The following is a 60,948-nucleotide window of genomic DNA, read 5'->3' on the forward strand; positions in this document are numbered from 1 at the left end:
CTCCCCCCATTGTTCATACTCAAGGTATATACGTTCCAAGAGTTTTGAAGCTTGTTCTGGTTGCACTTTACGTTTATTAATATTTTATTAAAGGTGAACTCAAGACTCGACAAACCTACATACATACAGTTAATAAACGACAACCAAAACAATCTCATTTTAATCCTTTAGGACTTGTGATCAACCAAGCAAGACACTTGTGATATTACTACCATGTTCCTCTTCACCAAAGTGAGACTTCCACATCATGCATATTAACATGAGGGTTGTGCCCTTGCACGAAAAATCCTAATTCATTTCATACATAACATTACCAACTGAACCCTACATGCGCGGTGGCTTACGTGAGCTAACCCTTCACATGTGGTAAAATAAATAGTACAACGAGGTACGAATAATTAATTGGCTCAAAGTATGCTAGACATCCCGTACAATAGCATACAAATAAATAATCCATCCCTTGCATGTGAAATAAACCATACATGCATAAATATTGAACAACATGATTGACAATGAAATCCATACTCATAATAATTCCAACATGCTTGTTCAACAATTAATCCAATAAATCCAACTTCACAAATCACATGCTCGTTCACCAAAATAACATGATTCCACATAATGTAATTCACGTCATCAACAATCATGTAATGTCATTGACAAAAAGGCGTGGTCGCCCTAGACTTGTACGTACCTTGAATACCTAAGCGTAGGGGCCACTTTGCAATAACGAGCACTCAACTAGAAATCACCTCCTATCATCAAAATAATGAAACTTAAATTATTTCCATGTTTATTAAATTTCCAGCAACTTTATAAATTTAAAACCTCCTTTAAACTTTAGAATTCAATCGTTTTTCAATAATCAAAACGTCTCAATTTGCAAAATCAATCCCTAGTACGAAAACATACTTTTTCCGCCTTTAAAATCAATAAAAATCAACACTTTAAACCTTTATTCAAATCTGAAAATATAATTGATTATCATAATTAAAATCATCACCTAATTATGCTAATCAATTGACTCATTAGGTCTAGGTTAAAACCCTAACTTGAAAATCCCAATAACACTAGTTTATTATCTTAAAAATCAATGCTTTATTCAATAAACAAATCTGAAAATTCATCCTTTAATAATTAAAACAAACCTAATGAATCACAACACGCAAATCCTCAAACCACGGTATTCATAACCGGTTCCCAGCATTTTAATTACTCAAAACAATATTAATATAATAATTTAAAATACGGAATTGAAATAGAATAGGTAAGGAAGAAGAGAATTATACCAATCCGGCCTATAGCACGGAACAACCACGAATTAGAGTGATTGGGCGAAAAGGAATTGAATTACGAGCACGAACAACACACACACACACACGCATGCGTGTGTGCGCGCAGGGGCGAAGGGCGCAGCAGCGCTTGCGCGCGGGACAGGGCACACGACACGCTGGGGCGCGCGGGCGAGAGGAGGGGCGAGAGAGCAGGGCACAACGCGCGCTGGCGCGAGAGAGCGAGCGAGGGAGTGCGGGAGCTGGCGCGCGAGGGGCGAGAGAGGGAGTGTGGGTGTGGCTGGCGCAAGCAACGCACACAGCAACACCAACAACGGCACAGCAGCAGCGCAAGGGGCGCGCTGGCTGGGCTCGAGCAAGAGAGTGGGCGAGAACGTGGGGCGAGCAACAAGGGCACGAGCAGCACACGAGGCACGACAGTGCTCGTGCTGTGCGTGCGGGTGAACCGGACCAAAGAGGAGAGAGAAAGAGGAGTGTTGGGAAAGACAGAGAGAAAAGGGTTTATGACAAAATAGGGGGTCAATTAATGATGAGGAGTCCTATTTATAGGCTCCTTATTGTTAATGGGCTAGGCTTAGGAAATTAGAATTGGGCTTAGGGAATTAGAATTGGGCTTAGGGAATTAAATGATTGGGCTAGCTTAGGACTTGAATTAAATACTTTTGATTGGGCTCGTTTAGTAAAACGAATTGGACTTTTCATTTAAAACCCGAAGCCTTTAAAATCATTTGCAACTCATTTAATTTCCCGACTCAAGAATTAAATTCGTTTCGTAATTAATTAAAATAATAAATATTCTAATTAATTAAAATACATTAAATGTAATGCATTTAAATATTATTTGAATGATAATAAATCGTAAAATGCTTTATAAATATAATAAAATATACTTATAAATATTATAAAAATACGAGGTATTACAGCAACGCTCAGGTAATCACCTATCAAACGAAGTCTAATCTCAAGATCACAAGATTGGGATTGTCCTCCCATAAATCGGGATGAGATGCTTAAAAGTTGTAAAAGGCCACTCGGAGAGCTAGAAACTGTAAAATGCATGGCCGTGCTCAGATGAATCATAGGTTATGATTATCTGTTTATTTGATCAGTTGAACTCTGAAACCGAGAAACACCTCTGGACATAATAAGGATGACAACTCTTACCTTATGTTCAAGAGCAAGCATCGAGCGACAAAGGAATTAGGAAATGCACACTTGTCCCTAAGGACAAGTGGGACACTGAAGGAAATAATGCCCTTGGTCCAAGTATGCATTTAAGGTTAAGTATTAATTAACAAGTTAATAATTCAGTGAGATCAAGTGAGCTGAATGCCTTGCTAGAGGCCGCTTCAGTTCAAGTGGAATTAATGATATTAATCCACAACTTACTCTTGACTGAACCCGTAGGGTCACACAAATAGTACGTAAACGGATCAAGTATTTAATGGAATTAAATACTCCATCTATGGATATTCGGAATCGACGGATCTTGGTTTCAGTGGGAGCTGAGATCGTCAAAGGCAAGAAATGAATACTCTGGAAACGATGATATTTCCGGAAACGGAAATACAGATCGTATCGGAAATATAAATATTATCCAAGTCGTAGATGTTACCGGAAACGGAAACATGGTACGTATCGGAAAATATTATTGGAAATGGAAATATTGCCGAAATCGGAAATATTGCCGGAAACGGAAATATTGTCAGAATCGGAAATATTATCGAAATCGGAAAATAATTCCGGAAACGGAAATATTAAATATTTGTTCGAAACGGAAATTAATTCTGGAATCGGAAATATTAAATATTGTTCGTATCGGAAATGAATTCCGGAATCGGGAATTTAATCGGAAGCGCGTCGTACGAATTAGCATCGGACGAGACTTGCTAGACGAAGGCCCAGCACGAAGCCAGGCCTAGGCCCAGCAAGCCGAGCGCCCAAACACACGCTGCGAAGCCACGCCAGGCCCAGCGCAAGGCCAGGCCCAACAATGGCCTTGGCGCGCGCGCGGGGGCTGATGCTCGTGGGCTGCGAGCAGCGCCAGCTCGTGTGGGCCGCAAGGCCTGCGCGGGTTTGTGCGATGCTCGTGCTCGTGCAACGTTTGTGTTTCAATACAAATCCTAAAGCTAATGGAATTTGTTCTATGATTAAATCCTAATCCTAATAAAGATAGAATTTGTTTAATAGAGTTTTAATAAGATTCTAATTAAATAAATTAGTATCCTAATAGGATTCCAAGTTCTTTTCCATAACTCTATAAATAGGTGCCTAGGGTCACATATTTATATAGAGAATTGAAGTATTCAAAGGTACGATTTTCAAGCAAAAATCAGCCATAAACACTTGCCCTATTTAGCCGAAATTTATAGTACCTTAAGGGCGATTCTAGTTGGTCAATCTTAAGGCGGATCCGGACGTGCTGTGGACTATCTACGGAGGGACGACACAAGTCCTAAAGACTTGTTCTTGTTCGGTTCGGGCGCAGCTAGGGAGGGCACGCTACAAAGTGTATGCATCTGAATTATGCTAAATGATTATGTGTAAATAATATGTTTCCTGACTTTATGGTTTTTCCGCATGATTTATGTTTATTCATATGTATGATAACCTAACAGAACAAGCTTACTAAAAACCAGCCCTCATCTGGGATCAGCATATAATGAAGCTTATAGTCAATGATAGCAGAAACCAAAGACAGTCATGTGTCAAATTTCTATTTAAGGAAAAACGACAGTCAATATTTCAAGAGGTTCAAAGCCTACAAGGTTTTTAGACTTTCTACCAAGTGACCAACCAGAAACCATTTTTTTAACTCTTTAAGATTCCAAGAACATTGCAGACAGTTCAATCATTCGACATAAATAATAACACAAAAAGTAAAACCAAAGCCTATTCTCACCTACAATAGTTAATCCACCAACAAAGATATGCTAGTAATTCTTCTTTCTTAGTTTCTTACCACAACGGTATCCGCAAGTGAAGAATGCAAAGGTCACCGCTACAGGAAGATGATGAACTATCAATGGAAGCGGCTCACACACCTGCCAAATTATGGATAAGAATACAAAAACAAGAAATATGTTTTAGTGGACTTTTCATACTTAACCAGAATATACCGAATATAGTAAATTACTCTAGGAACTTTTTTAAGTGAATGAAGTTAATCCCCTACAAAGCTCTCTAGTTACAAGGAAATAATATACTCAATTGCCATGAAGACAATCGTCCCTGGACAACTCTTTCACACACAATAGCCCTCATGTATGCACCTTAGAATGTCCTCTTGGACGTGTAGTATAGATGTTGATGTATCAGTTAGTGAATTGATAGTTTTCTCATTCTACAGTTTCCAAGTCTGAAATCATCATTTTGATATGTCATTAGAAAGTTGAAACCTAGAAAGTTAAATTAGTTTAGACATTAATTTGAACAAGTATAATAACTTACATATCGTAGGAAACTTGAGAAATTGTCTTGCTGTTCTTTTTGCCACAGACTATCTCCAGAATACATCATATTTCTCAAACTCTCCACCGGCTGTTGTTACGGTTGCCGCTCATCACAAATTAAAGATATAGCCTTCAAGCAAAATCTGCATAAAATCCAAGACATGATTTAAAAAGAGATATCTTTATAACATTAAAGTCAAGTTATAATTTCTCTTCTCTTGTCCAACATAAGGAGTTGTACTATCCCTACTGTACCTTTATACCTCTTATAAGCCGAAACTGAGGCTTCAAGTACAAACTTTACTTGCTACTCTAATGTCTATACAAGAAAGAACAGAGTACTTGAAGGCTAAAGTGACCTGTAACACTAATTCTAGAGACCGGGGGTCTATTATGACCTAGTCAAACGATCCTGAACTCCTAATTGATAGTTCAAACTTTGTATCTCATCAATTTAACATCCTTTCGACAAATAAAACGGATTTAGGGAAATTAAAAACCCTAGATTCATATGAAAAAATTCAAATAAAACAATCGAAATTGATGATTGAAATCCTACCATCCACATTCCTTGAACAATCAATTCGCCCACATAGAAACATAAATCTCAAATACGCAAATTTAAACATGGAAGAACGAATATCAAACAAAATATGGGAGACCGTTACCTAGCAAAAGACCCTAAATTGCAAGGTAGCTCACAAGATCTGCAAGTTGAGAGGTAGCGAGATAGAGAAACGCAACATAGATAAATGAAGAATTGCTGAGAAAAATAGATGAACTAAGGAGATGAAAACGGTGAATGCGAGTTTGAGATCTGAAAAAGTGTTAGGGTTGAGAAATAATGGCGTGAGAGTTTACTGGGGGGGCGTTTTTTCTTTCTCCAAGATCACGTACTCTATAAGTGACATCTGACAAATATCTCGACGCTGTTCAAAGTCGAGAGATTTTGCAGACCGGCTATGGTATCGAGAAATAACGCGGACTCTATTTTCCCTTTGACGGGCTTTCACAGTGTCGAGCCCATACCGTCGAGATTCAGCGCATATTGTAGTAGTGAATGTTGGAAGAAACTATGTACATGGCATGTCATAGGATTTGTGGATCCAAATAAATACTTGAAAAGGAAAGCTAGCTTATGAAATCTAAGTACAGATTTAAGCAAGCAATTGGGAATTAGAAATGTATTTTAGTGAAGCTAATAAGTATTTTAGTTTCATAAAATGTACATGATTCTTATAGATGTATAAGAAGTTTAGTGGGAGTACGTAAAACTTAATTGGTCCTATGTGTATCACACACATATCTCTCTATTGTGAAACAACATTCAAATGCTAATGACTTAGATTTAAAATTATTCATCAATGATGGACCAAGGCGAAACTTAGTGCATACTAGGTACTAAGATCTATTGACAAAAGATCTTAGAATATTGCTTTAGATTAAGTAATGGCATTTACTAAATCAAACACGAAAGACTCCATTGGAGATATTCGACCCATATGAATAAATCTAAGTAAAGAATGTTTGAACTATGTATAAGCATTTACTAAGTTAAACATCAAAGAGTCCAAATGAGATTCTTAACCTATATTATATATCAAAGAATTTAGCTGGATTTAGTATCTACTGAAACTAGATGAGCTAAAGTTACATGAATAGAATTCAATTGGGAATTATTCTCCAAAAGAATTTATCATGTATGATATAATATGAGGATCGCCAAAAATATATCGTATGGCTTTAGGCATGACAAACATATACCAATCTCTATTGGTCTAAGTAAAGATCAACTAGATTGAGATCAAGAAAAACTTATGGTACTTGAAAAGGTACATAGGAATAGTTCTTGATTCAAGGAAATAAAGATATGCTAAATATTAATGCTACACGTATAAACATTGGCAAAGGATCAAACAAGATCCCTTTGGAGTTAACCATTGGCGGAGACGAGCTAAAGAGCATCGTGTTTTGAAATGGCAACATGGATTGAACACCATGAGTTCTTGCATGGGAAATTAAATATTAATTTCTATATTCTAAGATACAGCTGGAAAGTCTTCCACATATCCGTGAACTGCTTGGATAAGAAAATCCAAACAAAGCATCACTAGAAACCTATACAGTTGAAATAAAAATACTTATTGCCTAAGAAGCAATGAAACAGAGTTGTTTACGTAAAGAGTTCTTCACTTAACTTGGGTGGATCACATGTTTGCTGACTTGACTGTTCTTCATTGCAAAAATGCGTTGAACCACTATTGAAGCAAGAAAGACTAGATCACAAAATAAACATACTCAAATATTTTAACATCTTATCTCGAAAGGCATTCGATGAAGAGGATATTAAGATTGGAAAAGCATGATAACTAAACCTATGCAACAAGTGAGAAACAACACTCACATTGTAGCACTGGAAATCAAGAATAGCTTTGAATTTCATGAACTGTTTTAAAGATGGGTTACAGGCCCATAGTTTTAAAACATTGGGGTTGAACATTTATCATATATAAAATGTATTTTCATATTCCATTTAATCTTGGTTTAGTATTAAATGATGAGTCCTTTCAATTTGACAATATATTCAAGGTACACTGTCAGGACCAGTCCTGTGACTAAGAAATGTCTATCAAGTGAACTTGAATGTCAAAAGTTGAAAATGGTCCCTGGTCGAAAGTTTTCTATAAAGGTGGACGCATAGAAAACGTTAGACGACTAGAATGCAAGATGACTAGTATTTCTGTTTCTTGAACTATGTGGACATGGCAATATCGCAATCATTTGCACTTACTTTGATAAGACTAGTATCGGACAGACCTATGAAACTTTACTGTAAGAGATAAAAATCTGTCATAAGTAAATTTCATTAAAATTATTAGACACTAATCCTCAATACCTGAGTGATTTGAGATTACTTGTTTAAGAAATGGTTACTTTGACGTTGTCAACCGTCGCACCGTAAAAGGAGGCCATAACGGCAACGCTCGGGTAATCACCTATCAAACGAAGTCTAATCTCAAGATCGCAAGATTGGGATTGTCCTCCCATAAATCGGGATGAGATACTGAAAGTTGTACAAGGCCACTTGGAGAGCTAGAAACTGTAAAATGCATGGCCGTGCTCAGATGAATCATAGACTATGATTATCTGTTTATTTGATCAGTTGAACTCTGAAACCGAGAAAACACCTCTGGACATAATAAGAATGACAACTCTTACCTTATGTTCATGAGCAAGAATCAAGCTAAGCGACAAAGGAATTAGGAAATGCACACTTGTCCCTAAGGAAAAGTGGGAGGCTGAAGGAAATAATGCCCTTGGTCCAAGTATGCATTCAATTCTAAGTCTAATAAATGCGGTTCAGTATTAATTAATTATGGAAGTTAATAATTTAGTGAGATCAAGTGAACTGTATGCCTAGCTAGAGGCCGCTTCAGTTCAAGTGGAATTAATAATATTAATCCACAACTTACTCTTGACTGAACCCGTAGGGTCACACAAATAGTACGTGAACGGATCAAGTATTTAAGTGAATTCAATACTCCATTTATGGATATTCGGAATCGACGGATCTCGGTTCCAGTGAGAGCTGAATTTGTGAAAAGGCAAAGCATAAATATTATCCAAGTCGTAGATGTTGCCGGAAACGGAAACATGGTACGTATCGGAAAATATTATTGGAAATGGAAATATTGCCGGAATCGGAAATATTGTCGGAAACGGAAATATTGTCGGAATCGGAAATATTATAGGAATCGGAAAATAATTCCGGAATCGGAAATATTAAATATTTGTTCGAAACGGAAAATAATTCTGAAATCGGAAATATTAAATATTTGTTCGAAACGGAAAATAATTCCGGAATCGGAAATATTAAATATTGTTCGAATCCGAAATGAATTCCGGAATCGGAAAATTAATCGGAAGCGTGTCGTACGAAATAAACATCGGACGAGCTTGCTAGACGCAAGGCCCAGCACGAAGCCAGGCCTGCGCCTAGCGAAGCCTGCGCGCAGCAAGGCAAGCAGCAGCCCGCCAAGCATTGCAAGGCCCAGCCAAGCAACACGCAAGGCCAGGCCCAGCGAGGCCAGCAGGCTGGCACGCCCAAAGCGTGGGCTGCAGCGCTGCTGGGCCGAGCTCTCCGCGTGCGCGCGCCCTGTGCCCTTCGTGGGTTGTGCGTGTGTGTGCGTTGAGTTCGTGCATGCATCAAATCCTTAAGCGTTTAGGATTAGTTCGATTAATTATTATTTTCCTAAAACTACTAGAGTTAGTTGTTGAATTAAACACTAACTTAATAGATTTGATTGGAATCTAATTCTAATAAGATTAGGTTAATTAAATCCTAGTAGGTTTCTAGTTCCAATAATCTTACCCTATAAATAGGTGATGGCAATCACAATTTATAATACATCAATTCAAGTATTCATATAGTTTTAAGTTAAAAACTAAAGTTAATAATTTGCCACAAATTATAATCGAATAAACATAAAACCTTAGGCTAAATTCTAGTTAATTGAATCTAAGGCGGATCCGAACGTGCTGTGGACTATCTACGGAGGGACTACACTTGGAGTCCTAAACTTGTTCTTGTTAGGTTTGGGAGCAGCTAGGGATGGCACACTACAAATGTATGCATCCTAAATTATGCTAATTATTATGTGGCAATTAATTTGGATTCCTGCCTTTATGGTTTTTCCGCATGAAATATATGTTTTATATTTGTCATAACCTAACATGTGCAACTTGATTTTTTGTGGTGCGACGAAATTAATTAATTTTAATTTCGTGATTATAATTTTTTCTCGGAATTTAATTTTGTTAGTTTAATTATTAAAATTAATTTTATAATAATTATTTCATAAAATTAAAACATTGAATAAATTATAATTAGTTCGATTTAATCAACTAAAATTAATTTATGGGATTTAAAATAAATATTATATGAGCTTTAAAATTTTAATTAAATATGCATTTTTCGGTTGGACTTGGAAAATCATTTTATGTTTAAAAATTAGTAAAGCATATATTATTGGTTTAAGTGGGAGCTTTTATTCATAATGGTTAAACTCTTGATTAGGTCCTTATTCCTTTAAGGTTAACAACTTTATTATAACTAATCAGGTCAAATAATTTGTAGATTCTTGAGCCTTGATTAGTTGTTGCAAATGTTTATGTGATTCATATTTTCTGCTAACTTGCTAAGTGGACCATTCATTGCTAAATGAATGGGTGAATGGCATATTGTAAATATATTGTTTTGCAGGTTGTAGAAAGTTACTAGTATGGCCCAAATAGGATAGAAAATATGGTATGCGTACCATTAATTTTGAATGTAAAATATGGTCTAATGCACCATGGTTTCTATTTAAATATGGTCTGCGTACCATTAATTTGTTGTTATTAGTTTAATTATTGCAAGTCCTATATGATGAAAATTCAAAAACGGAGTTTCCAATCCATTTTCAAGACGGAGTTTGAAGTTAAAGCTTCAGATGAAGTCGGACCATACTATATCACATTTAAATCTTATGCATGTTCTAAGATATTTATTGCTTTAAATATGTCTTGACATTATGCATGAGATTGTGGCTTGATTATGTCGCATTATTAAGGATTTTAGTTCACTTAAAATCTAACCAACATAGTAAGAGCCTTAAGTTCCAAACTTTAAAATGGAGTTAAAAGGTGCCATTCCAAAATAACACTTACTTTATAGAACCTTTATGTCAAGTTAGTGGTAGTTTTCCGCCAAAGCGAGGAGTCACTTCTTTATCTCAAAGGGAGGTACACCATTAATTGTGAGTACATTTTTAGGTCGATTGGTGATAGTTTTTCGCCAAAGCGAGGTGTCACTTCTTGATGCTACAAAGTTGAGGTACACAACTAGTTGTGAGTACAAGTCGATTTTGGTTGAACTCAACGATATACGTAAGGAGCCCTTTTATGTCGTGGCAAATGGGATATGTTTTCCTAATAAGTTCTTAGACGTGTCTATCAACCAAGAGTAGTTTATAGACTATTAACAACGAACTTACTTACATAAAATGTTTTAGAATTAAGTTGAATAAATTATGTGCTTAATTCTTTAATGATTTTGAGGGTCTTGGATTCATTTTATTCACACCTGCCGGAACTAAATATTTCGAATAAAATGCCAATGACTTGTTTAAATTGCATGATTGTTTAATTTTCAAGTTATTACTCATGATAAATGTTTATACTTTGCATGCTTTAATGTATGTTTTAATTATTGTTTATAATTAAATATCTTCCACCGCAATAAATCTTTTTAGAAAGGTAACAGTAAATTTCTTCGATTGGTAGTGAATCAAAGAATGATTCACGGAAAAGAGAGAAAATGAGCAATTTAAAATGTACGTTTCTTATAGAGACTTTTATGGTTGTTTTTCGACTAACAAAGTCGAATGGAAAACCAATTGGTGCTTGTGGACTCAAAATACAATGTAGTTTTGAGATCACAAAGCATTGAGTGTAACACTCAACTTTACCAATGGTTAACAACTTAATATCTTTGTCCATTCAATTCTCGACTGAGTCTAGTCACTAGACATTCAAATAGATCGATGCTTAGAGACCATTAGAAGCTTCTTGTAAGATCATCTAGTTGAAGAAAAATATTAAACATAAATAAAATGGTAAGAACTTCGTTGGAGTGACATTGGACATGTCTAACCAAGTATAAAAGTCAACACTAAAGAAGTCAATTCTTAAGAGTATAAGAAAGGGTAAAAGAAATAGGAAAACAAGGAACAAGTGAAAGGAATTTACAATTCCATTTCTACCTAAAAGTTAATGTTTAAAGAAAAGTAACTTAACAATCAAACTTCCTTGGTATCCTATACCGCTTGAGGTTCTTACTTCGGTAATAACTCAAATGATGGAATCCAGGCTACACTAATGACCTACAAGTGCGAAATGAAGCATGTCTTTCCTACATTAGTTGTAGGGTCGTCTAGTTTTTTTTAAGTCCTTTCAAAACTGAAACTTAATGATTATTTTCCATAATCGGCAATATCTAAATTTCTGTTTCAAACACAGAAAGACTCACATTCAAGGAAAACAAAAACAATGTTTGTTTGTTTGTTTGAATGAAATGGTCATTACGGGTTGAGTCGTGTATGCTTGATTAAAAACAAACAACTATTTAATAATAAAAACTTTACTAGGTTAAAATCAATCTCTTGATTTGAGTTCCACTAATGTTTGGCATTGTTACTTAGACCATATAAAAAAAGTAACATTCAAAAGCTCTATTTTGATGGAATTTTGAAAGTTGAGTGATTTCTAGATCGTTCAAGACAAGCTAGTCTTACTTGTTGAAAGTAACAAAAGAAATGAACTATTGTTAGAACTCATAGACAATAGAGTTCAAAGATGAAGATAGGTTTTATGACTTTATTATTTCACCTGGATTTGAGTGAATATTGGTTTGTTTACTCAATGTGATATAAGCATGAATCTGTTTGGCTAGTTCAAATATTTAGAAGTATAAAATCCACTTGGCAAGAAATCATAAAGATCTAGGTTAGATCATGACGATGATTACTTAAGACCAAGAATGATCATCAATGATTGTGTGTTGTAATTTCACGATCTATCTCCATAAGATATGGTATATATAAATTGGAATGATTGAAGTCAATTGGTACTTGATTCGATCAATGATGAATCATAAAGATTTTCCTATAATTTCTAAACAAAATGCTCAACTACTACCAAACTAAACCAAATTCGTCAAAGCAATTGAAAAATAATTTCATAACATCTTCCAATAATATATATCTAAGAGTTCCTAAACTCAGTGGGAGCTTAGTGTTTGTTATCCAACAAACTAAGGCCCAAGTATAGATATATGTTTCATTGTGATGAGACACAAGGGTATTGTTTCTACCACAGATTTTTGAGAATATAATGTTTGTTTGCTCGAAATAGTGTCCTTTGGAGATTCGTTTCCAAAATGACAAGTGGGAGAAAATAGACCTCGAAAGTCTTCGAGGCGAACAACAAACATAAACGGACATTCCGGAGGCTTTTAGAAGTTCTTCAGAAAATCCTAACGCTTATTCTTTAAGGACCTTATAAGTGGCTTTAAAGAATAGACATCTCTTGGAAGACTTTACAAGTGCTTCAAGAGAACAGAATATTCAAAGGACTTTCAAGTGTCTATTTATATTCTATTGTTTGATGTTCTATACCCATGTAGGCATAGAGTTCAGGTCACTGAAACTATGAGATTCTTCTATTAGATAGTGAAGAAACCTACAACTTGCAGTCAAACTATTATCATGAAGATAAATGAGTTTATGACTTGTAAGAAAGCTATGACGAAACCCAGATTCCATAAAATGGTTAAAGGCCATATATAGACTCAATATATGTTTTAAATGGTTTAAGGCCATAAAACAAACTCAGTGTTTTGATGACAAAATTGAAATTTTGTTGATTTGCAAGAATAGTTTAACATATATTGGTTGCAAATTCGTTTTAAGGATGAAAACTATCAAACATGGAAGTGTGTCTTCACAAAAAGCTAAATTAGTTGCTAAAGGTTATAAGAAAATTCTCGACGTGGATTATGTTGAAACCTCATGCATAATCGTAATGCTCAAGTCTATTAATCAAGCAATGATTGCATATTGGTAAATATAGCAATTGGATGACAAAACGTATTCCTCAATCAAATGTTGGAAGAAACTATGTACATGACATGTCATAGGATTTGTGGATACAAATAATGCTTGAAATGAATGCTAGCTTATAAAATTTAAGTATGGATTTAAGCAAGCAATTGGGAATTGGAACTGTATTTTAGTTTCATAAAATGTACATAAATATTATAGATGTATAAGAAGTTTAGTGGGAGTATGTAAAACTCAATTGGTCCTATGTGTATCACACATATCTCTCTATTGTGAAATAACATTCAAATGTTAATGACTTAGATTTGAAATTATTAATCAATGATGGATCAAGGCGAAACTTAGTACATACTGGGTATTAAGATCTATTTACAAAGATCTTAAAATATTGTTTTTGATTAAGTAATGGAATTACTAAATCAAACACGAAAGACTCCATTGCATATATTCGACCCATGTGCATAAATCTAAGTAATGAATATTTAAACTTTGTATAAGCATTTACTAAGTTAAATATCAAAGAATCTAAATGAGGTTCTTCACCTATATTACATGTCAAAGAATTTAGCAGGATTCAGTATCTACTGAAACCAGATGAGCTAAAATTACATGGATAGAATTCAATTATTCTGCAAAAGAGTTTATCATGTATGATATAATATGAGGATCACCAAAAAAAGTATCGTATGACTCTAGGCATGACGAACATATACCAATCTCTATTGATCTAAGTAAAGATCAACTAGATTGAGATCAAGAAAATCCTATGGTACTTTAAAAGGTAAATAGGAATAGTTCTTGATTCAAGGAAATGAAGATATGCTAAATATTGACGCTACACGCATAAACACTAGAAAAGGATCAAGCAAGATCCCTTTGGAGTTAACCATTGGCAAGGACGAGCTATAGAGCATCGTGTTTTCAAATGGTAACATGGATTGAAGACCATGAGTTGTTGCGTGGGAAACTAAACATTAATTTCTATGTTATGAGATACAGATGGAAATTCTTCCACATATCTGTGAACTGCTTGGATAAGTAAATCCAAACAAAGCAACACTAGCAACCTACACAATTGAAGTAAAAGTACTTATTGCCTAAGACGCAGTGAAACATAGTTGTTTACGTTAAAGAGTTCTTCACTTAACTTGGGTGGATCACATGTTTGCTGACTTGACTGTTCTTCATTGCAAAAATGCGTAGAACCACTATTGAAGCAAGAAAGACTAGATCACCAAATAAACATACTCAAATATTTTAACATCTTACCTCGAAAGGCATTCGATGAAGAGGATATTAAGATTGGAAAAGCATGATAACTAAACCTATGCAACAAGTGAGAAGCAACACTCACATTGTGGCACTAGAAATGAAAACATAGTTTTGAATTCCATTAATCGTTTTAAAGATGGGTTAGATGCTCATGGTTGTAAAACATTCGGGTTGAACATTTATCGTATATGAAATGTATTTTCATATTCCATTTAATCTTGGTTAGTATTAAATGATGAGTCCATTCAATTTGACAATATATTCAAGATAGACTGTCAGGACCAGTCCTGTGACTAAGAAATGTCTATCAAGTGAACTTGAATGTCAAAATTTTAAAATGGTCCCTGGTCGAAAGTTTTCTATTAAGGTGGACGCATAGAAAACACTAGACGACTAGAATGCAAGATGACTAGTGGTTCTGTTTCTTGAACTATGTAAATAACGCAATCATTTGCATATATACTTACTTGATAAGATTAGTATCGGACAGATCTATGAAACTTTACTATAAGAGATAGATAAAAATATGTCATAAGTAAAGTTCATTATATTGTTAGACACTAATCCTCAATACCTGAGTGATTTGAGATTACTTGTTTGAGAACTTGTTACTTTGACGTTGTCAACCGTCGCACCGTAAAAGGAGACTACAACGGCAACGCTCAGGTAATCACCTATCAAACGAAGTATAACCTCAAGATCACAAGATTGGGATTGTACTCCTATAAATCGGGATGAGATGCCGAAAGTTGTACAAGGCTACTCGGAGAGCTAGAAACTGTAAAATGCATGGTCGTGCTCAGATGAATCATAGGCTATGATTATCTGTTTATTTGATTAGTTGAACTATGACACCGAGAAAAACCTCTGGACATAATAAGGATGACTACTCTTACCTTTTGTTCATGAGCAGGCATCAAGCGACAATGGAATTAGGAAATGCACACTTGTCCCTAAGGACAAGTGGGAGACTGAAGGAAATAATGCCCTTGGTCCAAGTTTTCATTTAATGCATTTAATGCTAAATCCAATAAATGTGATTCAGTATTATTAACAAGTTAATAATTCAATTAGATCAAGTGATCTGAATGCCTAGCTAGAGGCCGCTTCAGTTCAAGTGGAATTAATAATATTAATCCACGGCTTACCCTTGATTGAACCCGCAGGGTCACACAAATAGTGCGTGAACGGATCAATTATTTAGGTGAATATAATATTAAGTAAATACTCTATTTATAGACATTCGGAAATGATGGATCTTGGTTCCAGTGGGAGCTGAAATCATCAAAAGGCAAAGAAAGAATATTTGCCGGAAATGAAGATATTGCCGGAAACGGAAATATGGTTCATAACGGAAATATAAATATTACCGATGTCGGAGATATTTCCAGAAATGGAAATATTGTTCGTTTCGGAAAATATTAACGGAAATAGAAATATTGCCTGTATCGGAAATATTGCCAGAATCGGAAAATATTGTCGGAATCGGAAATATTATCAGAAACGTGAATATTGTTCGAATCGGAAATAAATTCCGAAATCGGAAGCACGACGAGCGATTGCTCGACGAGCAAGCACGCAAGGCACGAGGCCCAGCGCAAGCGCCAGGCCCGGCGCCCAGCAAGCCTGCGCGCGCGAGCAATAGCGATGGGCCAACAGCGCCATGGCGTGGGCAACAAGAAACAGCAGCGTGGGCTTCAAGCCACACATGATGCAACGAGAACCCAGCCCGCGTGTGCTTGTCATTGGCTTGGGCGCCAAGTCTACTTAAACGGCAAGTAGCTTGGGCCTCAAGCTAACCGTTTTCCTAATCCTATGCAAAACTAGAAGTTTAGGATAAATCTAATACTAATAGTGTTTGATTATTTCTAAAATCCTAAAAGTTTGGGATTAACTAGAATCCTAATTCTAATGGATTTAGTAAATCTAATCTTAGTAGGATATGAATTCAACACTCATACAACACACATTGAATTCAACCGAATTTAATAATTTGTCTATCACTTATTGTGAGTTCCCGGGTGCATAAAATCTTACATTATATCCTAGTTGGTTGAACTTAAGGAGGATCTGAACGTGCTGTGGTCTATCTACGGAGGGGCGACATTTGGAGCTCTACACTTGTTCTTGTTCGGCTCGGGAGCAGGTAGGAAAGGCACGCATCACATAGTATGTATACTAAATTATGCTAATTTATTATGTGGCAATTAATTTGGATTACTGGCTTTATGGTTTTTATGCATGAATTATATGGTGCATAACCTTATGGTTTTACTTAATTAAATTTTGGTTTTAAAAAGAGAGAAACTTGGGGGGTGTTACATCTCTTGTAGTAGTTTAAATGAGTAGGAAATGCATTCAAAAATATGCTAGTTCCTACAATAATAAACCTGAAACTACAAAAACACTACAAGGAGCACATTAGTACTAAAAATGGCTCCGAAGAGCGCAATTAAGACCAATAATCATTGAGGGGCGGGGTTAAAATTCTATATAAAATAGGCACATCGATAAGCCTGAGTTCTTTAACACACCGAGGATGCTACCAAACTACGCTATACTACTGCTAGGCTAGGGCTAACTATGCGCTAAGGCTAAAAAGCTAAGAAATTAAGAAATGTTCTTGTTGTTGTTTATGTTGTCTTCATTCTGCCTTTTCTGATTCGTATTTATACTCCTGAAATGATGCGGTTGAGGGGAAGTGGAAGTTACGTCCTTTAACTTTTTGATTGAGAGAGAAAAACCAGTTGTTTTGGCAGTTGGTGAGCATGGCAGCCCCCTCTAATTCCTTTGACTTGGTTCGCGCATTCAACTTGTTTATAGATGGCGCTGAATTTGGCTTTTCTAGGCTTTTTCTCCTTTTGGGCTTCGCTTATCTTAGGTTGCCCCTGCTCTCCTTGGATTAACTTCGTTTCTTCTTTATGGCCTTCACATGTTGGGCCTGACCATATAATTGGGCTTCAAATCGTTACAACTCCATATAAGTAGTCATATACCCTTTCTAAAAACAAGTTTTAAAATGTGTATAACAAAATTAAATTTTAAAAATAAAAAACTTAAATATGGGGAGAAATTGCTTACTTCCCCAACGAGGTATTCGGGGAAGGAGGCAGGGTGAACAAATTCTCCAACATGAATTTTTTTTTCTAGAATTGGATTTATTTAGTTCCAATAAAAATTGGGGAATTTAATTGGAGAATTGAGAAATTTATTTGGGGAATTTTGGAGGTTGATGCACGGAGAAGAGAGGAAGCTTGAACTTATCTTCAATGGTGGCTCCATGGCAGTGGGGAGAAAAAAAAAAGAAGGGGATGAGCGAGATGAGAGAGGAGATGGAGATGGTATGGTGGTTGTAGCGAGGTTTGTTGGCTTGTAGGAGGTCAACGAGCCAGCAACAAGCGAGCGGAGATGTCTGGTGTTGTATGTGGATAGCTGCTATGGTGGATAGGTGATATTGATAATGTGGGAAGAGGAGAAAGAAGATTGGGGAGGTGGTTGGCAGGAGATGGGAGGAGTTGATTTTTTTTAAAAAATCTTTTAATAGTAAATTAGGTTAATTATGGGTTAATTAGTTTAGTCAAGGGAAAAGTTAATGAAAAAGCTGATGGAATTTATGGATAACCATCATTAGGGTATTATGTTTATTAAGTTTATAAATAAAGGTATTTTGTGTATTAAATTTATTAATACGGATTATTTTTGCATGGACCTGGTCTTAAGTAATACTAGTATGGACCTAAAACCAATAATTTTTCTAGCACGTTTTACATATATAAAGACCTTTAGTGTTCATATGGTAACTATAATAAATTAAACACCTAATTCGTACATATAGTAACCATTTATTGAGTCATAGTAACCTTATATTTTTAAAAGTAAATTGTAACTTAAAGTCACATTATTTAAGCTCATGTATCACCCATACCAATTTGATAAAAAAAAATTCCATATTAATCTTAATAAACATGCCAAAATAATTAAGAACAAGTTGTTGGCCTTTTTTTAGGCATGGTCCACAATAAATTTAGTGTAGACCGTGTCAATTTAAGAATTGGTGTATAAATAAAGGGCATTTAGTAAATTTTGGAAACCCAAGGGTATTTCGTAAATTTATTAAATTTAGTAGAATATTTAACATTTTGACCAGCTAAACTGTAAACACTAGAATATGACCTACAAAAACTAAAACTCTAAGGTCCTTGATAAGATCTTCTCTCAATCTTTACTTGTTTCTTGACTGATTTAAATGCAGCAAACACTGCTTGTTGATCAACTGCGTTATCCCGAGTATCATGAGTTGTTTCAACAGAAGAGGAGCTGAGTATATCAAATAATGAAGTGGTATTATCTGTTTCACTTGTGATCTCTGTGTGTTGGGTAGTCCACTTAGTTTGAGAGCTAGTAAATTTGGCACAAGTATTCTTCTTCTGCTGACTGTCTTTTTGACCCTGGAAACAAAGTGTAAAATTACAAGAATATCAAAATGTTATCCAAGTGAACATGCTAATTTATGATAGATTCACATTAACATAGACTACATGAGATTTTAGATATTGCCGTAGAGTTGAGTGGAAAACTGCAAATACATACGGAGTAGTAAAAACTGCCTTATATGTTAAAAGCGTACCAAATTGAGGGAATCTTCCAGCGAAGACATAGAGCTCCTGCTATTGCTGTCATCTCGTCCAAATATAAATGATTTTCCAGTGTTTGATCCTTGCCTATGGCTTGATGGCACAGGATGGCTTGATGCTCGTCGCAGAAAAGAAGACTACAGTTCCAAAAACCAAAGCATCAAAGAATAAGCAACTGAAAATGACTAGTATGAAAATAGATAACTCGAGTTGTATTTTGGAGTAGAGGGAGTAAACAAGATAGTATAAAAGTGGATAGAGAAAATGCTTGTTTTTACCTTTGATGAGTTGCTGCTGCTCCCTTTATGGAGAAGAGCATCAAATATTGCTGGAAAGCATAAAACGTAAAACATAAGACCAATAAGAACAACAACAGATAAGATAAGATAAAACACTAATCAAATCTGGGTTTACATGGTTGTTTTGCTTTCTTCTTAGTTTCAGGAATGACATTGAGCTTCTTTATACGACCAAAAACTTCCCCAGATGTCTCGTCCACTACAAATTTAGGCTGCCTATCCATTTCCTGAAAGTCAACAATTTTTATGTAAACAAAGCAAGTATAGAAACAAAAGCAGAAGAAATGATTATATAGCATACCACTTTCTGAAGCAAGCATTGCTTAGACAACAATTTTTCAGTTTCTTCATCATCAGATGACACATAAACATCATCTTTATCTGTAAACATTTGCGGAATCATTTGCTTTAGCTTTTTGGCAGTTACACGAGAAGCGCACATGTAAGGTACATCTTTATCAGATACGCCTTGTTCATCTTCTGTTTTATAAGCATCCTCGTCATCAGAAATGGATGGTTCCCTTTCCTTTGTACCATATTTTAGCTTCTGCAACAGCCTTTTTGTCACAGATTCATCGTGTTGCTGTTCCCATTGTTGGTGCAGTTGGTTACGCATTTCACCATCAATTGGCTTTTCTTTAACATCAGTAGCAATGTAATCACAATTATCTTCCGTATCAGAATTATCTTCTTCATCTTGACCTTGAGAGTGCAAAAGACCATCATCACTATCATCTTCTAACGCTTCTTCATCCAAAAAGTGTTTGACTGGATCACCAGTCGCTGTGGAACTTGTGTGTTTTGGATGGGGGTCAGTATTCTCCTTGTCACTTTCTTCATCACTAGAAGACCTACAAAAGTAAAACAACTACGATCATCAAATACTCAAGGCCGGATAAATCAAGGAACAAGGTTAGTAGGAAATTACATGTCATCATTAACAGCAGAATCCCATTTTAACTTCATTGATGGAGCTACAGGACAGCTAGACTCAATCAACTCATCATCTTGCGAATTAATCCTTTCAGAATCCAATAACAGCTCCTGCAGATTGTTCATTTACAATTAATCACTTTAAGATGCAATAGCTCTTCACAGATGAAAGTGATAAGTTGTAGGCTAGAAAGGAAACCTCTGTATCATTTATTGGTGCACGAAATGACTCTTGTATTTCATCAACCGAAGCCTGCATCAGATCCCAAAAACTAATTCCATTAACATCCCCAACTTAAACAAATCGGATTCAATAAACAAATCCCACAACATACTAAGAAAATCCTTGTAACAATTGCATAAATTAAGATCAAGATATGGCAATTCATATTAAAATTTCAAGATTAACCTTCTCAATACAAAGCCATATTGAGCAAATACTAACTATTTGGATCCAAAAAAAGTAACAATGTGATCCACTTACATTTGCATCACTAGTTTGCTCATCACTTGCTTCGGTTTTATCTTCACTTGTTTTTATTGGGGAGGCAATGGCCTCATCTTTTTCAATACCTTCACCGTCCTTGGCTTGATCTTTCTCAACACCTTCATCATTCTTAGCCCAATTGTTTTCGACATCCCCATTTTCCTTATCCTCATCTTTTTCAACACCTTCAACTTCTTTCGCCTCAAATTTCTCAACGCCTCCATCTTTGTTACCCTTACCCTCATCCTCATCCTCATCCTCTTGGGTGAAATAGGCCCACTTTTTAGACACCTCCATCTTCCTTTTCCTAATCTTTTCCAATACCGAAGAAATCGATTTCTCAACCATGGGTACTGGCTTAAAACCAACCCCTTTCATATCTACACAACACAAACAAACAAACAAAAACTATTTTGAACAACAGAATTAAGGCACAATAATCCTAAATTACACTCAACTTTCAGCATTTTAATTGATAACACTACCTCTCATCACCCTTTGAAAATCAGCTTGCTGATTGGAACGCGCTTTCCTCTCCTGAAATGTTCTTTTTTACATGAGAAATTTCAATCTAAAACATTTTATAAGAAATAAAAGCAACTAACACTTCTAATAGCAGCAATCCTTACTTTCTTTTCCTTTCGATGCGAAATCAACGATTTGTTCTTCACTACATCACTCTTGACCCTTCTCTTCTTCTCTTTAGCACCATGAATCTCCACCGAACTTTGCCTTTTCTTTGTAGCCTCGTTCTTCTTCTCATTTTCCTCAAAATCCGGATCATCCTCAGACCCAAACCCATCAAATTCCAAAACCCTTTTCGCCGAAAACTGATTTGGGTCCCCGAATAAAGGATCTAAACCATCCGATTCATCCCCTTTATCCAACTTATCAAATTCATTGGATGGAGCAGAACAAGTGGGGATATTGTTTGCAATCGAATCAGTCTTCTTCAACCGCTTCGGCTTCGGAATTTGATCCGACTGCGACAAGAGCAGTTGATCGATTTCATCTTCAGTATCCATTTCGCGCGAAAATTGAGGGAGATTAAAGGAGGAGGAGAGAGAAGGGTTGCTAAGTATCAAGTATGAGATCTAAAGTATAGTATAAGGGAGAGAGAGTATTCTTTTGGCTGATTCAGGATATTATTAGTGGAAATGGAGGGAGAAAATTGAAGAATTTGTAAAATTTTGATTTTTGGAATTTGGAGTGGCGCCAAACCAAGCTAATGGTTTTATTTTTTATACTACCTCCCGCCTAAAATAGAGGAGCTGCGGCCTGCGAGTTGCCAACGGCGACATCTCCCATCAAATACGTCATACGTTTCGAAATTTACCTTTTCAAACTTACCGATGTAAATTTTTTAATATTAATATCTCTAATTTTGTATTAGTAAAAGTTATATAAAGTTTGATATTCCAAAAGTACATATTGAAATGAATCAAACAAAATCTCACATGACTATATTTTTCCTTACCTATAAATTAAAAATGACAGTCAAATTGAAATTTTTTAAAAGTGTTATATGTCAAAGTGTACCTATTATTTCGAAACCGAGGTAATAACATATGCTACATCCATTTTATAAAGATCTTTACGGTTAATGTAAACGCCTACATTTGACCCCCTAACCCGAAACAGAAAGTTCGGTGATGAAACTTGAAACCGATTGTCAACGCTCTCCTGATTAAGCAATGAGCATCCTGCAGATGACTGAAACGATCCCTGCAATAATATTTCCATTAATAGTAACTACTATAAATAGTAACTGATATTCCAAGTAGCTACTAAATATAGAAACCAAACAAGATAGATATTGACTAAAAGATAGAATTACACTTCAGTTAGTCTTTTAAAAGAGTTAAAACCGTAAGAAAAGAGATACTTCCTCCATTTTTTTATTATTGCACCATTTGGGTTGGGCACAAGATTTAAGAATGGGGGTTAAAAGGTGATAAATGACAAATATACCCATGTGATCTAAGTACAAATGTGATTTAACAAATGATGATAAGGATAGAAATGTCATTTTATGTGGATAAACTTACCAAAAAAGTAAATGGTGCAATTAATATGCAACTTCCGAAAAAGGAAAACGGTGCAATTATAAAAAAATGGAGGAAGTATAATTCAGAATAAATCGGAAAAATTTGTGATGGGGGTCAAAAAGACGACGCTTTACCGAAGAAATGGCTCGAACGAATACCCTCGCGGATGTCGCAATCATGTTAAGTAAAGGGGACTAAATATGGGCTATAGCCTATTTTTTACTAGATCGTGGAGTCGTCATTCAGTTTTCAACGACATTGAGGAAAACTAACAAAATCCGGTTATTGTGATACGCAAGTAAAGCCAAAACTCATGCGAACGTATTTGACCACAACGACCTTAGGTTCCCTTGTGATCCTTATGTGGAGATCGCTCGGAAGCTCTAATTATACTATCATACATATGGGGACGCCCATCGAAATGATCTTCCACATCATGCATTATCTCATCTATCCTACCTTTCTCCTCTTCTTCCTCACTTTCAACACCAATATCAACATTATCATTCTCAATTTCATTTTCATCACCGTTATCACAATGATTATGCTGACTCGAACTCGACATACTAGAGCTTGCCGCATGATCTATGCTCTCACCATGCCATGTCCAATTCGCATAGTTACCCTTAAAACCACGATGAACTAAGTGATCAACAATATCATCAATATCTTGATACCCCCTTGAATTATTACACTCACAACAAGGACAGAGAATCAAACTTGATTCATGTTCTGATTGATGTTTCAAGGCAACCTTACTGAACTCTTGAATCCCTTGTAAGAACCTTGTAGAAATTCGTTTAGCATACTGTAGGCATGGAAAATTCGTATATGTGCCACGTTGGATTTTATTCGGGTCAAAAAGTAAAAATATTGACTCGGTATACAGTCAATTAGATTCAATTAATTTGGGCTCTTAAATTAATGTAGCCCATTTTAGTTATATCAATTAAACTCATTTTATTTTAGTGGATAAAACCCAACAAAATGGGGGTAAGCTATTATAAATGGGCCATGACTACCAAGTCCAAACAAAAGGCCCAGTCTACATCAAAACCCTAAAGCTCTCTCCATCTTATAAATAGAGTCATCTACTGCAGATTCTGGAGGAGGAGGAGAAACTGACGGCAAAACCTAAAACTCTCAAATCTCTCCCTGCCAGTCAAGTCACAACTCTCTCCCTAGAAGAAGAACATCAAGCATTCAAATCGACGTGCCGTTCCATTCTAGAAGATCAACCTTGAAGAAGATCAAGCCCGGAGACCCTTATTCAAGAAGATCAAACCAGTTCGTGAGCAACATCAAATAATCCCGGTGGAAGAAGAACAACAAGCATACAAAATTGATGTGCCGTTCTATTCTACATCAACATTCTTGAACGAGATCAAGCCCAAAGGCCCTTATTCAAGTACAAATCAAATCAGTTCGTGAGCCAAGTCAAATTCAAAGTGGAGATCGAATCAGAGGAGAAAATATTTAGAGATTGTACCCAAAATTACACAAATCAATACAAATATTTTTTGTTCACATATTTTGATTCTCGTATTTTTACAGACTCTGAAATTTGTGTTTACAAATTTGGCACACTCGGTGGGAAAATTTCTACCTCTCATCTCTTTCTCCACAATCAAAATACGCATGGCGATGAAGAAACAAGATCCAATCATGGCGGCCAAGAAAAGATCCATTCGATTTGATGCAGCCTTATCGTCGCAAATAAACCCAGAAAGTGGCCACAAATGCAACAAGTTTTTCTCTCCAACATCAATCCAGGGTCCGTCACATGAGCCAAAAAATGGAGCGGTTCAAGGTCCATCGCGAGAGCCAATCAATGGAGTGGTCGAAGATCCGTCAAAGGAGTCCATCAACAGAGTGGTCCACGGTCAGTCACATGAGCCAACGAATGGAGCAATAGACGTCGTTGTAAATGTCATGGCGATTGAAGCAAACACCATTGAGGAAGAATTAGGGAACATGAAGAAGCTCCTTGAAAAACTTGTCAAGGATGGCGAAGAAAAAGGATCCCAAATCAAGCGACAAGAAGAAAAAATTGCCCGGTTGACTAAGAAGCTTGAAAAACGTCCCATTGGCGAATCATACAAAAATGGTGAAACCGAAAGTGAAGGAAAAAGCGATGAATCTACGTCGACTGCGAAGTCCAAGCAAAAAAGGAGAAGAAAGCCCCATGGTGATTCGTTCAGCTTCCGTCAAATTCAAGATATGATAGCCAAAACTATCAAACACCAACTTGACGTAGATCCTGACCAAAGTAGCCATTACACCAAACCTTACACAAAAAGGATTGATGCCTTGGAGATGCCTAACGCTTATCAACCTCCAAAATTCATATTTTATGACGGCAAAGGAAATCCCAGACAACATGTTGCACATTTCATTGAAACATGTAACAATGCTGGCACCGAAGGGGACTTGCTGGTGAAGCAGTTTGTTCGATCGCTAAAAGAAATTTCCTTTGATTGGTACACAGACGAATTATCTCCTGGATCAATAGATAGTTGGGTTCAAATGGAGAAAATATTCCTGGATCGCTTCTTCACCACTCGTCGTATTTTCAGCATGCTGGAGTTGACACAAACAAACCAGTTGGAAGTTGAACCGGTCGTGGAATATATCGATCGCTGGCGGACACTAAGTCTTCAATGCAAGGATCATTTGCATGAAACTTCTGCAGTTGACATGTGCATCCAAGGCATGCACTTGGACTTGGTTTATATCTTGCAAGGAATCAAGCCCAAAAATTTCCAGGATTTGGCAACTCAAGCTCATGTAATGGAGAATTCGATAGCCAATCATGAAGAAAATTCCGATTAGTCGGACATTTGTTGAGACTTCGGCGATTTGGGTTCACAAGTCTGCAAGAAGTTTCAACAATGATCCTGGGGGCAAAGGTGAAAAAGATCGTCCTTAAATCTCCTAAGCAAGAGACTAAACTGCATACAAGAAAAAAAAATGTTTTTTGAACTACGTTTGGCTTGATCCAATAAAAGTGAAAAAATAATCACTTAATCAAAAAAATTCAAGGCCAGCCACATTAAAAAGAAAAAATGAAAATAATTTTGGAGTATAATTTGAAATCGTATTCCATAAAAAAAAAATCAAACGGGTACAAATGTTTTTTTTAAACGAAGTACGACAGCGGGGGCATCAGTAAAAATAAAAATAATAAAAAAATGTTGCTTTGTCTTCGAAAATTATTTTTGTAAATTGATGACCAAAAGTTTGTCGTCTTTTACTCAAAGTTTGGAGAAAGCGCAAAAGCACCAAACACCTCAAACCAGCGATCCGGAGAAAGCTTCCAAGCACCAGGAGTTCAACTACTTTGAGATCTGGAGAAAGCTTCCAAGCACCAGAAATCTGTGAAGGATGGAGAAAGCTTCCAAGCATCATCACAAAGGGGTTCGTGAAAACTACATTGAGATCTGGAGAAAGCTTTCAAGCACCAGAATTTTGTAAAAGTGATATGTTTAAAGATGGAGAAAGCTTTCAAGCACCATGATCACATATCAAAGTTTAAAAGGACCAAAACTTCACCAAAATTCCTTGAAGACCTGGAGAAAGTCGTCAAGAACCAAGGATTCACCAAATTGTTCAAACGAAGATTGGAGAAAAGTTTGAAGCTCCAGTGCATTATAAAATTTCCTGAAGATCTGGAGAAAGCTAAAAGCACCAAATCACCAACATATAATGTCCAGGTACAACTCTTCATCTTCCCCTTGGCTAGATGTCCAACTCTCCAAGGGCGAAATATATTTGACGTTGAGGTCACATAGTTCTCTGTAACATCATCAAAGTGTACGTGGTAGCTAGCTTCACGGAAATCACTTGGTCTCTAATGTCATCATGACGCAGTACTACAGTAGTGGCCCATTTGATGCAATAATCATGGTTCCTCCATTGACTTCAAGTGCTTCAGGCGTCACAAATATGGCTCGCTTCTTCAAGTGTTAGCATTGAATAGACGCATCGCGATTCACCAAGTTATGAAACTCAAGGGGAGTGGATATCTTTACCATTAACTCTTATTTTTACGGTCACATCAAGATAATATACCTGCAAGAGAAACAAACAAAAAAGAACTGAACGTGATTCTCCATCAACAATTCCATCCAGTAAGGCGCTCTTGGATTAAATCACATCTTCTACGCGTGTTAGTCATCAAGAACGGAGGCTAGATGCCTCTGACTTGTAAGTATGGGCGTATGGCAGTCGTACTGGTGCGTGGTTTTTTCATTTCTGCCTACGAGATAGCTTCTCCACCGACAGTTTCAAGGTAAGTTGAGCTTCATGCGACAAATCGTGCTTTAAGGTGGTGTTACAACGATTGACGGGTGCTTCAGGAGAATGGTGTTATTTTTGGTTCACCTTTTCCGCATCAATCCTGGCTTCAAGTTCTCGGCACGCCTCCTTCAATATATGTTGAATAATATATGCTTGTCTTCTAGGAAGCTCATACGGGATGTGGCTCACAATTCTCAAAAGATCTCAACAATGGCCGGATAGAAATTGTTTGCAAATCTCATTCATGGATGAATTTTTCGTGGGTATTAAGTTGAACAATGACCATGGAGAGCTTTCAAGTATATTTATTATGTTCCTTGGCATTCAAGAAAATGTAAAGGGAAAAGAATTTTTTTAAAATAAAACAAGAAAAGGGAGCACAGCATTCACTTATATTTGGGAAAGACACAATCTGAGTAAAACAAATTAGCAGGCATCTAGTCTACGGTCATCGTATGCTCAAACAACAAGGACTAAGGTCGACGGACTCGTTGTTCTTCGGTCAAGCTTGCTGGCAGCATCAATGGTGCTTCGCTTCAAATATATGGCTTCTTATCCATAGAAGGAGATAGATAATACACTGCAATGGCCTCCATAGTAACGACAAGAGAACCTCCTTCTGTCACGGTGGCTAAGTAACGGACTGAAGAGTGAAGGACACCTCCTTCTCGGACTTAAGGACAGCTACAACTCCGGTCTTCGTATTCTCGGACTCAAGGACATCGACTGTAGCAACGTCAATGCTCCAAGATGGCATGGTGCAACTACTTTTCGAGATAGCTCTCCGTCGTGGGCTCCGTTGTTGTAAAAAACTATGTAATCTCCCTTGCTTGTTGTCGATGGAGATCTCAACCAAGTGGCTCTATACTACTATTCTTCAATGAAGAGGTCATAAATCTGCAAGAGAAACAAATGAAACAAACAAAAAGTTATTATGGACAAGCATCATGCAATGGCATCCCCTCCATGGTAGCATTCCTATGGCTCCGAGTTCTCCTTTTCTATGGTTTCGTAGCAGCAAGAATGACACCTCCTGGCTCCTATGGCAATAGGCGTCATGATAATTATCGTCATGGCTTCAAGTATTCCTCCGACGCCAAGTTGTACGTATAAAGAGCCCGATCATACAATCGACATCAAGCTGGTCATGATTATCTTCAAGTGTCAGGTGAGTTGTGGTTCTTAACTTCTTATACTGGTCAGCTAGCTCCTTCACGCGGTCGATAAAAAAACAAGGTCTCCGCCATTGATGTCTTCGTCTTCAATAATGTGAAGATGCAATCATATGAGTTGTAGTATTTATAGCTGAACTTAGAAGTCTACACAAATTAAAGCACTCAAAAGGATAAGTATTTGTTTACAAATTTTATCTTATAGAGTTGTTAAGCTCGTGGAGTTTGGCAGAGCCATAGCCATTTAGTTTTGGAGTTTTACAAAAGATAGACATTATATTTTCTTAAAAAAAAATGGAACAAAAAAAAGGGGGTGAGCATTTATTGTTGTTGTGAAACTCTTGGTTCCTAAAATCTGTTAGGAGTGGGGCATTATGGGGACTATGCGGATAAAACCAAACAAGAAAGGGTTAATGGTCAGCCCGTTCAATGATCCAAATGTATAAACACGTCGAGTCCAAGTACAAGAATTTGGTTATCGGTAGACTTATCGGATCAAGTGGTGTGAACAAAAAGCTCGAGACTCAATCACGAGTAAACACTCAAAATCGTGTACGTGACTTAGTCTCGAGGGGGCAATTTGTAGGCATGGAAAATTCGTATATGTGGCACGTTGGATTTTATTCGGGTCAAAAAGTAAAAATATTAACTCGGTATACAGTCAATTAGATTTAATTAATTTGGGCTCTTAAATTAATGTAGCCCATTTTAGTTATATCAATTAAACTCATTTTATTTTAGTGGATAAAACCCAACAAAATGGGGGTAAGCTATTATAAATGGGCCATGACTACCAAGTCCAAACAAAAGGCCCAGTCTACATCAAAACCCTAAAGCTCTCTCCATCTTATAAATAGAGTCATCTACTGCAGATTCTGGAGGAGGAGGAGAAACAGACGGCAAAACTTAAAACTCTCAAATCTCTCCCTGCCAGTCAAGTCACAACTCTCTCCCTAGAAGAAGAACATCAAGCATTCAAATCGACGTGCCGTTCCATTCTAGAAGATCAACCTTGAAGAAGATCAAGCCCGGAGACCCTTATTCAAGAAGATCAAACCAGTTCGTGAGCAACTCCAAATCAACATCAAATAATCCCGGTGGAAGAAGAACAACAAGCATACAAAATTGACGTGCCGTTCTATTCCACATCAACATTCTTGAACGAGATCAAGCCCAAAGGCCCTTATTCAAGTACAAATCAAATCAGTTCGTGAGCTAAGTCAAATTCAAAGTGGAGATCGAATCAGAGGAGAAAATATTTAGAGATTGTACCCAAAATTACACAAATCAATACAAATATTTTTTGTTCACATATTTTGATTCTCGTATTTTTACAGACTCTGAAATTTGTGTTTACACATACATCCAACTTCGATCCATTTTCAACCACTAAAGATAAAAAAAATAAAACAGATTTCATCAAACAAGCCATTCATACACTCACAATAAGTCAAACATATGAAGTACACTCTTAATTAACATAGTTGGCAACCATATTTGGCTAAAGAAGTTCGTAGGTGAACTTGGTGTAGTCCCCTCCAATAAAGGACTGATAGCTCTATATTGTGACAATAACGGAGCTATTGCACAGGCAAAGGAGCCTAAACACCACCAAAGAGTCAAGCATGTACTTCGTAGATTTCACCTTTTACGAGAGTTCGTTGAAAGAAAAGAATTCGAGATAAGCAAGATTGGAACAGACGACAATATCTCAGATCCATTAACTAAACCTCTGCCGCAAGCGAAGCACAGCTCGCACACTGCAGCTATGGGAATCAAGTATGTTGGAGAATGGCTTTGATGTCCTTAATAAATGTTTTAAAATTTTAGAGTTTAATACTTTGTAAAACGTTTTGGTTAACCTTTCATATAAATGAATAGAAATTCATTTTTCCATTTAATTTTGTGGTTTATTAAATGATGAGTCCTTTCAATTTGACGATATATTCAAGATAGACTGTCAATACCAGTCCTGTACTTCTGTGACTAAGAAATGTCTATCATGTGAACTTGAATGTCAAAAGTTGAAAAAGGTCCCTGGTCGGAAGTTTTCTATAAAGGTGGACGCATAGAAAACGATAGACGACTAGAATGCAAGATGACTAGTAGTTCTGTTTCTTGAACTATGTGGACATGGCAATGTCACAATCATTTGTATAGATACTTACTTTGATAAGACTAGTATCGGACAGACCTATGAAACTTTACTGTAAGAGATGAAAATCTGTCATAAGTAAATTTCATTACATTATAAGACACTAATCCTCAATACCTGAGTGATTTGAGATTACTTGGACGTTGTCAAGCGTCGCACCGTAAAAGGAGACTATAACGGCAACGCTCAGGTAATCACCTATCAAACTAAGTATAACCTCAAGATCACAAGATTGGGATTGTCCTCCCATAAATCGGGATGAGATGCTGAAAGTTGTACAAGGCCACTCGGAGAGCTAGAAACCGAAAATGCATTGCCGTGCTCAGATGAATCATAGGTTATGATTATCTGTTTATTTGATCAGTTGAACTCTGAAACCAAGAAATACCTCTGGACATAATAAGGATGAATACTCTTACCTTATGTTCATGAGCAAGCATCAAGCGACAAAGGAATTAGGCAATGCACACTTGTTCCTGAGGACAAGTGGGAGACTGAAGGAAATAATGCCCTTGGTCAAAGTGTGCATTCAATGCTAAGTCTAATAAATGTGGTTTTGTATTAATTAATTATGCAAGTTAATAATTCAGTGAGATTAAATGAGCTGTATGCCTAGCTAGAGGCCGCTTCAGTTTAAGTGGAATTAATAATATTAATCCACAACTTACTCTTGACTGAACCCATAGGGTCACACAAATAGTACGTGAACGGATCAAGTATTTAAGTGAATTAAATACTCTATTTATGAACATTCGAAAACGACATATCTCGGTTCCAGTGGGAGCTGAAATCGTCAAAAGGCAAAATATAGAATGCTCCGGATATGATGATATTGCCGAAAACGGAAAAATGGATCATGACGAAAATATAAATATTATCCAAGTCGTAGATGTTGCCGGAAACGGAAACATGGTACGTATCGGAAAATATTATCGTAAATAGAAATATTGCCGGAATCGGTAATATTGCCGGAAACGGAAATATTACCGGAATTAGAAATATTGTCGGAATCGGAAATAAATTTCGGAATCGGAAATATTAAATATTTGTTCGAATCGGAAATAAATTCCTGAATCGGAAATATTAAATTTTTGTTCGAATCGGGAATGAATTCCGGAATCGGAAAACGAATCGGAAGCGTGACGTACGAAATGATCGACGGACGAGCTTGCAAGAAGCAAGACCCAACACAAAGCCAGGCCCAGCGCCCGGCAAGCCCGCGCCCGCGCGCGCCAAGCAAGCAGGCCAAGCAGCAGCAACGCCCAGTGGGCCGCGTGCTTGCTGCCAGCGCCCTTGGGCCAGCGAGCAAGCAGCAACGCTCGTAGGCTTGCGAGCTGCGGGCTGCATGGTTGCGGGCTGCACAGCAACATGGGCTCAAGGGCCACACATGCATTCCCTTGCCCGGTTAGGATTACTTCTTTGTGAAGTAATCTCGTTTTCCTAATTCTACTCAAATTTGATGTTTTTATTAAATCTGAAATACTTAGGTGTTTGATTAAACATAAAATTCTAATGATATAATTTAACTAGAATCCTAATGGATTTAGTTATTGGAAACCTAGTAGAATTCTAACTCCGTTATTTCCACCCTATAAATATGTGGTTCATGATCACAATTTATAACGCAATTCAATAAGTATTCACATACATTAAGTTCAAGAGAGAATTTAATAATTTGCCTAAAATTAATAATAAGCTTTCCGAGTGCACATAAAAGCTTAGATAATATTCTAGTTAATTGAATCTGAGGCGGATTCTAACGTGCTCTGGACTATCTACGGAGGGGCGACATTTGGAGTCCTAAACTTGTTCTTGTTCGGTTCGGGAGCAGCTATGGAAGACACGCATCAGATTGTATGTATCCTAATTATGCTAATTGACTATGTGACAATTAATTTGGATTACTGGCTTTATGGTTTTTGCGCATGAAATATATTGTTTATATTTGTCATAACCTAACATCCAATAGCTTGTACTATGCATAAGGTACATCTGGAATAGAAATTGCGTATGAACAAATACATTAATGATTTGATTGAGAATTTATTAAATTTACATTTACCCAAAAGAGCAGGGTTCATCACTTAACCTCTTAATCTTTGCAAAAATCAAGAGCTGCACACTGCAAGTGAATGTACACAATTTGACAGTGGCACTTGTTTAGCATACATTATTTCCTATTGGATCAAATGGTAAAATATGTAAACAATGGTTTATAATTACAATTATTTACAATTTGTATAACAATACTTAATTGGTGTAGTATGTATATATGTAGCATCTTTATAAGACTCAAACAGCAACTTGAGCAGCAGCTAGTCTTGCAATGGGAACTCTGTGAAGGAAATACAGATGACACATATTCATACGACTTGATCGTTCCTTTGATAAATGAAGGCAATGCTTATGCAAGAATATGTAACAGAAAAAAATGCATAGCAAACCTGAACGGGGAACATGAAACATAATCAAGTCCAGCCTCGGCGAAAAATGCAACAGATGAAGGCTCTCCCCCGTGTTCTCCACATATACCCACCTGCACATGCAGTTTATTTACAGCCATAAGTATAAATTTGGAACATAAGTATAAATTTCTTATGAGCCAAATTCAATTGACTCCAGCTACTTTGGTACTCAAAATATGATATTGAGTTTGATCTTGGCTCATTTGCAAAAGAGTCAAACTAAGCTGGAGTTTATGACGGCTGTATTTGTGGCCTCCTCTAAATGCAATATTGGTCAATTAAATGAAATAGACAATTATCCACCATTTGATTTCTACAATTATGGGAGAATTGATAAGAAAGCAAATGACAAGAAAGAACAGCTCTCACTTCCTTCCTTCCTAATTAGTTAGCCAACCACAAGACTTGCTAACGCATTTTGCTCTCCGTTTTCTTTGAAATTAGAAATTTACCTTCAAGCTAGGCCTAGCAGCACGTCCTTTCTCAGTTGCAAGTTTGATGAGCTGGCCCACACCTTTTTGGTCCAGAACCTGATTTCAAATTAAGAAGCATTGTGTTAAGACTAATAACTTGTGTTGGATAATTAACAATCACTTATTAGTTTAGTTAAAAAAAAAAGGAAGCAATGTAATCCTTGGGAAATTTTTAGAATGCATGCATGCATTGTCTAAAATTTGCTAGGAAGGAAATAATTTGCTATAAATTTAACAACCTATCTTTAGCAAACTAAAAACTATATAAACGTAGGTTATTATTTGTAATGATTATTCCAAAACAAAATAAAACACAAAAAGAGACAGAGAGGGAGAAAAGAAAAGCTGTAAGAGATTTTTTTAGAGGAAAATTCTTGGGTGCAATTGGGGTGCGTATGAGTTGTGAGTGACAATAAGTGTTGTGAACACTTGTGTATTATTTATCTTTTCAGTAAAAGTTTTGCAGCGTATTTAGAGATAATAACGCTTGATAATCAATTTATTTGTGTATGTTATTATATTATTGTTATTCCTTCTAATCTGATTCATAAGGAAAGTTGCATTATTACCTAACAACTGGTTTCTGGTATAGCTGAGTTGGCAAATTTTTCATAGACGAGTCGTCAAATACGATCCAAAGAAGTTAGATTTGAGTGGGAGCAATGGCTGCAAATGAAGGAAAGATAATACTCGAGAAATTCGATGATGTGGATTTCTGGTTTTGGAAGATGAAAATCGAAGATTACCTATACCAGAAAAAGCTTGATAACTTTATGCACAAGGAATATTTGATAACAAACCCCGAGATAGTGGTATAAAAAGTTTGATAACTTTATGCACAAGGAATATTTCCAGAAGTGCAACGCTGACCACTGTTTGTACATTAAAAGATATCACTCCAGTTATATCATCTTACTACTTTATATCGGTGATATGTTAGTAGCTGGTCCAATAGGGATGATATTAAAAGGTTGAAGCAACAATTTGCAAAGGAGCTTAGATGAATGACTTAGGTCCAGCAAAAAAGATTCTTGGAATGCAAATTACAAGAGATAAGCATAAAGGTACTTTGCAGTTATCTCAATCAGAGTACATCAACTGTGTTTTACAGGGTTCAATGTGAGTGACTCCAACCACTTAGTACACCCTTGGCAAGTCATTTTCGGTTATCCAAGGATCAGTGTCCTCTGACGGAGGAAGATAAAGATTATATGGCTAAGGTTCCTTATGCCTCAACCATTGGGAGTTTGATGTATGTAATGGTTTGTACAAGACCAGATATTGGACATGCAGTGGGAGTTGTTAGCAAGTTTATGTCAAATCCAGGTATCTACGAGATACCATAGAGAAGTGTTTGTACTTTGGTAAAGGTGAATAAAAAGTACAAGGTGATGTCGATGCAGACTTTGGAGGTGAAGTCGACCATAGAAAAAGCACCATGGCTATATATTCACAGTTGTTAATACAACGGTTAGTTGGATGTCGCAGTTACAGAAGATTGTTGCTTTATCCACTATAGAGGCTGAATATGTAGCAATAAGTCAATAACTGAAGCCAATAAAGAGATAATATGGCTTGAAGATTTGTTACTTGAGTTGGGATTCAAGATGGAGAATATTGTTCTATATAGTGATAGTCAGAGTGCGATACACTTGGCAAAGAATTCAACATTCCGTTCTCGAACAAAACATATTGGGGTTCGATATCATTTTGTCCGATCTTTACTAGAGGTGAAGTGTTAAAATTGGAGAAAATTCAAGGAACTAAGAATCCGACAGATATGTTAACAAAGGCGGTGACTATTGACAAACTAAAGTTGTGTTCCACTTTAGTTGGCATGCACGAGTAACATACGAGAAAGTTGTACTACATGGTGTAAGGTGTGAAGACAGATTAAAACTAGTCTTCAAGTGGGAGAATTTTGGATAATTAACAACCACTTATTATGTCAGTTAAAATTTTAAAAAATAGGAAGCAATGTAATCCTTGGAATTTTTTTACGCATTGTCTAAAATTTGCTAGGAAGGAAATAATTTGCTATAAATTTAACAACCGATAGCAAACTAAAAACTATATAAACGTAGGTTATTATTTGTAATGATTATCCCAAAATAGAACATAAAAGCAGAGAGAGCGAGAGAAGCTTTAAGAGAATATTTAGAGAAAAATTATTGGGTGTAATTGGAGCGCCTATGAGTTGTGAGTGACAATAAGTGTTGTGAAAACTTGTGTATTATTTATTTTTTCAGTTAAAGTTTTGCAGCGTATTTAGAGATAATAACACTTGTCGGATAATAAATTTATTTGTGTGTATTATTTTAAATATTATTGTTATTCCTTCTAATCTGATTCATAAGGAAAGTTGCATAATTTCCTAACAGCTTGAGCACCACTTCAAGTAGGATGTGAGTAAGACTAACTTACCACAAAGGGGTCAGTTTGCAGAATTCCCTTGGCCAAGTAGACAGGAAGGAACTTGCCAACATCATCTCTGCTGTACCCGAAAGTCATCTGTGTGAGATCATTCGTTCCAAAAGAAAAGAACTCTGCTTCTTTTGCAATCTACAGTAGGAAGTAAAACAACTTAATGTTTAGGGAGGTGAAATGAGAAAAATTTCTATAACAATCTCCATGGCCGGAGAAATATGAATATACAGTCTAATTAATATTTGAAAAAGAAATAAAAATAAAAGAAAATAATTTTAATACTACTTCCGTCTCGCAACACATGCATCATTTCTCATTTGGGCACTATTCATCAATTAAACTTTGACAATCTTTCTTTCTACCATTATATAAGAAAAAACATAGTCAAGTGAGATCATGTTAAATTCTATCAATGTGAGGATTTCAAATATCAACTTTTTATAATTTTCACTTATACGCATTTGGAGATATTAATGTCGAAAGAATCGTGTTAGAATACGTGCAAAAATAAATGTTGCATGTATTGTGGAACGGAGGTCGTATGAAAGACAATGTATATTTGATATTCAAATTGTATATTTTGAAAATTTATTTACGAAAACACCCCTTGATACGCTTTGCTCACCAATCAGTGAGATTGACTGACGGAGCTCGTGAAATGAACTGTACCCGCTTGTCTAAAAAAACTTGAGAGTAATTATATTATAATCACTCTATTAAGGGTCTGTTATTTATACCTCGTCTGCAATTAGAGCTGCCCTTGGGATCTCAATCATTGTCCCTATCTTGTATTTTACGGAGGAACCCATCTCACTGAATACCTTTGTCGCAACATCCCGTATCAAGCTCGCTTGATGTCCTAACTCCTGCCACTCGGATAAGCAATAGTTTAGAGAATACATCAGAAACAAAAATCCTATTATTCAACAATATAAAAGCGATCAAAATAAATACTTGTCAATCATATATGATGTAGGAATCCAAGAAGGTTATTTCCCCATTAAGTGTAAGAAGTACCAAAGGAGAAAAAAGAAAGAAAGAAAAGAGAGCGTGCCTGAGGTGTTCCAACAAGAGGAACCATAATCTCAGGAAGAACTGTAATACCCTGGTTGCTCATGGAAACTGCAGCTTGAAATATCGCACGTGCTTGCATTTCAGTTAGTTCAGGGTATGATATCCCCAACCTGTAAGGACATATCCAAGATTTATCACTAAATTTTTAAAAACCATTATATGTCCGTTAATGGAGTAGAATATTCACTATTCTTAGACATTAAGATTATAATGGATTTCACACTAATTTGGCTCATTAAAAATGTCTAGTCAAGTATTAGAATCTTGATGGTTGTTTATCAGATTAAGGATTAACTGGAAAGAGTTTGTTGGAGCCTCTTCAGAGGTATTCAGGTGATGTCGGTATTAACTTGATTAAGTAAAACAAACGCCTCTCAAATCAAGAGTACATTTAAAAATTGCTATCCTGTAAAACACATCAGCTTGATTATCATATACATTTTCTGATCTACCACCCAATAAAACATGCAGAGGATACATTTATGTTCATGCGCAAAACCGTAAAGATTTGCAGTTCTGAGTTGAGTGGTTAAATAAAAGTAACTGTTAAGCGTGCCTTGGAGTTTAGGAAGTTTGACAAAGGAATCTTTCGGATAACTTTCCTTTGTCTCCTATTTTTACAATTTACTCGTCATGTCTACTAATTATTTCTTGGGAAATAAAGGTTTTTGTAAGGTTTTTTTTATGTTATAATAGGAACCATAAGATGATCATCAAGATTAAGACTTTTGTAAAGACTCTTTGTAATCCTCTTGTTTCACCATTGAAGTTTAAGAAAAGCTCCTAAATCCCCCACATGCTAGGTCGTATTTACCGAACCACGTAAATCCTTGTGTCTTATACTTCTCTTTTTTATTGTTTTTCTCATTGTATTTTTATTGTTGGCTATTTTTAGGCACCAATCAAATACGAAACACTACCTATTTTATAACAATTGGTATCAGAGTTTGGTTAAAAGGTGTTTAGAGAAAGTTTGATTTTCTTGATAATGTCAATAATGAAATTCGATATGGAGGAATTTGATAGGCAAGTCATTTTGACCTATGGAAGTTGAAGATGAAGGTTACCTTAGTTCAAAGTGGTTGTCACAAGGCTCTTAATGGTGTGTCCAAAAAGCCGCAGATATAATCGTGGAATTGTGGGAAAATATGGATTTGAAAGCTCTATCGGCAATTCAACTTTGTCTCTAATGAAGTTTTGAGAGACGTTGCTAAGGAGACTGCTGTAGTGGGGTTGTGGGAAAATTTGGAGTTACTTTACATGACTAAAAGTGTCACTAACCGTCTACTAGTCAAAAGTAGACTTCAAGATCTTCGACTAGAAGAAGTAAACGTCTCGAGTCTCATTTAGACGAGTTCTTTTCTATTATTATGGATTTGCAGAATATCGATGTGAAGATCGATGATGCGGATATAGCAATTAGGTTGTTGTGTTTTTTACAACTTTCTTATAAGCATTTTCGTGATACTTTGTTGTATGGTAGAGATGCTTTGAGTTTGGATGATGTTTGGGATGCCTACTCAGATAGACTTAATTGACAATAAGTTGATTCATAAATCTAATGACTCTTCTCGTGATGCTTTGGTTGTTAATAGCGGTAAGAACTTTAACAAAAATAAATCTTGTGCCTATTATCATGTAAAAGGGCATATTAAATCTGAGTGTTTGAAGTTGAAAGAAAGAGAAAAGTGATGGTAGGTCTAACTTCGTCGACACCAATCTTGAAGATGATGATGCACCTTAGGGTTAAGGTTTCGGGGGCTACGGTTTCTACGATCTCTTTATGATGGATGCCTTTGAGATTGTTTGGTGAAGCGAGAAACCGTGTTGATTTTATTTGGGGTCTATGTTTAGATTGTTTTTGTAATAAAGTTGAAATCTTGGCTATTGCATTAGAATTCTAATTATGCTATTTCTTATCTCAATTAGGTACTTTACGACTTGTAAGTACAATTGCAATTTGGATATTTCGATGTAATTTTTAATTTCTAGATTTGTTTTTTAGATTTAGTTTTGCTATTGAGATGGAAAAGTATTTTGAAGAGAGTTTGATCAATATGGGTGACGCACACTCGTCACTGTGGCATTATACTCTCAAATATCAATCTAGGCTATGTTCATGGTTCAAGTTCCGGAATTTTGTGTTCGGCAATGCATCGGTTCACAAGTTAGAGAAACTTACGTTTTTTATTACCTAAAGTTAGTAGGCATATGGAATTTATTTAAGGTGGAGGATTCATATTAGTTATTTTGGGTGAGTATTGTTTCATGGTAACTTTTGTTTCATGAATTTCAAGTCAAGCTAGAGAATCGTTAAGTGTGCCTTGAAATTTAGGAAGTTTGACAAACGAAATGATAGAAATAGAAATCTGTTAGGATTTAACCTCTTAGGATATTTGATGTATATTAGACTTCTAGTCATATTAGTGTTCCTAATTCTATTAGGTCTCACATTGTAATCCCTATGTATTTGATCAATGGAATACACTCCAATTCAAGGAGTTTCTCATAATCTAGCATGGTACCATAGCTTAGGAAATTGGTTTAACTTCCACATTTTTTTATTCCGATCTTGGATAAGTGGCCCACCACACTAAGCCTTCCGCCTAATTCTAGGTTTTTACCAAACATTTTTTTGCGTCCACGTTATTCCATCATCACAAATAATTTCACATAGTTTTTGCCTAAATACAAATAATAAATGCTACCTTTATTCCACGTTCTTTTCTTAGTTGTTCGATTTACTTTGACACGAGCAACTGTACTACCGTAACGTCGGCTCGTCCCAGTGGCTAAGGATGATGAAGTTCCTCCACCTGCCGCCTACTCGGAATTTCACCCGGCTTTCGAAGTCAACAACATAAAAAACGCGATCCCTCTGATCCTTGATCGCGAAAAGGGTACAATATTCCAGTTGAGTTGAATTATTTGAATGTCATGCTCACGCATTTAATGTTCTTGATCACATAGATCCAAACACTCCTAAACCTAGAGACATATCTGAAGCGTTATGGAAGCGCTTAGACTCAGTTGTGAAATAATGGATCTTGGTACGATTTCTACTGATTTGTTGCAAACAATATTATGTCGCGGTGATTCGGCCCAACAAAACTGGAATAAACTCAAGGGGATTTTTCAAGATAATAAAAACACCCGGGTTGTGTATTAGAAAATCAATTTACTAGCTTGCATCTGAATAGTTTTTCTGACGTTAATTCTTATTGCACTAACTTGAAAGTTTTGGCCGATCAATTGGCTAATGTTCACCAACCGGTGACAGAACATAAATTAGTCTTACGTCTTGTTGCAGGTCTTGTGAATAATGATTTTGTCACCGTGGAAACCATGATCAAACAAACAGATCCTCTCCCTACCTTTGAGAATGCTCGTAATCGCCTTCTTGCTTAAAAATAACGACGTTCTCATGATACTAGCGGCTCGAACACCGCTTTTGTGGCCTAACTACGACAACCGGCAGTCTCCCAGCCCAACCACCCCCAGCCTGCCCAACCACCTCGCAACCCAGGTAGGGGCGGTGGTGGGCGGGGCCACGACAGAAGGAGGGGCAGAGGACGTGGGAGGGGCAACAACAACAACACTGGCCCATCCCACAACTCCTCACCTGCCTAACCTTCACATAATCAGATTTGGGCCGACCCAAATCCACAGCCAGCCAAATTATGGCACATACCAGCCGGCCCATCATGGGTATAGGCCAACACAACATACCTCAACTCTTGGCCCAAGTCCACGCCCAGTGTACTATGTCCAGCAAAAGCAGGGCCCACAACCACATCAACAAGCTTATTTTTCCGAGCCTATGACTCCAACGGATTTGGCTAACTCTTTTGCAACTATGACGCTCCCACGAGACCAGTCATGGTACATGGATTCCGGTGCTTCATCAAATATAACCAACAACGGAGGTACACTCATGCCCCTTTTTAGTTTAAGCACTAATAATCATATTTTAGTTGGTAATGGATCACATTCCGGTTACAACTTATGGACATACAACCCCATCCCACCCCACCCCCACCCTTAAATCTTCGTGATGTCCTTCTTGCTCCCCAAATCATTGAAAATTTAATTTCAGTACGTAAATTCACCAATAAGGTTTCAACTGAATTTGACCTTAATGGTTTTTCTGTGAAGGATCTTCGTACGGGGAATATAATCAAGAGATGCAATAGTTCGGGGGACCTATATTTGATCACCGCCAACACTCTATCCACCTGTCTTGCAACCGCCCTCACCCTCACGTCACCGACCACCTGGCACAACAGACTTGGACATCCGGGCCCACAAATTTTATGCTTTCTTAGAACTAAGAAATTTATTTCTTGGAATAAGGAACATGATTCCACTTTTTGCACTTCGTATCTATTAGGAAAACATTCTTGTTTTCCGTTTCATAACTCAAGTACTACTACATCCACTGCTTTTGATATAATTCATGTTGATTTATGGACTTCACCTATTCGTAGTACTAAGGGTCATAAATATTTTTAAGTTCTTTTGGATGATTTTACCCATTTTGTTTGGACTATCCCTCTGCAATATAAATCTCAAGCTTTTCGATCATTTTTGAATTTCCGACAATATGTCTTAACTCAATTTGAACGTCTTGTTAAATCTTTTCAATGTGACAATGGAATGGAATTTGACAACGACCCATTTAAATTGTTCTGTGTCAAGAATGATACGGTTTTTAGATTTTCTTGCCCCCACTCATCGTCCCAAAATAAAAAGGCCGAACGCATGATTAAAACCTTGAATAATATGTCTCACACCCTTCTATTTCATGCTTCCCTCCCCATCCTATTGGGTTGACTCCTTAGAAACGACAACATACTTGGTTAATATATTACTCACTAAGACACTCACCAATAAGACTCACCAGAAGTTTTATTCCGCAAAATCTCCTCTTATGACCATATTAGGAATTTTGGGTGTCTTTGTTTTCCAAATCTCTCGGCCACGAACCACATAAACTTGCCCCCCGGTCCACCCCGTGTCTCTTTTTAGGATATCCTTTCAATCATAGGGGGTACAAATTCTTAGGTATCTCTTCTATGAAAATTATTCTCTCCCGTCACGTCACTTTTGATGAGAATACCTCCCCATTTAGGAATTTGGGCCGATTTCCAAACTCCGATTACTAATTCCTAGACTCGTCCGAGCCCATCCCAATTTTGACACGTATATGGAGCAACAATATGAGAGCTGGCCCAAATCAAGGTGGACCCGGACTGCATCCTACAAATGTTGTTGGTCTACCTCATCCGCGGTTGGGTCGTGGGCCTGAGCAATCCGCCACGGCCCACCCGCATGAATCAGCCCCATACTTTTGCGCCAAATAACCCAACAGCTCCTATTCTTTCTTATGCGCCCCATATTTTAGCTAATCCCTTGCCAAGTTACATTCCAGCCCCGACCCAACAAATAGCTTCCCTTCCTTTTAGTGACAGGACCTAGTCTGCTCCCTCACTTCCTGTTCACGTGGCCCACCAACAGAACACTCCCCCTTCTGTTGAACACCAACACAGCACACCAACGCAGCACGCCCATTCCCTGCGGCCTGGACCAAATTACAGCCCAACTACGCTATACTCCTCCCCCCCTTCGTGGTGCTCTCCCAATTCAACCCACAGGACCACCCCTGCCTTCACCTCGGTCATTTAGCCCGATGGTCAAATCGGCAACTATTAGGACCGTTTTGGGCCTTGTTATGGCGAGGCATTGGTCTATTCACCAACTTGATGTTCAAAATGCTTTCTTACATGGAGATCTCCAAAAAATAGTTTATATGCATCAACCACCAGGTTTTGTTGACAGACGAGCTCCCAACTATGTTTGCTTGCTTCGTAAGGCACTTTATGGCCTAAAACAGGCACCCCGTGCATGGTATCAACGGTATGGCTTACATATTACTTTATGTTGATGATATTATTTTGTGCACATCATCTGATGCTTTGCGTGACATATTGATCTCCCATTTGAAAACATAATTCCCGATGTCTGATTTGGGGCCCTAAACTACTTTTTAGGAATTTCTGTCTCCCGTACTCCTTATATGCTTCTCTCTCAGCAAAAGTATGCATAGGAAACTTAGGAACGTGCAAGCATGGGGACTTGTAAGCCCGCTACCACTCCTGTCTAATGCAAAGCTTTCAGATTCTCATGTGGCGGACCCAACCAGTGTTACCCGGTTCGTGGTATGTGGCCTCGAACTGCGAACCCGGTTCATTCGTACTCGGTTCGCTGTGGTTCGTGAACCGGATCACCAGAGGTGAAGAACCTGACTGGATATCGTCGTCCCGAATTCAAAACCCTAGATCTAGTGATTGAAGGTCCGGGAAGGTGAGAGAAGAAAAAATATATTGAGGCTTTTGGTGTAGAAGGAAAATCGAGATAAAAGCACTCGACAATTCTTATTTTGTTGATGAATAGTCTTCTTCTTCATACTCAGCCATGGTTGCTCCGAGTCCCTGACGCTCACCGATTGTTTTGCTCTTTTTCTTAAAGTTTCTTTATTGTTGCCTTGTTGAAAGGAGTGATGGCGGCCTACATATATTTTTCTTTTGGTTTTTTTAAACTAGGGTTGGGATATTGGGAAGTGGTACAACTCACGTGAATGCGTGATAACTCCTTTCACACGCACCTTTCACATTCTGTTCACCCTTTATTTGTTTATTTTTGGTTTATCTTTTCATTTTTTCAATTTTTTAATAACGCTTTCACATTCTGTCACCCTATATTCGTATATTTTTTATGTTTATTTTTTATAAATTGATTTTTATTAAAAATATCCAGTAAAAAGTTGCTTGTTTATTACTAAAACGTTTGGGGTTCTTTAAAGTTGCGTTCCGCGTTCTCGTACCACGTTCCCTCCGTCCCGCGTTTTGTGTAACATTGGCCCCAACTCAGTTTGGAAGGTGATCAACAGTACCTTACACCTTATATTTACTCGCCTATGCGGTGCAACAGGTGTGTCTTTTTATGCATGATCCACGGGAGCCTCATTTGTATGCATTAAAGCGCATCCTATGTTATATTCATGGCATCATTGATCACGGATTACACTTATACCCTACATCTACTTTGCGCTTGATTACATATATTGATGCAGATTGGAGTGGGTGTCTGGACACTCGCCGTTCGACTTAGGGTATTGTTGTTTCATAGGGGACAATCTTATTTCTTGGTCTTCTAAGCGTCAGCCTACTCTTTCTAGATCAAGTGCAGAGGCAGAATATAGAGGCGTAGCAAACGTCGCTGCATAGGCGTGTTGGTTACTTAACCTTCTTCTACAGTTACATTTCCCTCTATGTCAGGCCACCATTGTTTATTGTGATAATATCGGTGCTATTTATTTCTATTTATTTATCCAGCAACCTCGTCCAACATCAGCGCACCAAACATGTGGAAATGGACATCCAGTTTGTTCGCGAGAAAGTGGCGCTGGGTTATGTACGGGTATTGCATGTTCCTTTGCGGTATCAGTTTACAAACCTTTTTACCAAGGGCCTTCCTCGACAACTGTTTTTGGATTTCAGATTCAGTCTTAGCGTACGACCTCCTCCCGCTACGACTACGGGGGTCTGATGGAGATAGAAATCTGTTAGGATTTAATCTCATAGGCTATTTGATGTACATTAGAATTCTAGTCATATTAGTTTTCCTAATTCTATTAGGACTCATATTGTAATCCCTATGCATTTAATCAATGGAATACACTCCAATTCAGGAGTTTCTCATAATCTAGCACGAATCTTTCGGTTATATTAACTTTCCTTTGTTTCCTATTTTCACGGTTTACTCATGACGACTACTAAATTATTTCTTTGGGAATAATTTACGGTTTTATTAGGTTTTCCTTGTGTTATAAAAGGAACCATAAGATATCACCAAGATTAAGGCTTTTGTAAAGACTCCTTGTAATCCTCTTGTTTCACCATTTAAAGTTAAGAACAACTCCTAAACCCCCCCCCCCCCTGTGGAGTAGGTCATATTGACCGAACAACGTAAATCCTTGTGTCTTTTACTTCTCTTCTTTATTGTTGACTATTTTTCCGCACTAATCAAACACGAAACACTACCTATTTTATAACAGTAATGATAACATATTATCCATTACCTGCATCCCCTAAAACCCAACATGGGATTGACTTCTGATAACTTTTCAATCCTTGAGAAGACTTCATCTTCTGCCATGCCAGTTTCTGATGCCAGCTCATTGACAATATGTTCCAAGTCACCTTCTGGAAGAAACTCATGCAGTGGAGGGTCTAACAATCTGATTGTGACTGGGAGCCCTGAGAATCACAAAGTGACCTGAATGATCACTGAAACATGACACAAAAAAGGAAATTTCACAAAAATAAACATCAAATAATAAAATTTTCTTACCATCCATAGCTCGAAAAATCCCCTCAAAGTCAGATCTCTGATAAGGTAATAGCTGGTCCAGAGCCGCTTTCCTCTGCTCAACTGTTACTGCCATTATCATCTTCCTCACTGTCCTTATCCTATCATCTGAAGCAAAGAACTAAGGAAATGCAAAAATTGTAATGTACCCTTTTCTTATTTGCCACAGGAATGCAAGATATCTTACTAAAGGAATCCAATGACTGTTTAACGACCTTTAAGAAATATAGACCCCCCCCCCCCCCCCCCCCTCTTCTTTTTAATCTCTTCTTACTTGAATATGACAATTTACAATGAAAAAATAGCTAAATCTATGTGCATTACCTTTTATCAAGGTTGAGTCCAAAAAAGTTTGAAATATATGCAATCATGCTTCCCTAAGGTAAGTGCAAGCATATAAAAATTCAGTACCAACTGGCTTGATGAAAATATTTGACCCTTCCCAATGAGAATTACAATGAGAAACTACAAGAACCAATGGATCATAACAATAGGATACTTAGGAAAAAAAGTGTAATTTACCATGTGCTCAGTCCTACAAAGTCCAATCCCTTCGGCACCATTGTTTCTTGCTGCCAACGCATCCTCTGGAGTATCTGCATTGGCCATGACCTGTACGGAAGAAGCACATATTTCTATTAGTGAGGATAGAATCTATAATAATGTGTGATATTCCCTATGTTTTTTATTGTCTTGCTAGTGTGCTGCCAATGTCAGAGAAACAGCCTAAAATGAAAACTACCAAGAGAAAGTAGTGAAAATTACCATGCCAATCTAAGTTGCTTTTGGGGAAACAAAGGTGTTGTCATTAGTTACTGTTTCAGTTTTTCTTATTGAACGCTTTTATTTTCCACTCACACCATAACTATTCACACGTAACTCCAAGAAGATTTCGGACATATTTTATGATGGCTAACTGGCCAAATTGGATGAAAAACACGTAAATGCAGGGTTTAGTAAACAATATGATAACATTATAGAACCTTAAGGTGTCTTATGTTATCAGCCCAAGACATGAAGATTTCCAGATCCCCGCTGAGAGCCGGAGGTGAAAGTGCTTCTTTCCCTAAGATCACTTCACCAGTAGATCCATTAAGAGAAATCCACTCGCCTTCTTCTATCACTTTATTTCCAACCACAAGAACCTGGAAAATGAACAATAATCTCACACATCAAATTACATAAACAATGATCAAGTTAGAGAGAGAAACTTAACAGAGAACTAACCTTGTTAGTATCATTCACTTGAATCTCAGAGCACCCTGAAATACAACACTTTCCCCAGCCACGAGCCACAACAGCAGCATGAGATGTCATTCCACCCCTTGCGGTCAAGATTCCAACAGCCGCATGCATACCCCCTACATCCTCTGGGCTAGTTTCAGTTCTCACCTTTAAAATGCAGCAGACGATATGTTAGAAGTTGGGACGACGAAATCAGCTCGCAAGTAATTTCTAGAAGATATTACTCAAGTAAGGAAGTATAGGGAAATAAGGTCTCATTTTAACTTAAAGGTAGTGATCCCCGCTGTGAAACTATAACATTAACCCCCATGCCATTCTCCACTATCCAACATATACTGCTCACCATGGAAGACTCCCATTACCCCTTGCACTAGTTCTTTCTGTTTGTCTCCCAAAACAAGTGGTGGCTTTCTCATGAAAACATGTTAGCATTACATTAACTATCAAGGTACTAGAAGATCACACATTTCGATTGATCTTTAGAATCAGTTTTTCAACAGGGAGGTTCCTATTACAAACACAAAGCTTGATGCGAAGAAAGAATAGAAAGAGCATATACGGCTAGTTCTTTTTATTTTATTAGTAGCTGAATAAATTCTACAATGTTTAAATTCATCCTTAAATTAGACTCTGACTAGGTTTAGTCTAGTAAGTGGAACTTCTGTGAAAGAGCTCTTTTTTTGTTTCATTCTTTGAATGGGTAAGATGAGTCACTGCCCATCTAGAAGAGACCAACAGACAGGAAGGTCAGGTGCCATCATCCAAGGGCACAACTGCACAACGTACCCCTGGGAAGTGAAGATGCTCTTCATGTTAGTTCACTCTGAAAGATGTAAATTGCCAGAATAATAGCCTATAACATGGTCATAACTAGGTTAACTTTTTCATGGAATGAAAATGGAAGGGAAATCAGAACAGTAAGGAAAAAAGATTAAGTACAAAGAGAAACAAAACTGTTACAGCATACAGCATACCAGAATCACACTGTTCCCTTGTGCATGCGAGGCTTCAGCATCCTCAGCATTGAATACAATCTGCCCCACAGCAGCTCCAGGAGATGCTGGCAGTCCACAGGCAATCACTCTGTCTTTATATGCAGATGGGTCTTCAAACTAATGCATTAAACCAACGAGTGAGGAATCAGATCCAAAACCTTAACTTGTACGAGACGAATCCTAATGCAAATGTTAATAATACAGGTATGTTACACTAGTAACATTACTCAGCTAAAAGTTAGTTAAGAGTTGTAGTTGAATTGATTTGGGGATTTTGGCTCCAAAATCACTTATTGTCTGTTTCCACCTTTTAAGGAATGTCAATTACTTTGGTTGTTACTTAGCTAATAGCTGACGTTGTACAGGTCAATAACCTGTATAAATAGTTGGTCTTAGAGTTGTAATTCTATTTCTGCAAATTAATACAACTATCTCCTATTCTCTCTCTTCTCTAATCCTCTCTCATTCTCTCAATCTCCTTCCTACTTTCTATGATATGATCTTAGTTAGCAGTTGAGCAAGGCTCCTGCAACAAGGTATTGGGTCACATAGATGTCACTTGTGATGTGCAGGCGGTGTTAATTTTATAAGTAAGCTCTTGCAACTTTCTTGCATTGCTAGTTGCCCACTATAATACCTTCAATATACAGGGGTAAAGTAAAGTGCAGGATCCCCATATCAAGTTGTTAAAAAACATGTACATAGTAACAAGGTAAGTTATAGACTTCCAGATCAAATGAGCGTTCAACCATATGTTGTACTCCCTCCGTCCAACAAAAAACTTATCATTTCTCTTTTATTGCTTGTGCCACAAAAAATTTCCCATTTCTCCCTTGACTTGGGTCCACACAATATAACAGTGTTTTCCTATGGTTCCCGCTTTCTCTCACCTTAATTAGAAAACAATAAACTATATCCACTACTTAATTTGTTATTCAATCTTAACAGAATCCCATCACCAACAGTCTCCTAAAACTGTTATCCCAAAATATATGGAAGTATTTTGTGGGAGGAAGAGAGTACATTACTACATTTTTTTGGAAAATTTTCTTTACCTACCTATTTGATCATATAAGTGATTCAACATGGAAGGGTGGTTCCTTCATAAACTACTTGAAAATGATGATAGGAACAGCTAAACAGTACAAATCACTACAATAAGGGAGTAGGGGACAGTAATTTCCAGACACCCTAAAGTACAGCCACCGTACAAAGGAAACTATACCTGTGGGTGAAGAAGTTGGTCAAGATGTTGTGGTTCCACCATATTAATAGCAGTTCGAGTATCTACAATTCCTTCATTCACCATGTCAACAGCTATCTTAACTGCACCTTGACCAGTTCGTTTACCAGATCGGCATTGCAACATCCACAGCCTATTTTCTTGAACAGTGAATTCAATATCCTGTGTTAACATATCCACCAAATGATTATTGCAAAAAAACTTTTGGCCGAAGAAACTATCCCATGCTATTGTGGACAAGCAGGAAAAAATAATCTACATATAAGTCTATAACAATAGGTTATCAACTATTACCATCATATCCTTGTAATGTCGTTCCAAAATTTCGCAGTTCTCCACAAGTTCTCTGTAGGCTTCAGGCATGCAGCTCTTCATGGTGCCCAAGTCTTCTGGTGTTCTAATGCCAGCTACTACATCTTCTCCCTATTTATGAATTGTTTTGATGGGCATGAAAAAGAGAAACTGTAATCTCCTCTAAGATTTGTACAGGATTGTAGATATACCTGAGCATTAACCAAAAACTCCCCATACAGCTTATTTTCACCAGTGCTTGGGTTTCGCGTAAAAAGAACACCCGTACCTGAAGTATTTCCCATGTTACCAAACACCATAGACTGAATATTTACCGCAGTCCCTATCAACCCATTAATCTGGTTAATGCTGCGATACTTAAGAGCTCGTGGACTGTCCCAGGAATCAAATACTGCTTGAACAGCTAACTGAAGCTGTTTCTCTGGATCTATAGATTTAACAAAGATGCACAAGAAGAGGACCTTAACAACTGAAATAATCCAAACTAATCTCGGTGGGAATTCTCCCAGAAAAATATTCGGTAAAAGGGCATAAGAAGAAGGAAAACAGAAAAAAATTATTACCTGCAGGAAAAATCTCTCCTTTTGTTTCAAGATACACATTCTTGTACTGCTCTACAAGCTCTTTCAGATCGGAAGCAGTTAAATCAGTGTCCAGTTTTATTCCTTTTTCTTGCTTCAACTTTTCTAACTTCTCCTCGAATGACGAGTGAGGAATACCCATGACCTTGAAGTAAAAATGATTATTTATAACATCTTTTGATTCATAAAAATTGCATCTTGCAGAAAAGTAGTCATGCTAATCTTTTTAGTTTCTTTTAATTGTGAAAAAAAGAAACATTTTACTGAACGATTCCAAGCAAAGAGAGAATGAGTAATTGAAAAGAATATATGACATCCCACAGAGTAAGTACTTACTACACCACCAAACATGTCCAAGAAACGCCTAAATGAGTCATAGGCAAAGCGTTCTCCGCTTTTTGCTGCTAGGCCTACAACCACTTCATCATTCAGACCAAGGTTGAGGACAGTGTCCATCATTCCAGGCATGGAAACCTGCAAATATAAAATTCCTACATTTTATTAGGGAATAAAAAGAAAGAAAATCATCAAGTTCTAATTACAAAAACATATTGATAATAAAAAGAAATTGGAGTCTCTTACAGCAGCACCAGAACGAACTGAAAGTAGAAGGGGTTTAGAAGGGTCTCCAAGAGAAGCTCCCATGTCATTCTCTATCACTCCCAATCCCTCCAGGATTTCCTCCCATAAACTTTCAGGAATCTTTTTGCTATGGTCCTGATACTCTTGGCATGCTTCTGTAGAAATGGTCAACCCAGGGGGAACTGATAAGCCTATGCTGGCCATTTCTGCAAGATTTGCTCCTTTGCCCCCCAACTATGTAATAAATCAGAAAAGAAATATCTCAGTACCACAAAATATGATACACTTCTTAGTAAAATATTAATGATAAATGCCATAATATTTATCTGGAAATTCATACTACCCCGATGATGCTACTCAACCTTGTGTTACGATCTCTGACCGATAATTTTCAGTGACAAGATGAAAATATAACTAAGTCGGGGTGAAAACTTATATTCAGTCATGAAATTTAGTTATATCTTAAGTTAAATGACTTACCAAGGACTTCATGCTCTTGTTTCCTTCACTTCTTCCTTTACCGAAAGTGAATACTCGCTGCATCAATAAAGAAGGTTACATGAAATTGATAAATCGTGCAGCATCATAACTTGTGCTTTTTATCAATAGACAAACAATGTAATGCTTTCAGTCAAACATGAATGGAAACAGCAAAAAGATATTTACGCTTAGTATGAGAACCAAGTGACTTATGGATAGCCTTGTACAGAACACAACCAGCCACTTTTTTGTTGTTGACATACACAACCAGCTACTAATAGAGTTAATAGTCTACCTTTTTAGTCGTTGACATCGGGTCTGAGATCAGAGCCATGACAACTTGTGGCCTCATATGGCTAGGAAGCTGACGCAGACATTTCCTGTTCTGAAATTGAACACGTTGACTACTTATGCAATGGCTACAATCAGGTAGATTTTGTTCTTTCAAATAACCAATCTGATCTGATTGCTTCACTTTCAACAGTGTGTGCGAACAGTTATCAGGAGCAGATCTGATTAGTATTCCTTTGCAAGCTGAAGCCATCTTTCTTTATAAGCTTAAGATCCCTGCAGAAGTTTTAAAATATTGGAAGTGAAACGATAAAAACTCAAAGGGTAACTTAATTAGTTGTTCAGAACGTTGGAACTTCCTATCATTGCTTCAGCTAACCTACACAATTAATGTCACTCTATATCAAACTCAAGCATAAATCTTGTTGTACATTAAAACTTCACCCATGTTGATTTGATACCAATGGGGTTTCACCCAGTTTACATGACAGTTACGGACAAAAACTACAAATGCTCCACCTCAAAGGTGCGCCAATTGTAGGTGAAAGCAAAAAAGACAAGTAAAAGTGCCCTCTATCCAAATAATCACTTGTGATCTTGTTTACACAAACAAAGTGTGACAGGTTGTTGGATACAATACAAAGAAGGGACAAAAACTCTATTTTTGGGGAAAGTATTTATCCCACGTTGGAAAGGGAAAGAATTGTTGCCTTGTTTAAATAGTGGAGTATTGTTTATATTGTTTGAAGTGCCACCCCTAGTGTTATGGGCTAGAAGGAGGCATCCCCTCGTGCAGGTTATATTTCCTGCACAGGTGATGCTCCAACTAAATCTCTTGGCTCCAAGTATTGAGTCAAACATACTATGGTAAGTAGGTGCCAGGAATCATGATGATCCAAGTGGCAGACTTCAGTGAACTTTGCTCTTTGTGTCTTCTATGGGCAGAGTATGCAAGCGAATTTTTTATGAAATCAAGAATGATGTGCCGCGTTCTGTCATCTAAGCACTAGTCCCCATTGGTCTCTCATTTTGATTGTTACTAGGGAGACAGAGGAATGAGATTATTAATTCTCTTACATATTAATAATATTTAGAGCTACTTTGGACAAAATAATTTGGATTGTAATTGTATGATTTCCCGAGTCCTAGCAGAATTTACTTACGTAATCTAAGGCTGCTCATACTGTATCTCAAGGACTCAATTAGTGCAGTTCTCACTAATTTTAGGGACAGTTTGAGAATGCGCGTTGTCAAACTCTGAGACCACAAAGAGTTCATACAAAAGGGTTGAAAAATTCTTCATCTTCCCCTCCATAAAACATTCTTTTTACCATTATCCTACTGATTTACCCTTTAAAGCCCCAACAATAATGCAATCAACTTCCATACTTCAGAACATCTAGGCGTTTTGAACAGTCCAGACTACTGTCAGAAACCCTCATGTAACTCATAAAACGGATTAGTCCTATATGGACCAGTATTGCAAGGGCTGTCGTCATTAAGACCTTAAAAGTGATAGCATATGCACTAAAAACCGGGACACATAAAATATTGCCCCATACCCCAAATTTCACTTTATTAAGGCTTGGGCAAAGTTGTGCATATAGGCTGGTAAAGTTGTGCACATGAGGAGAAAAATTGAGAGAATGCAAGTAGGAAAACATACCAAAGGACGTATGTGCAAACTCAAACAGACACCCCAAAATAGTATACACAGCAAAAAAGGTGGATGGATTAACTATTAGCACGGTGGCACCAAACATGTGATTTTGTCTTATATTCCCAACCTAAACTGATATGAGAATTGTATATTAATTTTTCTCCATGAAACAATGAATTCTCAGCATAATCCACAAACTTTCACAACAATATATGAAAACTGAGCACTAGAGAACAATATTTGAAATCAAACACTAAGAGGTTTAGTACCGGCAAGCGTGTCCAGTTTGACTGGGGCAAGTAATTTGGACAAAGTGAGTAACATCCAAATACTTGGAGTTGAGGAGAGATAATCTATTAAAATATCAAAAAAAATTAAGAGACAGGAAAGAGAAAAGAAGAGAAAGATGGAGGAGGAGGAAGGAAGGAGGAAGGAAGGAAGCAAATACTAGGGGTGGCACTTCATAAAAACTAGTCCCTCAGTTCTTGAATGTTAGTCCCTTTTTTATTTGAGTTGTTCTTTTTTATTAATCCATTTTAGAATCTTTCCTTATTTGTCCAATATTAATACCCTTTATACCTTATAAATATCTAAATGGTTCACTTGTTTACACTCAAGTAAAATTTTATCCCTATTAAACCCCTTAATTATTTCTCTCTCCTACCCACATGGGTTAGATTCTATTGAACTTCATGTGTGTTAAGATTCTATTGAACTTCATGTGTGTTAAGATTCTACTGAACTTCATGTGTTTTAAGAGTATAAGTCACATGTGAGTATTAGACTAGTTATCCCACATTGATAGATTGACTAACATATAAGATTTGTGGGCTACTCCACCTATCACCAATTGGTTTTAGGATGGAACCCTGTCAGGCTATGTGGCCAGTCTCTTCTCATGTAAGTGATTGTGTATGACCCGATGAGTTTTTCATAATATCAGAGCCAACGGGGTCTTTCACTTGTGGATTATACCCTTAACGCTCCCCCTCACATGTGAGGCACCTTTAAACTTGCAGTTTGGATAGGTCACATAACGTCCTTAGTGGACCCTCTTGACTTGAGGTTAAGCCCTTACTTGGAGTATTCACTTCTGTTGGGCTACTTATGGCCCGGTGAGTTTATCAAAGGGAGTAATTTTGTTAGATTGTCTTGTATTCCAAAATGACTAACATTTAAGAACAAAGGGAGTAATTTTCCCACTTAATTCACTCTTCCCATCAACCCATACCTATCTACTCCCATTTTCCTTTTTTTCTATGACTTAACTAGTAAAGGAACCAGATAAAGTAAAACTATTTTGAAATAGTGTTTTCCTTGAAAAGGTATTTTCTGCCAGACCAAACACATCCTAAACCAAATTAAAATTTCTAAAGAATGTTATGTAAACTTTGGCACAAAACTATCAAGAGACATTTATTCTGCAAATATCTAATTGACAACAACTCCAAATCTCCAATTTAAAATAAGATATAGAGGATCAGTAAGTTCAAAGACAATTGTTCGATCTTATGCATGAAAGAAGCTAACACAATTACACAACAAAAATCTAATCAATTCCTGCAATCACCCAATTCAAGTGACAAATGCAAGTGCAATTAGTACTTAGTTACTTACCGAGCCCAAAAAGAGCACGATTTTTGATATGAACGAAAAGAAAGGAAATCAGGTTGCGGAAGATGAGTTGACGAGTGACAACGACGATCATAGGAAGCTCGGAATGAGAGGCAGTGAGTAAAATGGAGTGAAAATGATCAAGAGAGAGAAAGTAGTGAGAGGCTAGAAATGCAGCCACTATGTACGACAAACGTCTACTATAGGCGATAATTTCTTTTCCTTTTTTTTTTGAAGGGTACTATAGACGATAATTGTAATTTGGAAACTAACTAAAACATGCTTTAACCATTTGTAAAGTGACATCTGTTTCTCTTTTTCTTTTTCTTTTTCTTTTTCTTTTTCTTTTTTAACATATGTATTAGAGCAAGATTAACGGTAGTCTGAGCAATAGTCTTATTGAGTATTAACTTAAGACCTCCCATTTAAGTGGAAGAGTATGACAAAAGTCTGAGTCAGAGTCTTGGAACTCCAAAACTCTACTTAAGACGTTTAAACAGTACATTTAATCTTAACTATTACTCCCTCTGTCCCGGAATACTTGACCTGTTTTCCTTATCGGGTCGTCCCTTAATACTTGACCTGTTTCTAAAAATGGAAATATTCTAACAATATTATATTATTTCTCACTCCACCCCTATTAACCCACCTACCCCTACTCCATACAAAAAATAATTAAAAATTCAACCTCTACTCTCCCCCAACCCCACCTCTTAACCCACCTCCCACTAACTACATTAAAATAATACCCCATTATCAACTACTACCTATTAAATTAAATAAGTCAATTCAAGTCCTTTAAACTCTGTGCCGGTCAAAACGGGTCGAGTATTCCGGGACGGAGGGAGTATTATTTATTTATTTTTATTTATTATTTTCATAAGTTTGAGGAGTCTTGAATGAGTATGAGGGGTGAAGTGGAAAAATTAAGTAAGTCTGAAAGGGTCTCAACAAGCATCAGATTAATTAAAAATAAATAAAAAGATGACGTGGAAGTCTTAGCTTATACTAGCGCTAATCTTGCTCTTAGTGGGAGAACTGTCAAGTTTCGCGCTCAATCTTTTTTCACTCTCACCCAGTTTTATTTTTTACTAGTTAGCACCTTTGTAATGTACGGTTTCATTAAAAAAAATTAACAACTATTTTATTCAAATGTTACATTAATATGAGTGGTGTTAGATAATTTCAAAATGAACATTAGTTAAAATATTGATTTTCAATGCCAACAACAAAAAAAAGTTGTATTTTGATGCAATAAATAAAAGTGAGTCACTTCGTAATATACTCACCATTAAATATTTCACAATCATTAATATTTCCACGAAATGTAAATGAATGGTTGCACTTGATTTCTAAAAGAGCATTAAATTAAAATATAAAAAAAATGTTTCGTTTTGGAGGGAAAAAAGTTGCGCTTTAGTATATTACTAGATTAGCTCCCGTGCGTAGCTAGTTCTCCCTTGAAATGAAAGGGTCGTTCTCTCTATTTCGAACAGAGATCCCTACCGAATTCCAGTTACCCTACCGCCACGGAACACCTTCTCCTAGTCTAATGGCTGAGGAGATTGTCACGTAATGCTTGAAATTGTCCATTAATGATGAAGAGGATTTGATAATTGTTCTATGAGATCTACAGTCCGATGTGGAGGAGAATTAAATTGTCTCTAATGCTAAGGGCTCGTTTGCTAACAGAGAGATCCTATAATGTTGAAGCCTTCAAACGCACAATGACGAATGTATAGACTCCTGCCCATAGACTGGTAATTAGGGTTGTGAGCCCTAATATGTACGCTTTTCAATTCTTCCATTGGAGAGATAAGGAGAAGGTTATGGAGGGACACCCTTGGTGTTTTGAGAACATGTTGATTCTGCTGAAGGATTTGGCCGGACGGCGATGAACAACCAGATCAGGTAACCATAACTCACTCGCCGTTCTAGGTTCGGGTGAAAAATCTACCGTTCAATTGAAGAACGGACGCATGCAGCTGTCATGGCTTTGGTGAGGAGTATAGGGGAGGTGATGGAGATAGAGGGGGATGTTCTGAGTATAGGTAAATATTGTAACGCCCCAATTTCTAATCAATTTTATTAAGTTAATTAATCTATAATTAGCAGTGGAATCCTAGTTTAGTTAGTGCATCACATGTCATGCCTCTCTATTAAGAGATACAAGGCGCATAATTCATAAATAAACAATATTAAGAATAATAAGACATAAGTCTTGTGATATTCATTAAAATCTCATAAAATAAATTATAAACCGTAATAATCCTTAGAATTTAAAGCTTGTTATGAAATATAATATGGATGCCCATTATACCCCGTCTATATCTCCGAAATATTCTAGGGTTCAGTAAAACCCTAACTATTGTATCCTATATATACCCGGTGCTATATGGAATAATACAGACAATATAATTCTCTCTCTTATCTCTCTTGTTTATTCACAACATGTTATCAGCACCAAACCCTAGCCGACTGAGCAAACGAGAAACCAGGGAAATAATTTATCATTGAGTGAATTATGTCGAACCTTACAAAACTCGAATTTGCGGCCCTTGATATTACTGGAAAGAACTATTTGTCTTCGGTGTTAGATGCTGAAATCCACCTAGATGCAAAAGACCTCGGTGATACAATCAAAGAAGGAAATAAAAACAACAAGTCAAAACAAAGCCAAGGCTATGATATTTCTTCGCCATCACCTCCATGAGGGCCTTAAGATTGAGTACTTGACTATAAAAGATCCACAAGTCCTTTGGAGTAATCTAAAGGAAAGATATGACCACCAGAAAACTGTTATATTACCTAAAGCTTGTTATGACTTGTTACATTTAACACTACAAGACTTTAAGTCTGTAAGTGAATATAACTCGGCTATGTTCAGAATTACTTCACAATTGAAACTACGTGGAGAGCAAATCACTGATGAAGAAATGCTGGAGAAAACATATTATACTTTTCACGCAAACAATGTTGTCCTGCAGACACAATATCGTGAAAAGAGATTTAAGAAATATTCCGAACTTATATCTTTTCTCCTTGTGGTGAGGAAAATAACGAGCTATTGATGAAAAATCATGAATCACGTCCAACTGGTTCTGCTCCATTCCCTGAAGCGAATGCGATATCCCATAATGGGAAAGACAAATACCACGCCAACAATAGTGGTAGAGGACGTGGTCACGGACGTGGTCATGGATGTGGACGTGGACATGGATACGGGTATGGTCGTGGCCGAGGTGGTTCATTCAAGAACTCGTATTCCCACCAAAAGTGGGACAATAACAAACCAGAGAAAGATAGAAATGAGAATGTGACCAATGTAAGTTACCGATGTGGAGGAAAAGGTCATTGGTCTCGTACATGTCGTACACCAAAACACTTGGTTGAGCTCTATCAACAATCATTAAAGCAAAAGGGAAAGAAAGTAGAAACAAATCTTGTGTACGAAGATGGCGAAGGTGACGCTGACTGTGAAAATACAACTCACGTGGAAGTTGCTGATTTCTTCACCACCCCTGAAGGGAATAATTAAATTCTAGATTCGATTATGGTCATTTAAATTATAAAACTTTGTTTCCTTGGATTCATGTTTTTTTATTTTGGATTTTATTTGTTCGAACTATGATTTTATATGACATTGTTAGATTTCGATTATTAAATTATTCTTATATATTATTGTCATTTCATTTATTTGAAGAACATGAATGCCCCTCAAGTTCAGTTAGCAATGAATGGTGAAGATTTATGCCTAGCAGACAGTGCAACTACTCATACCATGCTGAAAAGCAAGAGATATTTCTCTGATTTGACAACGAAAGAAACTAGTGTGAGTACTATATCAGGTACCTAGTACAAAGATAATTGAAGGCTCCGGAAGAGAAAATATAATATTGTCTATGGAAACGAAATTTGAAATTATTGATGCATTATATTCTCCCAAGTCTCAAGGAAATTTATTGAGCTTTAAAGATATTCGGCATAATGGATATCACGTTGAGACAATAATTGAAGGAAATGTTGAATACCTTCAGATCACGAGTATTACCCAAGGCACTAAGAATATTTTGGAGAAATTATCTGCATTCTCCACTGGTTTGTACTACACTAAAATCAGTACAATTGAAACATATGCTACAGTAAACCAGAAGTTTACAGATAATTTTATTGTTTGGCATGAACGGTTGGGCCACCCCGGTTCAATAATGATGCGAAAAATAATTGAAAATTCATTTGGACATTCATTGAAGAACCAGAAGATTCTTCCTAATGATTTCTCATGTGCTGCTTGCTCACAAGGCAAGTTGATAATACGGCCTTCACCAGCCAAAATAAATTTTGAATATATCAATTTTCTAGAACGTATACAAGGAGATATTTGTGGGCCAATTCACCCACCGTGTGGAACATTTAGATATTTTATGTTTTTAATTGACGCATCGAGTAGATGGTCACATGTATCCTTGTTATCAACTCGCAACCTGAAGTTTGCGAGCCTACTTGCTCAGTTGATTAGATTACGAGCACATTTTCCAAATTTTCCTATGAAGACAATTCGTCTTGATAATGCTGGTGAATTCACTTAACAAGCCTTTGATGATTATTGCATGTCCATTGGGATAAGTGTTGAACATCCTGTAGCACATGTTCATACACAAAATGGTTTAGCTGAATCATTAATCAAACGTCTCCAGTTGATTGCTAGACCATTACTAATGAAGTCCAAACTCCCAATCTCTGCTTGAGGACATGCTATATTACATGCAACAGCATTAATTCGCATCTGACCAACGAGTAATCAAAAGTTCTCCCCATCACAATTGGTTTTTGGTCAGGAACCAAATATTTCCCATCTGAAATTTTTTAGATGTGTTGTATATGTTCCAATTTCTGCACCACAACGTTCTAGATGGGTCCTCAAAGGTGATTAGGAATATATGTTGGATTTGAATCTCCATCAATAATTAAATATCTAGAGCCATCCACAAGGGATCTATTTAAGGCTCGATTTGCAGACTGTCATTTTAATGAGTCAGTCTTTCCAACATTAGGGGGAGAAAATAAACAACTGGAGATGGAAATCAGTTGGAAAAGAAAAGGAGCGGCAATTGATAATGGCCAGACTGAGGAAGCAAAGAATTTTGAAGGATCTCCATAAGAGACTATAGACATGAGGAATGCAAAAATTCAGGTACCTGACAATGAAGAGATCTCAACTAATTATGTCATGTCTGGAATAAAATGGAAACCGAAATAAAATCGACGTCGATGAAATGTTTGCATGCAATGTAGCAGTTGATGTTATGGATGAAAATGAGGATCAAGAACCAAAGTCTATTGAAAAGTGTACAGAAAGTGATAATTGGCCAAAATGGAAGGAAGCAATTGGCGCATAATTAAAATCTCTAGAAAAGAGAGAAGTATTTGGACCAGTAGTCCGTACACCTAAGAGTGTAAAACCCGTGGGACATAAATGGGTCTTTATGCCAAAGAAGAATGAAGATGAAGAAATTGTGAGATACAAAGCACGTTTAGTTGCACAAGAATTCTCACAAAGACCTGGAATCGATTATGAAGAAATATACTCTCCTGTGGTGGACGCAATTACTTTCAGATTCCTTATCAGTTTGGTAATTAGAGAATGACTTGATTTACGTTTAATGGATGTAATCATAGCCTACTTATATGGGCCACTGGACAATGACATTTATACGAAAGTCCTAGAAGGATATAAACTGCCAGAAGCAGTAAATTCTAGTTCTCGAGAATATTACTGCATAAAATTAAATAAATCTCTTTATGGATTGAAACAATCAGGGAGTATGTAGTATAATCACTTGAGTGAGTACTTGTTAAAGGAAGGCTATAAGAATGACCCCATCAGTCCATGCATTTTTATAAAGAGATTTGGGACATGATTTGTAATCATTGCAGTGTATGTTGATGATTTAAACATCGTTGGGACTCCTTAAGAGATTTCACATATACAATGGAATATTTGAAGAAAGAATTTGAGATGAAAGATCTTGGAAAGACAAAATTTTGCTTAGGGATACAAATTGGGCACCTAAAGAATGAAATCCTTGTGCATCAAACAACATACACAGAAAAGGTATTGAAAATGTTCTCTTTGGATCAAGCACATCCGCTGAGTAGTCCAATGGTTGTAAGATCACTAGATGTGGATAAAGACCCATTCCACCCTCGAGAAAACGATGAAGAAATCCTTGGTCCTGAAGTACCATACTTAAGTGCAATAGGGGCATTAATGTACCTTGCTAGTGATATACAAGACCTGACATATCATTTACAGTAATTCTGTTAGCAAGGTTTAGCTCATCTCAAACTCGAAGGAATTGGAATGGATAAA

The 60,948-nt window shown here is 36.9% G+C and overlaps 3 protein-coding genes across 3 annotated transcripts; 1 reads left to right on the forward strand and 2 right to left on the reverse strand.

The window, feature by feature from the left end:
• Positions 1-18,757: 18,757 nt before the first annotated feature.
• Positions 18,758-22,252, reverse strand: LOC110787649 (uncharacterized). Its single transcript, XM_021992279.2, has 10 exons — positions 21,659-22,252; positions 21,515-21,566; positions 21,027-21,409; positions 20,742-20,795; positions 20,538-20,653; positions 19,911-20,460; positions 19,725-19,836; positions 19,589-19,638; positions 19,304-19,447; positions 18,758-19,124 (listed from the first exon to the last, which is right to left on the reverse strand). Exons 1-10 carry the CDS (start codon positions 22,052-22,054, stop codon positions 18,867-18,869), a joined length of 2,115 nt encoding a protein of 704 aa, XP_021847971.2. The 5' UTR covers positions 22,055-22,252; the 3' UTR covers positions 18,758-18,866.
• A 10,462-nt stretch (positions 22,253-32,714) lies between these two features.
• On the reverse strand, positions 32,715-54,774 carry LOC110787648 (pyruvate, phosphate dikinase, chloroplastic). The gene is made up of 21 exons (XM_021992278.2): positions 54,579-54,774; positions 51,306-51,577; positions 51,011-51,067; positions 50,531-50,764; positions 50,285-50,422; positions 49,931-50,093; positions 49,559-49,794; positions 49,350-49,478; positions 49,038-49,217; positions 47,792-47,929; positions 46,800-46,964; positions 46,556-46,717; positions 46,095-46,184; positions 45,555-45,693; positions 45,283-45,460; positions 37,123-37,252; positions 36,806-36,934; positions 36,066-36,203; positions 33,621-33,698; positions 33,148-33,239; positions 32,715-33,038 (listed from the first exon to the last, which is right to left on the reverse strand). Exons 2-21 carry the CDS (start codon positions 51,552-51,554, stop codon positions 32,996-32,998), a joined length of 2,868 nt encoding a protein of 955 aa, XP_021847970.1. The 5' UTR covers positions 51,555-51,577; positions 54,579-54,774; the 3' UTR covers positions 32,715-32,995.
• A 2,416-nt stretch (positions 54,775-57,190) lies between these two features.
• Positions 57,191-57,646, forward strand: LOC130469654 (uncharacterized). The gene has a single exon (XM_056839062.1). The coding sequence runs from the start codon at positions 57,191-57,193 to the stop codon at positions 57,644-57,646; it is 456 nt and encodes a 151-aa protein (XP_056695040.1).
• Positions 57,647-60,948: the final 3,302 nt, after the last annotated feature.

Source organism: Spinacia oleracea, chromosome 3 (genome assembly GCF_020520425.1).
Source record: "Spinacia oleracea cultivar Varoflay chromosome 3, BTI_SOV_V1, whole genome shotgun sequence".
Lineage (NCBI taxonomy): Eukaryota > Viridiplantae > Streptophyta > Magnoliopsida > Caryophyllales > Amaranthaceae > Spinacia > Spinacia oleracea.

Excerpts from the sequence above, each read along its gene's own strand:
- LOC110787649 (XM_021992279.2), bottom strand. The coding sequence starts at position 22,054 with ATGGATACTGAAGATGAAATCGATCAACTGCTCTTGTCGCAGTCGGAT. Across the intron at positions 20,654-20,741 it reads CACCAATAAATGATACAGAG|GAGCTGTTATTGGATTCTGA; the intron begins GTTTCCTTTCTA and ends AACAATCTGCAG. Across the intron at positions 19,639-19,724 it reads GAAGAAAGCAAAACAACCAT|CAATATTTGATGCTCTTCTC; the intron begins GTAAACCCAGAT and ends TATGCTTTCCAG.
- LOC110787648 (XM_021992278.2), bottom strand. The coding sequence starts at position 51,554 with ATGGCTTCAGCTTGCAAAGGAATACTAATCAGATCTGCTCCTGATAAC. Across the intron at positions 50,765-51,010 it reads ACAAGAGCATGAAGTCCTTG|TTGGGGGGCAAAGGAGCAAA; the intron begins GTAAGTCATTTA and ends TTTATTACATAG. Across the intron at positions 46,965-47,791 it reads AAGGGAACAGTGTGATTCTG|GTGAGAACTGAAACTAGCCC; the intron begins GTATGCTGTATG and ends TGCATTTTAAAG.
- LOC130469654 (XM_056839062.1), top strand. The coding sequence starts at position 57,191 with ATGCAAAAGACCTCGGTGATACAATCAAAGAAGGAAATAAAAACAACA.